This window comes from Medicago truncatula, chromosome 4 (assembly GCF_003473485.1).
Source record: "Medicago truncatula cultivar Jemalong A17 chromosome 4, MtrunA17r5.0-ANR, whole genome shotgun sequence".
Lineage (NCBI taxonomy): Eukaryota > Viridiplantae > Streptophyta > Magnoliopsida > Fabales > Fabaceae > Medicago > Medicago truncatula.
Window position 1 is genome coordinate 60,594,998 of NC_053045.1, and position 51,643 is coordinate 60,646,640.

Here is a 51,643-nt window from a genome sequence, read left to right on the forward strand (position 1 = left end):
TTGTTTAATTAGTAATTTAGGATAATATAATAAAAGAATTTACCAAAATTTAAGGATAATATATTTATGATTAATGCATATTTTTCTAAGTTTGACTTGCAAATATGCATTATAGCAAATGGTAAGCTTGTGATTGTGACATACTAACAAGAAACCATAAGAATTTATGATATTGTATACTTTTTGTTATTATTAATTAAAATGATACTAATGATCATTTTACAACCGTCTTTAAATATGTGCTCAAGATTCCTACTATACAACATCATGAATAAGCAAGAATATTAATTAGAGAACATGTAACTTACCCTCTTGGGTGCAGGTCCAAGAGCTATTCTTGCTCGGGTTATAATCCCAAATTGGCCTAGACCTCCAAGAACCGCATAAAATAATTCTGAGTTCTTCTCCGTAGAACAAGTCACCAAGTCTCCTTTCCCTGTGAAAGCCAAAGGAAAAATATAAAACATAAATATAAATGGCATGTTTTTCTTGATGAAATTTGAGTTCATTAGTCATTTTGTTGTTGTTAAGGCCCTTTTTTTTATTTATTTACAAATAGTCTCTATGATTTTATTATTGCACCATATAACATATTTTGTTTTTAGGGAATTGATCTAATTTTTTGCGCCATCAAGGTATAAAATATATGGGAAACTGAGGGATAGCTAGGTTGAATCAGTACGTGCGGCAATATACTTTGTTGCTTGACTTTTTTAAAATTGGTCAAATAGAATACTCATTTTAAGGTGAATAAATAAATTGTTTGGAATTTAAACCTTTGACGTTATAATATGCAGTGTTCATACCAATTAAGTTAACCTAACATGAATATGGTGTTTCTTGGCAAACATTTGTTCGCAATGTAACAAGAGTCTAGCCATTTAGTTGGATTGAAAACGAGTTGATTTCATGTTGCATATCTTACTTTGATTAAATCGTTGACATGAAATCTTAATAAATATACGATGAAGTCACGTGACACCTACAGACATTCTTCTTTAATTTAATTTTGCATTTTCTAGGCATCCATAACAAATACTGGCAAATAAATCCCTTCAAAGAACAAATACTAGCAGATAATCAAAACCAAAAAGTCCACCTAAAAAAAAACTCATTTGTTCCAGAAGTAAAGTCCAATTAATAGCTAAAAGTCTTCTGTTTTTCTCTGATATCAATTCAAAACACAGAAATCTCATCTAAGAACAAATTTTGTTCTTTTTCTTTAGGCCAAGGGCTAATTTTTTTCATATCTATCTGTTATTCTATAATAAATCATAGTACATATAAATATGTCAAAGTTTCAACCATTATATATATATGTGACTATGACGACTTGACGATGAGTACGTACGCTGAATATCAAGAGATAAACCTCAACTAGCTAATTGACATAGTTAGACATTTTATTTTGATAATTAAAAATAGACATGTAGACTTTGAACCTAGCAAAAAAATAACCCCACATACATAAATTTTTAATGACATGGTCAATTTTCACTTCATATAGAGACAAGTTTAAAATCTTTTATAAAGATATGATATGATGCGACATACCAAGATAGCTTAATAAATTCTTTGGAACTGAATTTGATTTGGTTGAATAATCAATTTCTCTTATTTTCCTTGTTGTTATAGTATTATTACTCAAGATATTCTAGAGTTTATATATATGTATTGTGTATACTCAAGATATTTAAGAGAAAATATTGACCACTAGTGAAATCTCCAATGTCTATCACATTTAATTTGTATATCTGCAAAATCTTGACTAGGGAAATCTCTAATGTCTATCACATTTTAATTTGAATATCTGCAAAATCTTGAATTTAAGACCTCACCAAAGAATATGAGCTCATATCCCCAATTACAGTAAAACCTATTGTAAATTAAGATCTAAGATGAATTTATAAAGAATAGTATTCATTGTGTTACAAGTCGGTTTGTAAGTATGGATTAACTCAATATAAAAATATACTCCCTCCATCCTATAATAATCGAACATTTTGAAAAAAAATATTGTGTTGAATATATGTGATGGTATAGTAGCTATTGTAATTGTTCCATCCTTTTTTCTTGTGCATGATCCATCCATCCTTTTTTTTTTTTTAAGCATGATCCATCCATCCTTATTAAACTATTTTTTTTTAATAAAACAATATATATATATATATATATATATATATATATATATATATATATATATAGTCCTCTCGCCAGAAAGAAAAACAAGAGAGAAACTCTAATATTTTATCTTTAGCGTTTAGGAGGAAAAATGACCCTAATATTGTATATCACATTAATTAAATCACGAGAATTATTATTGCTTTTCAAATTTACTTTTTAAGAAGAGAGAATTAATTTATCATCTCTATTAACATTTTTTTTAAAGATCTCAATTAACATTTGTTGCTTGCTTATTGATAATACAGTAAAATCAACATTAATTTTCTCTTATTTATCTTCTTTTGGTTCGCGTATAACAAGTTAACTTATGATTTCAAATATATATATATATATTGTTTATGACTTTTATGTGTTGATTTATTTAGTTAGATTCAAATTATTTTTTTATTTGTGGGAGTAAAATTCAGATGTTAGAATTTTGATTTGTAGAGTTAAGCCTAATTTCTAAATTTTCACGAAATAGAATGTCATTCAATAGTATATATATTTTAGGAATTTTCAAAAAAATGATGACATGAGTTTATGGCCCGACTCAAACTAACTATTAGGTTGATTCGAACTTGACATAAAAATTATGAAATGTTGATCCAATTTAAATAAATAAAATTTGATTAAGTCGTGAAACGAAAACCAACCCAACCTAATCTGTCAATAACCTAAAAACATCATCTATTAATTGTAGGAACTAGGAGGGAGAGAATTATGAAAGAAAAGAATGATTCGATTCATACGTACCAGTAACAACATCCAATTCATGAACATTGGAAATTTGAGGACCAAATCGGAAGGTTTGTCCACTAATACCAGCATTAGAGAGAGTTCCACCAACCGATAAATACAAATAATCAGTCCAAGAAAGTGGTGTAAGTCCTTTTTCAAGGCTTGCATGCAACACATCAATCCAACGTTGTCCACCACCAACATCTACATATTTATCAAACACAACAATTCCATTCCCATTATTTCTAAGCTCATTATTCAATTCAGTCATGTTCACCACAATCCCATCATTTGTCATGGATTGTCCATTAACCGAATGTCCTTGCCCTCTTGCTGCTATAGTAAAAGGGATAGGAAGTGAATTTGAGAATTTGATCAATTTAGATATGTCATTAATAGAAGATGGTGCAAAAATTGCAAAAGGGTTTTGGTGAATTATGTGGCCAAAATCGGTTGAGGCTAGTGAAATGGTCACGGGGTCACGACTAAGCATTTGGAGGATTTCTTTTGGTGCATCTAAGGGTGACCATGGTTGTAGTTGTGCTTGTTTTGTGTGCACTACAATATTAAGACATAGTAGAATAACCAAAGCTTTCGAAAGTTGAAAATACCTTGACATAGTTTAATTACTTTGCCTTCAATTGATTTACGACTTTTCTTGTAATTTGTCTTTCTCAACTCTAAATGTCTAGTTACGTATTTATATAGAAAACTATAGGAAGATGCCGAGAAGTTTTATAGGGCATGTAATTGTATAATGTTTTTTTGATAAAATGTAATTGTATAATGTTGTATATGTTTCTTTGATTTATACGTCTTGTGTAACCTTGGATTTGTAAATAAAATTACCTTTTTCCTTTGCACGCTTTAGACTAACCACAAAACTTGGATTTTCTTTTTGTTACACAATTACAAAAAAAAAAAAAAAAAAAAGTAGGGACGCTTTTAACTTATAATGTAATGTTAATTTTTTTAATGTGTATTCTCTAATCAATACTAAATGCATCATTATGAAATAACTATATTTCATACCGATGGTAATGGCGGATACAGCGATACTTACAAAAAGTAATTTAATAAAAGTAAACAAAAAAAAAAATCATTCATTGATAAAAAAAAATTCTTAATATATATAAAATAACCATGTAAGATGAAGGGAGTAATTTTTTTATTTATAGCGGTCAAAAAGTATTTATAAATAGCGGTAATTTTATTTTTTGAGGGGATAAATTGGGGTGATTTTTAGTTGTGTTGTCTTTCTCGTCGATTATAGTATAAATTGGGCTATTCAACAAAAAAAAAAAAAAAAAAAAGTATAAATTAGGCTTGGGCGGGGATTAAAAATTATGGTCAAAGGTTGAAGATTTGCACATTATTTGATTTTTTAAATTTACTTTTATAACGGGGAGACTTCATTTTTTTTTTTTTTTTGAGGGAGCGGGGAGACTTCATATTAATTAGTTCCATTGAAGATTAAACTTTTAGTACTACGTGTGATCATTTGTCAAAGTCAACAGATAATTTCTTTTTGTTTTTGAGAGAAACAGATAATTTGTTATACGGTTGACATACTGTGTATGATATGATATGATACGCATGCAATCAGTTTATTCTTGCCCAACAATTAGACTAGTACTGTATAGGAAATCTTCCATGACATATATAGGAATATGACTTATATATATTGAATATGTTATTGAACTGACAAATTCTTGTATAGAATGATGTTAATTAATGTAATAAAACACATGCTCAATTATATTAACATTTGTGTAACATTTATATAGATTCCTACCGATTTTGTGAGTGTACCACCATGAACATTCTGCACTATATATACTTGTGGTTCATTGACTATATTATTCCAATTTTATATATATTATTAATCTTAGTTGGACTTTCTCTCAAACAAATCTTAGTTACACTAAAATTTAATGTTATTAATATATTTTGAAGTTGAAGTCATCTTTTTTATTTGTCCTGCACCGTGAAGTAACATTCAAAGAAAATTAGATACATCCTGAGTCCAGTCTAAGGCTAGCCTTTACAATTCATCACGTATATATTTGGTAAAAGTTATACAATTATATATAGTTGGGTGGTTGTATTTGAAGATTTAATAAAGATTTTGCACATGCTTAACCAAAATGAACAAAAAACGAGATAGGATAAAAGTACCTAATTGTACTGAACTGCACGCCATCCCTACTAGACCTAGTTCCTTGGCAGCCGCAGATTGTATTCCAATCTTGGAAAGAAATACGAGTTTTCCTTGAGAAAAGGTAGAGTGTATTACAAGGTAATAATAGAGTAATGATATTTGAACAATTATTTGCTAACAACTTTAATGATAATCTCCTTTTTTTATTTTTTTATTGGTCAAAAATAATGTAGAGAGAAAAAGGAAGAGAGAGTAAAAATATAATGTGAGTATGAGAGAGAAAATTGTCTAAAAGTTGTCAAAAAATATTGTACAAATATCATTTCTCATACTAATAACATGGTGAATTTTCATGGAATTATCGTGGTCAAAATTCAAATGACAAAATTCAGTCATATTAAACAAATACACACATCATATTTTTCGGTGATGACCCGTCTTTCTAATGAAATTTCAAAATGCTTAACATTATTGTATAGTGTCCTTTGTCGGAGTCCGTCATAGGTTTGCCTTTAGAGTGTGTTTGGTGTAGAAGAGAAGTTGAGAAGAGAGAATGAAAAGAGAGAAAAAGATGAAAAATAGAGTAGATTTGATGTGCGACTTAATTCCAACATAATTACTCGTATATAGCTGGCTCTTTTAGGTACTTGAATATTTCCCAATTGTTCCGGTCCATTTACGGTTATTGCTTCTGTGAATATAGTAGCTAAATAATCCCAACGTGTTACATAAGGCAGATATTGTATAATTGTTCGATTTTCCGCAATTTTTTCCATACCTCTGTGTAAATAACCCATTGTTTGGTAGAAGAGAAATATAAAAGAAATAGAGAAGAAAGAAGTGTTGATTATTTTCAGAAGTACCAAAATACCCCTAATTAATAAACCTTCAATCAAAATTAATTTATTAAATAACTTAATCCAATTTTTAATCAAAATTGTTGATGACAATGATGATGTTTTTTTGACAAACGACGAAGATTATTATCAAAAATTAATTATTTCATTAATTTGTAACTTCATCCAAATAAATTAGAACTCAATTTTTTATTCTTATTGGAAATCATCCGTTTAATAACAAAAATGGAAAAGAGTGAAAGAATAAATAAATTTAAAAAACAACTTAATTATCTACATCCTTCGGCCTTCTCCTCCATATACGGCATTCAAAGCCTTGTAACTTCCAGCTCATGGTATGAAGGCAATCCAGTATGGTAGCTATCCACATCACTCAGGCTTCTCCTCCATATATGCAGCTTAATTTCATGTGTGCGAGAGAGTTTTTCCATTTTGCTTCTTCATCCTTCATCTACCACCGACAAATATACCTTCAGCTTGTCTCCTATAACTTCCCTTTGTTTTATTCTTCATATTGGATAATTATTGTTGCAATTTGCAGAAAGATAATTAATCATAAATAAAGTTTGAATACAAGGGTAAAATTGGAACAATAAAATTAAGCCACCTCTCTCTCCCGTTTCTTCGATGTTCAGTGGAGAAAACAAAAAGCAGTGGGTCCCACAAATATTTAGTCTCTCTTCTCTATCTCTCTCTTTCTTATTTCTCTTCAAAGAGAGTGTTAGTGTTAGTGTTGGATAACTTCTCAATCCTCTGCCGATCGCCCACCGCCTTGGAGGAATTTTTTCGCGATCACCATAAGTAATATATGATTGAGAAAATGAATCGTTTTAAAAATATCATTATAATATACTATTTATGTGTCAAGGTGACGAGTTTTCAATGAATATCCTATCCTACTCCATTAATTTTCAAAAGGTTTCTTTGTTTAGAAGCGGTAAACTGGTAGTGGTATTTGAGTTTCCTATGAGATATGTCTTTTTTCTTTTTTTTTTATCAAAATATGTTTTGTTTAGCCCAACATGGTTAGTTAAATGATACTCACTTTATAAGAGTTTGCTCTTTAGGCATCTCAAAAGAAATACTTTGAATGGTAGTTAGCTATCGATAAAGGTATTTTTAGTGGTTTAAGGTGTTTGCAAGCAATTGTTAAATGTTTAAAGAGCAATCTTCATTCCATATTTGTGAACCAAACATTTTTGTTAGATTTGGACCTTGATCTTGGTTAATAAATGAAAATCGTTGATTGTATCACCCCCTCAAACAAATTTTTTTAAACCCCTACTATATGGTAAGGTATACCGCAAAATGCAAAGGTATTTTTGTCTTTTGAACAGTGTTGTTTGGTACATTAAGAGTATGTTTGGGAGTTGAATATTTTAGTAAAAAGCTTTGGAAGGCCTGGTCTATATATATATATTTATGATAAATGTAAGAAACACGATCTTTTTAACTTTATTTTTAACATTCGCTCTTTTTATTAGGTCATGATATGTCTTTCTAATAAATTTTCAAAGTACCTAACCTTATTGTATATTGCCCTCTTTTATTGGATGATGATCTGCCTTTCTAATAAATTTTCAATGTACCTAACATTATTCTACAGTGCCCTCTTTTAGAGTCCGACATGAGTTTCCAACTTACTCCCCAAACTTCTAAATGTACTCCTTAAGGTCTCAAGTATAATTATCTCCAGGTCCGACCCTAGCACATAAGTTAGAAGTGCGACGGCTTAGGCCCATGCCGGTAGGGGCCTAACATTTTTTTTAAGGTGCAGACTGTATATAGAAATATTTGATTTTTGGGAGCTATATATAGCAAAATGCTTAACATTATTGTATAGTGTCCCGGTGATGACCCGTCTTTCTAATGAAATTTCAAAATGCTTAACATTATTGTATAGTGTCCTTTGTCGGAGCCCGTCATAGGTTTGCCTTTAGGGTGTGTTTGGTGTAAAAGAGAAGTTGAGAAGAGAGAATGAAAAGAGAGAAAAAGATGAAAAATAGAGTAGATTTTATGTATTGTTTGGTAGAAGAGAAATATAAAAGAAATAGAGAAGAAAGAAGTGTTGATTATTTTCAAAAGTACCAAAATACCCCTAATTAATAAACCTTCAATCAAAATTAATTTATTAAATAACTTAATCCAATTTTTAATCAAAATTGTTGATGACAATGATGATGTTTTTTTGACAAACGACGAAGATTATTATCAAAAATTAATTATTTCATTAATTTGTAACTTCATCCAAATAAATTAGAACTCAATTTTTTATTCTTATTGAAAATCATCCGTTTAATAACAAAAATGGAAAAGAGTGAAAGAATAAATAAATTTAAAAAACAACTTAATTATCTACATCCTTCGGCCTTCTCCTCCATATACGGCATTCAAAGCCTTGTAACTTCCAGCTCATGGTATGAAGGCAATCCAGTATGGTATGAAGGTTTCTTTGTTTAGAAGCGGTAAATTGGTAGTGGTATTTGAGTTTCCTATGAGATATGTCTTCTTTTTTTTTTTTTTATAATCAAAATATGTTTTGTTTAGCCCAACATGGTTAGTTAAATGGTACTCACTTTATAAGAGTTCGCTCTTTAGGCATCTCAAAGAAATACTTTGAACGGTAGTTAGCTATCGATAAAGGTATTTTTAGTGGTTTAAGGTGTTTGCAAGCAATTGCTAAATGTTTAAAGAGCAATCTTCATTCCATATTTGTGAATCAAACATTTTTGTTAGATTTGGACCTTGATCTTGGTTAATAAATGAAAATCGTTGATTGTATCACCCCCTCAAACAAATTTTTTTAAACCCCTACTATATGGTAAGGTATACCGCAAAATGCAAAGGTATTTTTGTCTTTTGAACAGTGTGGTTTGGTACATTAAGAGTATGTTTGGGAGTTGAATATTTTAGTAAAAAGCTTTGGAAGGCCTGGTCTATATATATATTTATGATAAATGTAAGAAACACAATCTTTTTAACTTTATTTTTAACATTCACTCTTTTTATTAGGTCATGATATGTCTTTCTAATAAATTTTCAAAGTACCTAACCTTATTGTATATTGCCCTCTTTTATTGGATGATGATCCGCCTTTCTAATAAATTTTCAATGTACCTAACATTATTCTATAGTGCCCTCTTTTGGAGTCCGACATGAGTTTCCAACTTACTCCCCAAACTTCTAAATGTACTCCTTAAGGTCTCAAGTATAATTATCTCCAGGTCCGACCCTAGCACATAAGTTAGAAGTGCCTAGGCCCATGCCGGTAGGAGCCTAACATTTTTTTTAAGGTGCAGACTGTATATAGAAATATTTTGTTTTTGGGAGCTATATATAGCAAAATTCTCTAAAAAAAAGCTCAAATATTGACATGATGAAGGGCTGGGCTGAAATCTGTTAATGTTTTTTGCCCTTTTGGCGCAATTTGCTATATATATCCCATGTATCACAAACATTTCTATATACACCCTCCTATAATAAAATTGGTTGTTCTTAATAATGTGCTCAAAAATTTATCATCGAAGAAATTTGTGATATTTTTTTGGGCCCTTTGTTCCTAATAATGTGTCTCACTAATATTAAAAATATCGATGATATTTATTATCCAAGAAATTGGGATATTTTTCATAACAAAACAAATTCTATTTTAGTTGAAAATGGGCCTACCAGAGAAATTAACCTTAATCTTGTCTTTCAAAGATTCCAAAAAAATAAATTATATCAATACAGTAATGTCAACTTTCTTGACTTTATAGAAAGGATTGCAGAATTGAATTTGATAATGCAAGATCATGTGAAACACATTTATCATTATGAAACCAATGTGAGATCACTACAAAAAAAGAAAAAAAAATTGATGTGAGACGTATCATCTTTTTTGTTTTGTTGTTCTTTTTATCAATAGCTGCATTTGACATACGATGTTTTGGGTGCTAAAATTTCAGTCTACTTCGCATGTGTTATTGTTCTCTACTTCTACGGTATTTTATTTTGTTTCGGTGTCTACAATGTATTTGATTTATTTTTCAGATGTTGTCTAAAAGAACATATATTTGGTAGTGAAAAGCGAAATAAAAAAAAATGAAATGAATAGCTAATAAAAACACAATAATGAATTATTATTTTTTTTTTTTTATGATGTATCATGTAAGGGATCTTTTTCTCATACTATTCGTAAAGCTAGTAAAACTATAGAAACAGCCTGATTATCTCAAGTGTCCGACATGGGTTTTCATCTTTCGAACAGTTGTTCCTTCAAAAAAAAATTCTTTCGAACAGTTGTTTCCTTCAAAAAATCTTTTGAACAGTTGTTAGGTACACTAGCAGTATGTTTGGAAGTTCAATATTTTCGAAAAAGTTTTGGAAGACCATATATATATATATATATGCTAACTAATACACATCCATCCATAAAATAAAAGTGTGCATTAGCATCATAAACCTTTTTGTTTTGGACAAAAAAAACATTATTTTTGTTTGAAAGTATGTCCCTTGATGTCATTTTGCATTTCTCACTGTGTGTTTTTGTTTATGAACATCTTTACCTCTTGCCTTTTTTCTTGACCCATTATGTCACTTTAAGAAAAGATTCACGATAGGGGAAAGACTTTCCGTTCTAGGAAATTATTTATCCTTCAATTAATTTCTTACTTTCTTACTTGGTTTTTTCTAAATTACCTTTGAATGGTGTGTAATTTACCCACCAACCAATAAAAATGAGCAATTTATTTGTGGGGTCAAGATAGTTCATGAATATGTGCTTATGTGGCTAATGTGTATTGGTTGGGGTAAATTACCCATCATTCTTTCATGGATAGCCTAGTTGCCACCTCTTTTTCGTGATTTGACTGCATTATTTCCTAAATAATTGCAGCCAAAATATTTCCTAAATGATATTGCTGCCAAAATAATGATAATTGTTTGTGGAAAAAGATGAAACAACAATGGAGTAATTTTATGAGAGATATTCTTGCTATCTTAAAATTTATAAACTTGATGAACAATCATGGACTAAATTATAAATTGCATGGAAATATAGTTCAAAACCTTTTGTTTTTATGACAATTGAAGCACTTCAATCATAGTAACTTATGATTTTGTTACTTTAGTTTTAGGAACACTTTCTCTAACACTCATCTCTTTACATTTTGGGTATATTTAGATAATAAAAGGAAAGAAAGTTAGAGGAAAGAAGGTTAAAGGAAAGAAAGTAAGAAGAAAGTGAGTAGAAAGTGAGATGATTTGTTGCTTGTTTGGTTATAGTGAAAGTAAGGGAGGAAAGAAAGAAATGAATTTATTAAATGACATAAATAGCCTTATGTTATTGTGTTATTTAAATGATTTTCAATAAAAATACATTTAAATAATTTTGATATAAACACTATTAAAATTGATCACAAAAAAAAATGACTATATGAGTTCTAATTTGAGCATGCTAAGAAATGTGTATAAATATTGAAAATAATAAAATATTCTATGAGAGTATGGTTCAAAAGAAGGAAAAAATTGAAATATGTGTTGTAAAAATATACAAGATCAGAGGGTATTTTGGTAAATGCAACAGAAATAATGACTTTCTTTCCACTTTCTGATCTGTTTAGTGCAGAAACAATTCTGATGTGGGACCCGCAAAAAACTTTCTTTACTTAGCTTTATGAAGGTGTACCAAACAGTAGAAAGAGCATCATTCCACTCTCTTTCCATTCCACTCCTCTTTCTTTCGTTGGAACCAAACATATGTGAGACTCAAATATCATTTCTCAAAACTTAAATCCACACCTAATCAAAACAGGATTTCCTGTCAAAGTCGAAACGGGTTTGAATGGGTTCGGGTGGGCACTCGCTGTATTGACTTTCTTTTGAGTGAATAATGAATATTGCCTTGGCTACTTCTAATGAAACAGAGGAGGTTAGATAAGGAAAGACTTTGCGCATCCGGTGTTCAAGGGTTGAGATTCTCTCAATTTCACAAAACAAATGGTAATGTCTGTTATTATAATTTTGAAATAAAAAAAATTGGTTTATTCAATATCACTCTTTTAATCGAGTAAATAGAGAGAATCTTAATCCCTCAAATGTAAATGGTTTAATAGCAATTTTCGCCCCCTAATTTTTTACGAAGTTTCTCTCTAAAAAACCAATTACAAAACCGCCCTTTAAGTTTTGCAACTGTTTCAGTTTTGACCTCTCAAAGTCAATTTTTGGTTAAAAAAAATAAAAAAGATAACACGTGACACCTCACTTTGGGTGTCACGTCAGTGTAGACCGGGTTAAAATTGGTTTTGGGGGCCAAAACTGTCATAGATGCAAAACTTAAGGGGCGTTTTGTAGTTTTTTTTCTTAGAGGCCCAAAATCGCAACTTTGAAAAAATTAGGGGGCTAAAACTGTTATTAAGCCAATGTAAAAAGTAAAAATGTGATATTAAATGAACAAAAAAAAAAGTATACACCCTAAAATATTTAAAGCTTAAGAAATTGGGAGAGAAAATGAAGACATCTTAACTCCTAAAAAACATAACAGCTCTTGTAAATAGAGCTGTCAAAACGGGCGGCCCGGCCCGTTTAGGCCCGGCCCGATCGGGCCAAGGGCTTTTAAGGGCCGGGCTAAAAAGCCCGATTTGAATATGGGCTGCAAAAATAGAGCCCGAGCCCGGCCCTATACGGGCTCCCGGGCTAACGGGCCAGCCCTGCCCCGTATTTTTTTCTTCCCTTTTTCATTCTTTTAAGTACTGAACATACATAAATATGCCGGGCTAACGGGCCAGCCCGGGCCCGTATCTGTTTTTTAAGGTAATTTGAATACAGGATAAATTTTCAAAATCAGTTGCTCTTTATTTAACATGGTAAATAGCATTGTAGTCATCTTTTAAAAGAATAAGTTGCCAGTAACTTTAAAAATAAATTCAGTAGCATATTTGATGTATAAGATATGAGTAATGAACTATGTTTACAACTTCTATCAGAAGTTCAACCTTTCCAATTGGTTATCCAAGAACAATCTCTGTAGTAGTAATGACAGTTAATTAGTCTAAAGAATGCTATAGGAAAAGTTAATAGCTAATTGTTCTTGTCAATATGATGAAACAGAACCCTTTCTTTTGCATGTTAGTATTTTGACGTTTTACTTCACTTCCAAAGGCTTAGGGGTACCACAAAAACTAAACCACTGAGGCAGAACATGGTGACATCAAGTAGCATAATAGTATAGAATATGTCAGTTTCCTAGAAAGAGTACTTGCTTTGTTTGGGCTATGCAACTTGTGGAGGAATCCAGTTTAGTAGTCAGCTTCACGAGAAGTAAATTCACTGTGAGTCAGCCAATCAGGCTGCATCTTCAGCTCCAGTAAATTCACGAGAAGTAAACTTTTTTTGCGGGCTGCCCGTGGCCCGAACGGACTCCGGGCTTTTTCGAGCCGGGCTAAAAAGCTCTTGAAAAATTCGGGCTGTAATTATTAGGCCCAAGCCCTACGTTTTATTCGGGCTTTCGGGCCGGCCCGTTTTGACAGCTCTACTTGTAAAAGACACAAACCTACAAGAAAAGATGTTTAGTGCATATTTATACTCACATTGAATTTGAACAAAATCCAGAGTGCTGTCGTTTAGTTTAAGCTCTACAGAGTCATAATTTAATCAAACTCAACATGAATTCAAGTAATTTTTCTTTATGTAATGGAGTATTTTCTTTTCATCTAGACTATTCAAAGGGAAGTGTAGGTCTGTGTTATCATCATCGATCAAATGCTGTTTTTGGAACGGATAAAAGAATTAAGCCTCTGCAACCTCAATTGCTTCTTAAACATGTTTATAAAATCATCAGCTTTTGCATCATCCGCTTCATCTTCTTCTTTACTCGTCGTTGATTCACTTCTCGCCATTGAACACTCTTTCTCGCTCGCTGATTTCTTCATCATCGGTTTGCTATTCTCCTCATCATCAGAATCACAATCGTGGATCGGATCCGACTTGACCAGTTCTATAGGTGGGGTTTTGGGTTCTGTTTGTGCTGGTTCGTGTTTGTTGAGATTGAAAGACAAGACTCGCTGTAACAGTGAAGGTTTTAGACTTGGAGCAAGTTGGGGCTGAGTAGACTCTGGCTCAGGTTGTGTAACAAATGTTTGCTCGTTATGGTGGTGGTTGCAGTGACTGAGATTGTGTGTTTGATGGGTTTTGGGTGCAGTTACTGCAGCGAAGCGAGAAACGAGAGCAATGGTACCAATGACAAGGTTAACAAAGATGAAAAGAGGAGAGGGTGTGAACCACATGAATGTAGCTATGAAATTATTACTTGCTGCTATGGTGTCAGTCATCTTGTAGTTGAGGTTGTTGGTAGTTTGGTGAGAGATATGAAAGCTTACTTATAACACTGTCAATGAACACTGTAACATGGGAGAAATATCACGTTATCACGTCTCTTCATCAGAACAAAATATCTTGACCCACTTGTTGGTGTACTGTATAGTTCTGTCGACATACAACAATACAGGTAAAGAGAATATTACTCCCCAATCCCTATTATGTATCACACTACTTTGTACACATATTTCTTCATCTATCATATTTGGACAACAAATTTAAAATAATTTTTGAATAAATTTCTCTTTGTCCCTAAATTGTTTAAAATGTCGATACAAATATCATTATTCTATCTTTTACTATCAACATATAAAGATAAACGGAATCGTGCAAAGACGACAAAATTACAAAAACAAACGAAATAATATTGAAAATACGTGGAAATCATTTATTTAACAAAAAAAAAAAAAACAATTTGGATGGATGATTTAGGGTCAATTTTGACCCAAAATCATCCCTATGCAATAGATCAAAAAGAAAAAAAAAATGGTGACGGTTGGAGGTTCGAGAAGGAGGGACGTGTATCATTCTTGATAGCATATACCTAAACCCGTCTGATGATAGAAGATATTTTCTTTTTTCCGAAAGAATAGAGGACATATTTCTATAAGCTATCTTTATCAAGTGGTAAACATATTCCTAGAAGACTTATGTTTGTTGATGTGTGTTTCTGGACAATGATTTATCAGCAAGTGGCTCGGGTAAAGGGTGTCGTAGATCTTGAGGTCGGTGATGAATACTAACCGGACATTTTTTTTTATTTTAGGCATATTAACCGACATTTTTTTTTTTTTTACTAACCGGACATCTTGTATGTAACTATTCTAAACAGACTTGCAGAATAATGGAAACATTTATTCATATTTTTTATTGTATTTTATTTGCTAAGTTGGTGCACACATCACGTATTTTATCAGGACCTCCTTGCTTAATTACTAAGTTGGGCATTTTATTGTATTAGTTTTTATGTTGTTTTTAATTTACGTTTGAAAATATATATCATATTGTTATGGAAAATTTTGTAAAAAAATAAATGTTCAACTAAAGCATAGTGAATTTTTAAATTTTATATAATTTAAGTGTAGATTTAGTGAATTTAAGTGTAGATTTAGATTTAAATTTAAAAAATAATTGTGTAGTTAAAGAACTTTGTCCAGAAAAAAGTCTGACAATTAATGGTGGTTAACTATATAGAGTTACTTTTGATAGAAGAGATAACAAATCTTGATATTATACATAAACGAATCATCTTCATTTTTCAAGAGGGCTTCATTTAGGTATTTAGAGAGAAAGACATGAAGAGATTAATTTAAAAAAATAATAATAAAATGATAAAATAATATTATCTACTTTCCGTGTCTTTATTCTCTAAATAAAGTCTTGTCTTTATTTTCTTTGAAAAATGAAGGGCATTGCCACCATATAAGATGGTATGAAGAGTGTGGAAAAGATCAAACCGAGTGAATGTGTGAACGAGACTTTGAGGGGGCCTATTAGAAAGAGTGGGGAAAGGACTATAATATATGGATCCAACTGAAAACAATGATCGCAAATTGACTACACCTTGCCTGTCTTAATACTCCACATACATATGTAGGATAAATGTAATGTTTGAGATAATGGTTTATGTCACATTTATTCTTCTTTTTGTTTTTCTGACTAGGTTTGGTTTTTTTGTCTATGTGTGATGCATGTGTGTTTTAAAGTTTTATTATTTTTTTCTGCTTGTATAACAAAAAAAAAAGGATATTATTTGATTTTGTTGTTGTATTTTAATTTTGATTTTGTACTTTTTTTTTTTGAAGGAATTTTTGATTTTGTACTTGTATGTTGCAACTCAGCGTACTCTTTATATTGTTGAACATAAAACTATTAATGAAGTTAACATTGTATAAATTGCTATCTGTAGTAAACTACAAAGAATAATCTGCGGTAATTATTGTGCTATATTTCCAGACACGGTGCAACAATTATGTGTCCAGTATTATTTTTAAGCAATAAACTTATAACATTTCATTATAAATCAAATCATAGATATATGTCGGTACATCATTAAAATTTTGGAAGCTAAGGAAGTGGCTGCCTTTGCCAATTCATAGGTATTGTGAATTCGGACTCAAAACTCACACCAATACAAACTATGATGTGTGAAGCAAAGGAAAGTGGTAACCAATATCAAAGTAAAGACAAGCAATCATCAATAATAACAACACATAGATCTAATCTAGTAATCAAAGTGAAAAGCTCAAAACCACAAGCAAAAGATAAAGAGAGAAGAGAAACAAACACACCAAAGATTGTTGACCCAGTTCGGTCCAACTTGACCTAATCTCGGGGAGAGATTGATCTCTCCAATCCACTATCAAAAAGTTATTACAAAGTGATACAAATGGGTTACAAGATATTAGCTTCAACAAGCTCACAAAGAACAAACCTAATTTCTACCCATTTTCCCAACCTCACAAATGAACAAGACACTCAATGATTTTCACTCACCCAAGGTGTTTACAAATGTTTCCCAACCCAAGAGAACCCTAATCAAAGACCCTCAACCCTAAAATTACCTCCTTTGATTACCCTAGTTTCTCTCTCTTGAAGCTCCACTCAAAAATGAAGAATGAAGCCTTAAATAGTGTTCAGGAATACGCAGCATCGTGCCACATTTCGAGCCCATCGTGCCACGATGGAGCAGGTGATAGTACAGTACTATACCTTATCTGTCTGCATCGTGCCTCGATTTTTTCAATGGCAACCCAAAACCTGAACCATTCAATCGTGCCACGTTGCCCTGCAAACGTGCCACGATTGTTTTAGACTTCAACATCAATTTTGAGACACATTTCAACAATAGGCAACCTTATTCGTTTGCCTTCTAATAAACTCTACATGAGAGTTGGCTAAATTTAAGAAGCAATACTGAATATTACTATCCACAATGATTCCAAACTCAATAATATCTTCATTGCTTCGGTTGAAATAATCTGCTACACGCTTCGAATCTACCTCAAAATATAGTCCAGTAGTACTACTAAGTACTAACCCCACTAAAAAAAAGTCATTATTCTCTTTCTCTCTGATACCACGCGTTCCATCACCATCACTCCATCAGACTTTCCTTTTTTTCTTCCCCGATTTCATTTCCTTTTCCTCTTATGTTGTCTTGTTTTAGGCCTATTAGAATTGAGTCCTCTTGTTTTTGGCGTTAGGTGGGTGTCTTTTTGGGAAGGTGGTTTGAGGTTCCTCATGCATACGGTAGTGATTTTCACCTTTGGATGTATAACATATATACGGCACCTTGTATTTATCTTTTAAAAAATTTAAATAGAACATTGTTCTTTTAAAAAAATACGTTTTTATTTTATTACAGACCTCTTTTCACCTACAGAGCCGAGCCTCCGAATTCGTAGTAACAGTCCTTCATCTACCTAGCATATTTTATTTAACGCAATGGTTGGCCATCAAAATGTTGGGGATGATGTTATTTTTCGGGTCCTCAATAACCTTTGATGATTATTTGGTAGTCACAAATTGGATTTGGAGTCCCAATTTTGTGTTCTCAAATGCTCAAGTGGATTATTCATTAGTGTGGATTGATATTACCAAGCTTGAATATAGTCTATTATGACTATTAACAGAGGCTTCTTGTTGATTGTGCCATTTGCGCTGAAGTAAGCATGAACATGTGCATCTTTGATATCTTTCTCGACCAACAAAGGACAGTCACCTGATAGTGATTGGGGGAGAGAGATAGTTTTTTTTTTTTTTTTTTTGAAGAAGGGAAAGAGATAGAGTTGATAGGTTAGATTTGGTGTCCAGACGATAAATTTTTTGAAAATTGCTCTTGACAATTGCAACACCCATGTCGGCGGAGGAAGTATTTTCGATAGATGGTATTGACGTGCACGGTTTGGAACGGCGACAACATCAATGGATAGTAGCATTTCTTCCTTGCCCAGATCATGTTTAATTTCATGTTTGAAGTTCTTCGGCAGCTAACGACTGAGGTTTTTCTCGACAGTTAACTGCAGCCGGTTCGAGTAAACTTCGATAGTTAACTGTTGAGGGGCATTTGAGTAATTTACTCGTGTTTCTCAGCCAAATCAAATATGTCAACATCAATTTTCAAATTTTTTTGATTGGGGGTTTAGTTTAATCTCACGTCGGAATTTAATTTGTCAATTGAGCCAACATTTTTGTTTTATTTTTTTTGCACTCGATTTCAAAGTCATCTTTGGCTAGTACACTCTACCTACGTCAAAAAAGACTCGGTAAATTTTCTGTTGTTCTTCCTTTTTAATGACATTTTCGTTAAAATCAAATGACAAGTCAAAATCAAATGTGACACTAAATCTCATCTATTTTTTTAGGATGTGTTTGTTTTAAGTTAATCAAATTTATTCTTAGGAATAACATTCCTTTGGAATATAAAGATTGAAATTTTATACCAAAATATTTAGAAAAAAACATGTTTGGTTAGCTTTATAATATTCCTATGAACCATAAATATAGAGATTATAATAGGTAACTATATTGGAATTTATTTCCATCTCCATGGGAACTTTATTCCCACCAATTTCCTTGGAAAAAAATTTCTATTCCTAGAAACATTTTATTGCCGGAAATAAAATTTAATAAACTTGTAACAAACATAGACATATGCAATTCTATCATTTTATTTTGAGGAATAAACAAATATTTAATTCAAAGGTTTAAAATTAAAACTATACCCAAAAGAATACTTTCACACCAATTTCTCTCTTTATCCTCTAATTAAAAAAAAACATCTTTATCATAAATTCATTATCAATCATTTCCTTTTTGTTTCCCCTGTTTTTATTACTTATTATTGTTACCTAAGGTTAAAAAAAGAGGTTTATGTTTGATTGAGTCAGTCATCACCACCGATGATTAATTTATTTTTTTTAGGGAACCACCGGTGATTAAATAAATTGCATTAATCCTTCAAAAAAATAAAAAAAATAAATTGCATTAAAAAAGTAACACATTCTATCAAAACACTAAAATGATTCTTTTTCTTTGATCGTTGCTGATAACTACCTCTCAAAAAATTGTTGCTAATTAGATTATTTTATCACTCTTCGTATTTAAGCTTAACAGTATAGATCTCGGTATACCTCACAACTGCACTAAGAATATGTTTGGTTTAGAATAGAAGTTGTGAAGAGAGAAATAGGTAAGAGAGAGTATGGGAAGAGAGAGAAAGGTAAGAAATAGAGTAATATTGAGATCAAGGTGTCATTTGATCCTCTCTATATATATATTTAGCCCTAGAAAGCCGTGGGGTTTGTCATTCTTCATCTTATTCACTCGGTTTTCTCCTTTGGTTTTTCACTGGTCGTCAACATCGCTGTCAAAATCATTCTTCTAGCGCAAGGTAATATAATTTATACTGTTTATTGTGTATTTATACTCTAGTGTGCTTCGTAATCGCTCATATCCTGGTATAACATCAACCTTAAAAATCACGTTTTTTACTTTATTTCTCAGTCAGTATGCTTTTTAAAATTGTGTTTTGATTTTTCTTTTATTGTGCACATTATTTGTTTTATTTTTGAAATTGTGATACCATTCTCATTCCGGAAGCAATTCCTTATCGATTAATATTCTGATTCTGAGGACAATAGGAGAACATTAAAGGTGAAGAACATGGACGAAAATATTGGTGAAAAAAATGTTATACTAAAACACAATATTTTTTTTTCATATAAGGTTAAAATAAGGTTTTTCATAGAGTCCAATATTGTTATGGATTATTGTTATTTTAATAGGATCTAACTAGTTTTTTAATTCATAATTTAACTAAAAATGATAAAATAGTTTAAATAAAGGAGTAAATTTTGAAAAGAAAAGTACAGCCGAAGATTGCGTATCTTTAATATTGTTCATATTATTGTAGATTGTTCTTCCTACTGTTATGGATTATAGCTATTTTGATAGGATATAACTAATTTTTTTTAATTGATAATTTAAATAAAAATGATAAAATAGTTTAAATAAATGAATAAAATTTGAAAGGAAAGGAAAAGCCCAACCCATGTAGTGTATCTTGATATAGAAGATATATATATATATATATATATATATATATATTGCCCTAGAAAGCCGTCAGGGTTTCATTATTTTCATCTTATACGTTCATTCGTTTTCTCCTCTGGTTTTAACTAGTCAAAATCGTTGTCAAAACCATTCTTTCAACGCAAGGTAATATAATTTATACTGTTTATTGTGTATTTAAACTCTACTCTGCTTCATAATCGCTCATATCCTAATATAACTTCAAGCTTAATAATCATGTTTTTACTTTATTTCCCAGCCAAGTAAGCTTTTTGAAATTGTGTTTGGATTTTTCTTTTTTAGTTTTTGAACATGTGAATAAACATTGTATTGTGCTCGTTATCTGTTTTATTTTTGAAATTGTGATAGCATTCTGATTCTTGAAGCAATTCCTTATAACTAGGGATTAATATTCTGATTCTGTGGACAATAGGAGAGCATTAAAGTTGAAGAACATGAAATTGGAACAGACAACAAGCAAATATGATGAGGCTAATGTGTTCCTAATGAAACTGATGGATCAAGAAGAGGAGATGCTTGAAAATTTTAATAAGGGTATGTTGATACTTTAATGAACAGTTTTACTAAATAATGGTATTATGTTTCACTGAATTTAAAAGTGAAACAATCTGATTTTATTATATTATATCCATCCTTTCGGCATAGTGTACATTCTGTTGCATTTTAAAATGATGTGTTGCAGATGATGTAATTTTTGGTAGCTTAGTTTGTTTCACATTGTTCCATTAGAAATCAGCAAGATGCGGCAAGTTGAACGCAACTATCTGGAAAATATGTCTAAGGATCATGAAAAAGCCATGTTGGAACTGGAAGCTAGGAGGAATGAACTTATGTCCCGTGAAATGGATCTGCAGAAGCGTCAAGTAGATAATGACAATGAGAGCAATAAGCTATATCTTGAGAGGAAACAGGTAATTTATTTTGGCTCTTCGATTTTATGGTAGCAATACTATTCACTCTTGTTAACACTCTTGAAGACACTTATTCTGATAGGTCTATTTCATAAAAAGTGTTGTCAACGTTCCTTATTGTGTGGACCATTTGGTCTTGTGTGTCCAATCCCTCTTATTTTAATAACTTAATTATGACATATTAAATATGTTCTTCATCTTGTTGTTTACAGAATGAGATGGCAATTGAAGAGCAACGAAAGGCCGATGAAAAAATGATGCATTTGGCTGAAGAACATAAGGCACGCATTTGATTTTCCTTTCATGTACAATATTTAATTCAGTTACATTTATCCACATAGGTTTGATGACCACTACAAGAAATATTGGATTTTCCTAGGGAAATATTCCTCGGAAAACACACTTTTTTCGTAGGAAAACACGGATTTCCGAGAAATTACCGAGGAAACAAGTTGTAGGAAATTTTAGATCTATTCCTACAAGATTTCCGAGGAATTTCCGAGGAAATACTTTTTCCGACGGAAAGTTTGGTAGGAAAGCATTTTTGCAGTCTGCCACATCTGACACACGCTTTCCGACGAAAATTTCGTAGGAAAAATTAATAATTAAAAATTGCACACGTTTTCCTACGAAACTTTCCTAGGAAACAATTATATTTTAAAAAAAAAAAATTAGATCCAAATTTTGATTTCGAAAAAGGCGCCAAATAATTCAAATGAGGTGCCAAAATATTTGGCGCCAAAATTTCATAAAAAATCAAATTTAAAAAAAAAACGAAAAATAAAAAAAGTGCGCCAAAATTTGAAAATAACCCAAATTTTTTGATAACATGTCATGTTGATAAATAATTACATAAAACAAAATTCATATATGCAAGTTAAATTTTCTTTGACAGTAACCACCTAAAACACCCCAAAAGTGCCCAAAATCCCTAACCAAAAAACAGCAACTGAAAAGAATATAAATTACTCGTTATGATCATCATCCCTCTCCTCGTCCTCGTCCTCCTCCTCATCATCATGATCATCATCATCATCATTGTCGTCGTAGGGTCTGAGGAAACATCTATTCTTCCATTCTTCTTTTTCTTCGGCTTCCCATGATCTACAACATGAGCCTTACCCTTATCCTTGTCTCGTCCAGACATCCCTGTCTGCTTGCCTAAACAGTCTGGAACAGAAATAAAAAGAGTTGATTAATGCTCTAAAATACGCACAGGTTTAACATCAAGAAAAAATGCAATGATAAATTCAATTCGACTACACTGTATCAGTAATTCAGAAAGATGGATGGGTAGTACGCATGGTATTCAAAAAGGTAAACACATGTTAACTCTCAACCCACAATTCATAGCTCTTACCTAACCATGACGGCGACACCTAATGACGAAACCTAAATGCACACTAACAGATTTGAATCAACATAAAGTTACTTTTATACTATTATGTTATGGTAATAATGTCATAGATTAAGAAATGTAGAAGTATGATCAATTGAGTAAGTGAAAAAAAGAAAAAAGAGGAATAGATTGAAATTCTGACTTTTGCAGCAAATTGGTAAAACTGCTAACATGTTTCTGTACCTGTACACGTTCATTAGTCAAACTGTACAAATTGGATATTTAAACACCAAAAGTAAAATTATATTTATATTCTTGACATTCTAAGCTTTCCAGGGAATGTTCGTTTACTCAATTCGGACACCGTTTGATATTTTAATTAAATAGAGGAAGTTTAAGTCTGTTTACGAACAAAACTGAACTTTTGGATTGGTTTTGTAGAATTACACTGAAAACCCTATGAAACACGGACTCGGACACGGACACGGGACACGACACGGACACGGGAGACGGCTAATCTAAAAAAAACTAGGACACCGACACGGCTATATCATGGTGGAAAAGGGAGCAGCGAAAACACTACCTCAAGAATTTTATTTGACAGTAACATCAACCAATCTATCTCAAGAATTTAGTGGAATTCAACTTGGAGATAAAGAAAAGTCAGAATCTTCAACCAAAAATTGTGTTATAAGCTTATACTACAATTCTGTCCTAATTTTCAAAACATAGTCAAAATGAAATAAAGAGAATTAAATCAAGCTAGTGAGTAAAGAATGAATTTCAATAATCAAAATGATCAACTAATTCAATGGTACTCCATCACCAAACTCAGCACCAAAAGTTATTGATAGCTAAAAACAGAATCATACAATACTTCTATAAATAATTAAAATTGAAAAACATAATCAGATAACCTAACCTAGTTGCAGCAATGGATTGTGAAGACGCCTTGGCTCTTATAGTCTTTGATTAAGCTTCTCCTATTTCTTCGATAACACCTCAAGTTGATCCAAGTTCCTATAAACATAGTTCAAAATTAGATAAATCAAAATACATTTAATTCAAACTCTTAGCTCATCGTAATGAAGATTAATTACAATCTTCAATCTTCACAATGAAGAGTAATTACAATCTCTTAAATTTCCTTTGACACTTCATAAAATGCACAACAATTAGCTCATCGCTCATACATCAACTCTAGCACATTTCTTTAAGCACCAATAAAATAACAGACTCTAATGCTCAAAAACAAATCTGAATCAAAACCAACAAATGGCAGATATAATCTCATGAATGGATGACATAATACTGATCCAAATTATCATGCATATCTTCTTCTAATCTACCTCATAAAAAACAGAAAAACTATATTACTTGCACACACACCACACATATCCATATGGCAAGGATTATATATTAAAATAAACAGGAGAAACTTAACTTAGTTCAAAACTAGTTATAACACTCACTCATAGATCAGAACCTTAAGAATGTGAGGTGCCACAAACATTTAATTCAGATGACGCAGTAGTGAACATAAACCAAACTTTTAACTAAAATGATACTCATACAAAATTAATTCTAAACCATATGCAGTACTGACACTCAATATTAAAATGAATGCTAGTTATGTGAAGGTCACTATATCAAACAAACTTTAAAAATTTTAAGAAGTAACAAACCTGATGAACGGCGGCAGCGGTATACAGTGAATGAAGGAAGGAAGGACGGCGACAGTGGTTTCTTGAGCGATTGAGAACACGGCGGACACGGCTTCTAGAAGAAGAACAAAAAACGACCACACAGGCTGCAATTATCATAGCATAGGTAAATGCAATATGAGTCAAATTAGCACAGGTCTTATAAGCAAAAAAAATACATTCACAATGGAATTTGAATAAATGAATTAGAAAACAACTTATAAAAGTTGAATGCATTGTTCAGCTCCATACTTTATAACATGAATGCAACAGATATCATCACCATAAACACCATTTGATCAACCTTGTAATTACATAAACCATACATCCAAAGATTTATTTTTCAAACAACATGTTATGAAAACGGCCGAAGTATTAATGAGAAACATATCTGCACCATCCTTATAGAAAAGAGAAATACTTATACTTCTTCCATATGATAAGAATCAAATTTTGGTTTAGTTCTCAACTAAATAAGTCATCTCAAGTGCTACTATTTAATTAAGAGTTTAACACGGCGGCGGTTCTGAACTAGTTATAACACTGCGGCGGCGGTGGTTTCTTGAGCGATTGAGAACACGGCGAACACGACTTCTAGAAGAAGAACAAAAAACGACCACACAGGCTGCAATTATCATAGCATAGGTAAATGCGATATGAGTCAAATTAGCACAGGTCTTATAAGCAAAAAAATACATTCACAATGCGATATGAGTTAAAGTTCAAAAAAACATTAGGGAACCCAAATCAAATTTTATGTGTATACAAACCAAAAGAACCCAAACGTGTTAACTTATCAAAAGAACCCAGACCAAATCAGAAAACCCTAATATTTTAAATCACAAATTAGCAGCAATAAAATCAATTTAGCAAAGGTGATTCACTAACCTTTTAGAGCAATAAAATCAACGATGATGGATTGTGGACTGAGTGAGTTGGAAACTGAGCAATTGTAGCACCGATTGGAACTATTGGACCGATTGTGAGAAGCTAGGTTTGGAAGTGACAAGAATATGAATCGAGTGTGTAGGCTAGGTTGGGAGTGTGAGAGCGAGAGCGTGTGAAGCCATAACGAGGAAAAGGAAGGAGGAAGGAGTGAGGAGCGACTGAGTTGGTGAACGGCGACTGAGCGACTGAGTTGGTGAATGGCGACTGAGCGACGGAGCGAAAATTGAGCGATTGAGCGACTGAGCGAAAATTGAGATTGGTGAGTGAGTGAGTTTGAGATTTTAGGGTTTTGGAGGTGTTGGAGGGAGATTGAAATTGGGGAAAAGAGGTGGGAGGGAGACTGAAATTGGAATGGAAAAGTAAGCTACGACCCTTTCTTTCATTTTGACAACATTTTATTTTAGGCTTAAATATGCAAACCGTCCCTGTAATTTGAGTGAATTTTGATTTTCGTCCCTGTAAAAAAAAAAATTTAATTACATCCCTGTAAATTTTTTTTTGTTTTAAAAAGGTCCCTGGCCCCACTTCATTGGTGATTTGGCAAGGTTTTGGCCACGTGGCAGTTGCTGACTGTGCAACTTTTGCCACGTGGCGGTCCACGTCATTATTTTTTATTTTTTTAAAAAAAACTGATTTATTTTTTTTTTCAAATTTTTAAAAATTTGAAAAAAAAAAACTGAAAATAAATAAATAAATCATAAAAAAAATTCCAAATTTTTTTTTTTGAAATGTGAAGAAAAAAATTGGAAATTAGTGTTTTTAAAATCTACAAATAAATTTTTGAAAAATAAAATTAAAAATTATATAATCTCAAAATTTATAACTTTTGAAAATATAATTTAATTTTCAGAATTAAAAAAAAAAAATGAATTTTCGTCAATTTAACAATACAACTTTGTTAGGTTCATCTACATATAGGTAAGTTACTTTAAATATGTGTTTGATCACACCATAGAAGTCATCTTCACCTCCATCACTGATTCCTTTGACGTAAACACCACTGTTAATTGTTTTTTTGCCCACTGATCGTGATTGAGTATGAAATTTAAACCCATTGACAAAGTAAGTGTCCCATTGTTTGACTTTTCTTCCCGGACCTTCGGCTAATCCCCTCAAATGATATATTTGTGTAGTCGGATGAGAATTTAACAATTGATGCTTAAACCATCCTTGAAAACTTGTATATATGTTGCCGATTATTAATCCTTGAAATATCTCAATGTATGGTCCAACTTCGCTACAATTAATCATCACATGAATTGTCGCTGACTGCAACTCTGCGTCGTTCATCCAGTAATATTTCCCTGGATGACAAGGACGTCCTTGGTGACGAAAAACTGATAAGGCAGACTGAAACCCTTCACTTTCAACAATAACTTCATTTCGTGTATTTCTTGGGGTCAACATCAACGGGTTGAAGTAATGAGAGATGAAATAGTTTGTTTTCCGACGCACGTAAGCTGCAACTATTGATCCCTCAACCCTTGCTTTATTTCTCACCATTCGCTTTGCATAACCCATGAACCTTTCAAAAGGATATATCCACCTATATTGAGCAGGTCCACCGAGCCAAGCTTCGTATGCGAGATGCACAGGAAGATGTTCCATACGCGCCTCGCTGCTTGAAGCGTGCATATTAACATCAGACTCGGTAATATTTGTAGGCTCTTGTTCATCGTGATAAATCCACACATAATAATTCTCCATAAAACCAAGGTCCTTTAAATGGTTTAGAACATCTTTTGGGCTCCGAATCAACCTACACGTACATTTAACACACGGACATCTTATCCCTCCCGCCAATTGAAAGGCATCTTGCGCCATGGCGTAAGCAACAAAATCACGAACTCCATCCACAAAAGCCGCCTTAAGTTTCCTTTTCCCCGGATATTTTCTATCGTACATCCAACTACGATGGAAAATATGTTGATCCATTTTTCGCGTCGCTGCAGTTGACTCAAATTAGTACCATATATTTTTATACGTAAATATTTTTTTAATATAAATAACAATTTTTTTCTAATCACCTAAATATTTAGAAATTTGTACAAAATAAACATGCTATCGCATAAAAATTATATAAGATTTTATATTTTATGACTAAAATATATAACATTTTCTAATCTATATCAAATTTTCTAAAATTTGTATGAAATAAACATTGCGTGCATATACAAATTACGAACCACAAATAAATATTAAGCGCGGACACCAGAATTGGTTCCCACAAAATAATTCACATATGTCATATTAATTAACTTCATAATTTTTTTGCTACGTTACATTATTTTTCTAACAAACTTAATTATACATATTTTCTTTACTAACTTAACTTTTTTTTAAAGAACTACGGTAACATTTTTACTAGCTACATTTATTTTACGTAAAACAAATTTGATCTAAATAACATATTTACTACAATTTAATTTTACTAACTATGTTTCTAATATCTAATATTTTTAATACTAATCCATTGAATAAATTTTAAATAAATAAAAGATACTAACCTCAAATAACAAGCCAATGAACAAGTAGATCCAAAAAAAAAAAGCAACAACCAGCCAGCAGCAACACCAACTTTAAAATGGATCGAAAACAAGGAAACTATAAAAAATAATGCAACATATTTTAATAACTAAATTAACAATATATATAAATACACACATTTTTAAAAGTAAACATTTTTAACTAAACTACAAGTTTTTCTACAAGCAAACACTTTTTTCATTATACTCTCTCTAACACTAATAAGTTGAAATTTAATTTAATCCCACTAAATATTTTTTTAAAGAAGTTAATCCAACTAACATTTTTTTTATAGAAAAATCCCGCTAACGTTTTTATTAATTACAATATAATAATTTTAGTAACTATTTTTCTAATAATTAATATTTAGTACTAATACCATTGTAGCAATAGTTAGAAATGTACCAAACTCAACTAATAAGTCGACGAACTAAGCGGAGGCAGCAAAATCAACAGCAACGAACAACAACACCAACCTCAAAATGGATCAGAACCAACATAACTATAAAAAAAATGTAACTTATTTTAAAATATAACGATATTAAATATTTATAAATTCAAACACATGTAAAATTGAAATCAATTATAAGAAAATATCAATAATTACCTTTGTTAGAAACTTCAACAATGATGATAATATTATAGAGAATAAAATTTGAGTGATATTAAAAAAATTTGAATGAGAAATAATGATAATAAAATGATGGAGAATAAAATTTGAGTGATATTAAAAAAATTTGAATGAGAATAGAATGAAGATTGTAAAGAAGAAAATAGAGTGTTGTATATTTATATACACAAATGCTGCAACGGTAACAAACTGCTAGTTAGCATGTGGGTCTCGTGTTTTCCGACGAAATTTTCGTAGGTAAATTCCACCAATCAAAACCATACACACACCCTTTATCCAACGGCTGTGTGCATGTGGGGTCGCAGCTTTCCTACGAAAATATTCCTCGGTAAAGTAGGCCAATCACATGATTCCACACACCCTTTTTCTGCATGTGGGGGCCGCAGCTTTCCTAGGAAATTATTCCTAGGTAAATTAGGCCAATCACATGCTTCCACACACCCTTTTCTGCATGTGGGGGCCGCCGCTTTCCTACGAAATTATTCCTAGGTAAAGTCAGCCATTTACAAGCTGCCACGTGCTCCACTTTTCTGTCTATAGTACTGTTTTTTACTGAAAGTTGCTTTCCGACGAAAATTTCGTCGCTAATTCGTAGGAAAACGCTTTCTAGGAAATTTCGTAGGAAAGTTTTCTAGGAAAATCCACCATTTCTTGTAGTGGACTCTTTTGGTTGGATGTTGCAGAAAGAAAAGGAGAAACTTCACAAGAAAATCCATGACCTACAGAGAGGTCTTGATGCAAAACAAGCATTGGAATTGGAAATTGAACAGTTGAGAGAAGCTTTCGAGGTAAAGAAAAAACTGGAGGCAATCGAAATGGAGCTGCAGGAAAAAGAAGAGGGCCTTCAAGACATGGATGATCTTCAACGAACACTTGTTGTCCAGGAGCGCAAAACTAATGACGAGTTGCAAGATGCCCGAAAAAAGTTAATAAGTGTATGTATTTTTCTCAGCATTTAAATGTTATTATTATTATTATAATTATAATGATGTCAATATGTCTTTTTGCCCATCAACTCATCTAATGGTCTGAAAATCAAGTTTAGAAATGTCTTCTTGTAACTGATCTTTTACAAAAACAGGATAGTGTGTTGCTGTTGCTTTTGCTCCCATGATTTCATTGTTTGTTTTCTTCAAGCAATCTGCATTCTTTATTCACAGTGGATTGGCTGCCCAAAGAAACCTCGAACCATAATTTCTGTGAAAAGGATGGGTAACCTTGATACTGAGCCATTTTTGGAAGCAGCTAAGAGGAAGTTTTCTGATGAGGTGAATGGGAAAGCAAGGCCTAGGAAAAAAGCTAGGAATAAAGTTTCTGAGGAAGTGCAATTGAAAGCAGTCGAGTGGTGCTCAAAGTGGGATGAATGTCTTAAAGATCCAAGTTGGCATCCCTTCAAAATTGTAGTTGATAAAGAAGGGAAATCCAAGGTACAATGACTTCCAAAATTATGTTAGTTAAGTTAAAGTTAATATCTTGAGTTAAATATGTTTTAATTCGCTACAAAATCACGAGATCTTAAGTTTGGTTCTTATTAAATTTCAACAGTACCGTCGTCCATAATAATACATTTTGTAAGTATAGTCTCTATTTTAGAGGTTGATTTTACTACTGGCACATGTGACAGTGACTTCAGTTCAACTTGTTGTATAAATAAGCACTGTTTTGGATATATTTCCCCCCTAAAACTATGATGCATCATTTCTTAGTAATTATTTGGCATGTTTCTTTCCATGATATGAACAGCATGTACCATGATCTAATATATGTTAATATATGGCACAGGAAATTTTAGACGGAGAAGATGAAAAACTGAAAAGTTTAAAGGATGAATTCGGGGATAAGGTGCATGATGCAGTAGTTACAGCTCTAAAGGAGTTAAATGAGTACAATCCTAGTGGAAGATACTCAATACTTGAACTCTGGAATTTTAAGGAAGGAAGGAAGGCTACGGTGAAGGAGGGTGTTTCACATTTAATTAGGCAATGGAAATCAGCTAAGCGAAGGAAAACTTACCGAAACTACTTTTAAGGCGGTTAGAATTTAGAATTGGACTTATGTGTAATTTTACGAGGATTAGTTTTGCTATCTAAAAACGTTTAGCGGCGTAGTTTGTAGCCCGCTTGTCTTCCATTAACGTGAAATTTTCTGTATATATATATATATATAACACAAAGATAATTAGACCTATATGCAAGAAATTTAATTTAACTACTGGCTCTAATAGACTTTGGTACGGTTTGGTGTTTAGCATGTTGAACTTAAAATTGCTTTTACCAACTGCAGGTTTGATTATGACTGCCAGTTGGAAGTTTCTTACAATTATTACAACATAATTTAACTGTCCTGTTTTCACACTGGTTAAATAATTAATATTTAATTATAGTTCTATACCTAGTAGTGTACCAGACTACCAGTTCAGTTTATTTCGTTTTCAATCTAAACCTATGTTATTATTAGATGTTGTGAGTGCCCCGTTAACTCTTGCGTGCTTCTCAAATGCAACCTTAAATCATCTATCATAAATGATGTGGACAAGAGTTATCATAATTTCTTAATGAACCAAATTTCAATGCAGCCTAATTTTTACTATCAAAAGACAATGTCGGTTGTCGTTGACATATTTTACGCATTGCTCCACGATGGACCAATTATGAAGTTGCACCGTTAAAAATGCAGTACAATCTCATCAAATATAATTTGTTAATGAGTTTTTTTTTTTTTTTTTGTCAAATAACCTAGTGGTTAGAGCTCGTACAATTTAATTGTGGAGAAGTGGAGCATCCGGTGTTCAAACCCCTGCTCCTACATATAATATGCAACATCCTACCAACTGAGCTAAGCTCACGGGGATAACTTATTAATAAGTTCTATTAAAACAAATGATGTGGAAGAATCCCAAGTGGGTTGTGGATTAATTCTTGGTCAAATTAACATAAAAAAAAAAAAAAAAAAAACCTAGATAAAATCTCATCCTCATGACACGTAGAAAAGGTTGGGTAAGACTTGACGCAGCTATATGATTATTCAAACATATAAACACACGCAGTAATTTTTCCAGGTTTTCTTTTTTGTGACAACAGCAACAATAATAACAATACTCTAAAGTCTAAACTACCAAAACACACAAACTCAAAATACATTATTATATGGCTGTGTTTTTTCAAAGAGTTTGTTTCTGTTGTCAAGAAATTCCTCATCTGGCTGTGTTTCTGTAACGCATAAAAGAATCAAGCCTCTGCAACCGGAGTTGCTTCTTAAACCTGTTTATGAAATCATCAGCTTTTGCATCAACAGCTTCATCTTCTTTACACGTTGTCGTTTCACTCCTCGCCGCTGCCGTCGCTGGCCTTCTTCTCTCCACCGTTTCTTCATCTTCTTCCCCCCGTTCAAACGTTTTCTCGCTCGCTGATTTCTTCATCTCCACCTTGCTCTTTACCTGGTTCAGAGATGGGTTTTCAGCTTCCGGTTGTGCTGGTACGTTTTTGTTGAGATTGAAGGACATGACTCGTTGTAAAAGAGACGGTTTTCTAACGAGTTGAGGCTTAGTTGAGTCAGACTCAGACTCGGGTTGAACGTAATGTGTCTGTGGATATTGTGGTTCGTGTTTGTTGAGATTGAAGGACATAACTCTCTCTAACAAAGAAGGTTTTCGAACGAGTTGAGGGTGAGTGAACTCGGACTCGGACTCTGACTCTAGCTCTGGCTCGGGTTGTGCAACAAATGATGGTTCTTGGTTGTAGTGACGGAGGTTAAAGGACCTGATACGGTTGAGAAGTGAAGGTGAACGATTGAGTTGAGGTTGTTGGATTTGGTCGTTTTTGGGTGGACCATTGAAGCGAGAAGCTAGAGCTATGGTACCTATGACAAGGTTTACAATGATGAAAATAGAAGAAGGTGTGAACCATGTTGCTATGAAAGTTGTTGGGTCTGCCATCGTTGTTAATTTCTTAATTTGGAGGGTTTTTGCGTTGAGACCTTCAACACTGAAGAGTGAAGGGTGTAAATAGAGAAAGGAAAATCACCATTTACGTCTAGTCATGTAGTCAGAAGAAAGGAGAAAAAAAGTTGATAAATAAATAAATATCATGGGGGTGGGGAACTTGTTTCTGTAGGTCTGTTGACGTTTACTTCTTTTTTGGGGGATTGTCGTTTTGTTTTATTTTCTGACCATTTTAATAATTAATACGTACTTTAATCTAAACTAAATGCTTTGTTAAAATTAAAACGACTTGAGAGAATCTAAGGACATGTTACTATTTTTTGGTTCTTAATAGAAAAATGTTTCAGTTCATATGTTATGTTTTGTTTTTTTTCAAGGTATTAAAAAATTTATGAGCACAACATTACAAAGATGAAAAAAAATTGTAAACACAAAATATAGGTGCAATTTGATAATAGGTGATGGGAATAAAGATAAATGAACCAAAAAATTATAAAAGCACATGGAAGATTGACTCAAGTATTACCAAAGTATAAGGGAATTGACTCAAGACTTTTAAATACAGATACCACAAAATGGACCTACTCCATTTGGCCACTTTTTGTAGCAGTGTTATTTATCACGAAAATTTTCTTTACCAAAAGAAAATTTCACGACTTTTAATTGGTCTATCAAATTAGTTTTTGTCCTGGCTAATGACAGCTCTAATATTATGCATATTCTCAATCATGAATTTGAGATATTTTATATATGATGATAAATAGTTTTGTATGTTTATGTATGATGTATACGTGTTTTAAATTTTATTCTTCTTCTCTATTTGCATAGCAAAATAATAATAACGACATTTTGTCGTTATATTTCAATTTTAATTTTGCACTACTTGTCTACTGCAACTTAACGTCATCTAAGATTGCTTTTTTAAGAGGTAAAAATTAAAAAACGTCCCTTTTAAAAACAAGGGGTGGCAAAAAGAGATTAAAAAGTATAAAAAAAATAGATTTAATTGCATGTTTGATCCATTATGTTTATTTTAGTTTTTAAGTTGATCCCTTATGTTTTAAAAGTTTTAAGTTGGTTCTTTACGTTTTCAAAGTTTCATGTTAGTCCAAAACATTACTGACATTGAAATAAGTTAATCTCTTCCGCGACATGATATTGAGTTTAATAAAACAAAAAAACTAAAAAAATGTTTTAAAACTGATTTTCTAATTAAAATAAGTTTCATCACCCATATTGTCAACCTGAATCTTTAAACGTTAAATGACTGAAGGGACTAATTTATTCTAACGTGAGTAATATTTTGGACCGACTTGAAACTTTTAAAATGTAAGAGACCCACTTAAAACTTTTAAAATATAAGGGACCAACTTAAAAAACTAAAATAAACATAAAAGATCAAACATGCAATTAAGTCTAAAAAAAATACAAAAATTACCAATTAAAAACAGAACAATAGCCGATTACATAGTGATATAAGTATAACCAATAGTCCAATCCAAACCACACCTCTCTTTACCTCTCTTGTGATCCATATAGTTTGTTGTTGTTGTTGACTTGACCCAAAGTGTGTGTGAAAATGTTAACTACAGCTACAGGTATCGTTGTCCATGACATTTATAGTAGTATACCCACCACAGTGATGTGTCATATGTGTTTATTTTTACATTTAATATCGCATATTATATTAGCACGTCTTCTTTATTTTTTTATTGTTGACCTTGACCATATGCAGCCATAGGTTAAAGTCTCCTCTAAGAAGTCATATTAATTCGTTTATTTATACTGACGTCAAAAAAATACTGTAGTTTATTTATACTGCACAATTGTACGTGGCAATACATATCATATTTAAAAAAAAAATTAAATGTCATATTTATTGTTTGTAGTAATCCTTTTTACATTTTTCTTCTTTTCTTCCAACAAAAATTTCATCAATCATTTAAGTCACATAATATAAAATTTTATTCGTATTAATTATTTAAGTCACATAATATAAAATTTACTCATTAATTTTGTTTCTAATTGATTTACTAAAAATTTCATCAATGTGTTAATATAGCTCAAATTGGCAGGGACATTTGTAGAAACCATAGTTCGAACTTCGAACATTCTATTCATTAGGTTACTAAAATAAATTAATCAATCTTGTAAATATATTTATTTTTGTGTTGTTTGATATCGAAAAAGTTAATTAGACTTAAAAGGAATGTATGAGACCCCAATGAAGTTTCATACTTACGCAGTGTTGATATATGAAATAAAGGAGCTCGATGATCAAACCAATTTTTTTTTTTAACAAAATCAAACCAATTTTATTATTTGTCATATTTAAGAGAAGAGAATCAATGTGCATATTTCTTGACCAAACTTAAAGATTCCTCAAATATTGATTTTTCCTTTCATGATTCACCTCCTAAAGACCTTCAAAGTTTTCTAAGAAATGACGTAGCTGAAACTTTTTTTTAGTGTCTAGTTTGCTCTTTTGTTTTCTCTTTTTGCTTGTTTGATTGGCATCGTAAAAAAAATAATGTATGTAAATTAACTCTGTTTTCCCTAAAAAAAAAAAACAATTACTTACAATATTCATTAAAAATCGTTTAACTTTTTAGTTGTTGAATCATTGACTTGGTGTTTTATGCTCTGACTGACCGATATCTAGTGTGTTTTTTGGCTTTGTATCTTTGATTATATTAATTAATCCACCGTGCTTCTCGCTGCATTGATAAAATTAATATGCATATTTTATCACTTACCTATACAACGGTCCCAATATAAACGTGTTATGAATTTTGGTAGTAGTGTTTGAAAAAAAGCAATGATATTTGTACATCCACTTTATGATAACTTTAGTGATAACCTTATTTTTCTTCCTTTATTGGTCAAAAACAATAGAGAGAAAAAGAAGGAGAGAAGATAAGACCATCATATGAATATGAGAGAGAAAGTTATACAAAAATTATCACAAATTAGTTGTACAAATATCATTTATCTTTCAAAAATTGTGATGGAACAATCTAGATAGGTGAACACCTAAAGACTAAAATAAACAATATCGGACACGATAGGCTATTCTATCATAACAAGCAGGCAAGGAGAGAAACTTAAGCATTTGAACTTTCTGAATATGGGAAAATCGACGTTTGCATGTTCACATCAGACGACCTATGCACATGCTGGTAGAGTCAATGTTTTCACATTCATCCACCATCAACCGTGAATATGAAGGACAATAATGAGGGTAAGACAAAAACAAAAACAGCTTGTAATAAAGAAAATAGTACACGGTTAAACCACGAGGGAAAAATCGGAAGTTACTAGTGAGTAGTGAGTCTAGTGACACTGCTCCTTGCTTATCTTAAAGTGTTTTAATTCTCTACATTATTTAGACCTTTATTCGGATTTAGAGACTTGAAAAGTAAGAGTGACTCATCTTAGGAAAAGATAGAGTAACATATGATGATCCTACTTTTTCAAAAGTTGGGGGTTCACATGTACAAATCTAGATCCAATAATTTGAATTATTTGGTTTATGTTTTTCTTTCTAGTTGGATCCCACTAAAACCAATAATTAGGTCAAGCACAGTTTATAGTATTATGGTGGGTATGTTTGAATTACGATGATTCAACGTGATTTTGTAAAAGTTACAAAAAAGTGTAGTTTTTGAAAAATCAGAATCATCGTGATTTTGATATATCCACCATCAAACTATGACAAAATATGCCAAGAGACAAAATATGACGTATTCGTTTCCGTTGTTTATTTAGCCGTGGCTAAGTCGTTAGAGATAGATTTTACATTCCTACTCGTTACTACAAAATAGTCTCATACACTTTTCACGACATGATAATAGGAAAATCTGCGATTTAAGAGAATCCAAGAGATTCAAAATGAAAAAGAATTATTAAACCAATTAGAGAATTGCATTTGCAAATTTGTTTTTTTTCCCATATATCTCTTGTTATTAAACCAACAAGATATCTGTAACAAAAAAAAAAAAAGAACCAACATGATCTATTTGAAACACCACTCGCTTCATGCATGACTAACCATAATGCCCAATTTTATTTTATTTTAGTAAAACCATAATGCCCTAATTGTTGAACACCAAATTAAGTGTGGTGTGCAATCCGAACTATATAAAGTTATATTAGCTTGTTCTATGATGTTTAAATCTTCCAATCAGAAAATAGAGTTCCAAACGTGTTACCTTTTACTCACCATCATCATCATCATTTACATTACCCAGTAAATAAAGAAAATGTGACTCAAAACAAGTTATCTTTTACTAATACCATGTTCCTTGTAAAATGAATCTATGAGAATATTGGTCTAAGATGGACCAATTTTTTCAACGGTTAGATTAGATGAACCCCAAAATTTTATCATGATCTATAAACACTCAATTTAACCCATCTTCCCTTATCATTTTATAAAAAAAATCATTTTTACCCTTTATAATTATTTTAATTTAAAATATTACATATTGTTTATGATAAAAAAAAATTCTTGACAAATTTGTTACACTAATTTTTTTTGTTGGTGTTTACACTTTTTTTTACGAATTTGTTACGGTAAATGTTGGACAGCATATTATTATTTGATTTTATTTTTACGAAAACGTACAAAAAAAAAATTAAGGAGAAAATAATTTATTTTTTTTACAAATAGAAAAAATACATGTTAATGTTACCTGAAAAAGTTTAATTTAGTTACCGTTATCAATTATTTATTTTTTCATTGTTTTTTTAGAATAGTCATATTATCCTTTCCAAAAGACTAATAATAGCAGTAATAATAAATAATACATTCTCTAACTGTTCATTGGTATCTTTTATAAAACAAACTTTCTCGTTGCTATGTTTAAGTAAATGAAAATAAATTTTTGTGAGTAAATATTTTAATATTATAGTATAAAAGATATGTTAAATTATTAATTCTAAATATTGATCGAAAACGATGGGTTTTTATTGAAAACAATTGAAGATTGAGTGTTGAAATTACAGAAATAAAAAAGAAGGCAGGAAAATAGTTTGAAAAGAGTAAAGGAAATAATTAGACGTGTGAGGTGCATTATGTTATTGTGCACACATATAATCCAACAGTTATAAATATTGATCCATTATGGACCAATACTTACACAGGTCCAAGCTAAATGCCACCCTCGTACCAAATATGTACTTGTTTTTTCTTTTCTTCTTTTTTCTTTGTGGAGTCATCACCATGAAATATATACTTATTTGTTATTTATATCAAACTACATTTTTGAAAATTCACACAATGTTATTGCTGGGATTTTGTGATCTCTTTCTATTGATAAACATTACAGTTAAAACCTTTTTCGGTTAAAGTTGCAATGAAGGTGTATTGTAACACGAAGCTTTAAACTAACAAACATTAATAGCAATAACTAATAAAATGAAAAAATTTATCACTAACCATCCTACGCAGAAAACCTTGTAGACACTAGCGGATCTTGAGTTAATTTGTTAGGGGTGTCAAACTTCTATGGAATGTATATTAAACGGTTTCACGAGTCATTGTCTAGGCTGCCGATTGCGTCTTGCCTATTTTACGAGTGGTGTTGGAACCCAAGAGAATGCTTGAATAGGAGGTGTTAGGCATGGGGAGCTTGTTTGCCTGCTGCTGCTGCGGTTTCATGTGTGTTTTCGCTCAGTTTTGGTAGTTGTTAGGCCGTTGAAAGTTTGCTGTTTGCTTAGGCTTGCTGTTAGTTTCTTTTCAGCTGTTATAAGGTGTTGGTTTGTGCTCCCTGGCAGCAGTTTTGGCGCCCATGTTTTGTGTGGTGTGGCCGGTTTTAGCCAGCTCCTATTTGTATTCCTCTTTGCCTTTTGCACTTCTTGTGCAGGGCCCTTATTGAATTATGCAGTTTCAAAAAAAAAAAAAAAAAAAAAGGGTTTCACGAAGTAACAATAACTAATAACCGGTCTAGTTATATAAATTGTTTGAAAGCATCAAGAAATTGTGGGTTCGTTTTCATCAAAAACGTTTTTTAATACAATTTGTAAGTCGCGGGTTCAACACTTCAAGTAATTTATAGTACCCCTTTCCAGTGCAACAACCGAATTCTGATTGATATAACACACCTAATATAATATAGACTAAAGTGCAATTTTCCGCTCTTAAGTTTCAAAATGTTGCAATTTTGACCCCTATTAAACAAAATGATAAATTTAGTCCCTTATGTTTTAGCCCCTTTGTAATAGTAGTCATTTTTTCCAATTTTGACTTGGCCAACGCTTACATGGCATGCCACATGTGTAATAAAAAAGAGAAAATAAAAAATATAGAAAAGAAAAAAGAGAAAAACGTGATTCATCTTCTTCTTTCCATGATTCTTTCAAACCTTTTTTCTCTCAACAGTTCACATTCCTCAATCTCCTTCTCCTTCATCTTCTTAACCCAGTAACTTCATCAAACCCAACAACCATCTCCCTTTTTTTTTTTAAACAAAACATTAACTTCCCAAAATTCTGCAAATAATTAAGATCTAAACCACAAAACATTCAAATCACCAACAAAATGAAATTCTAGTAACAATACAATCAAAAGTAATAATATGATTAAACTAATCAACATTTAGCATAATGTCTTCAGAAGCAAACTTGCATAATGAATCACCCATTTCCTGCGATAAACTTGCACAACCTTCCCTTCACGTCCCTTGAAGGTTCCTCTCACAACCTGAACTTCATCCTCCTTACGAACGGGAAGAGAACGCACGATGTACTTTGAACGAAGGTCACCAGAGAGAGGTGCGCTAATCAACACACGACGGACGTTTGATGGGGCGGTGAAATGAACCTTGCGGCTCTTGTGACAGCTGCTTGAAAGAAGAAGAAACGTGGATGAATGAATTGCAGATCTGAATTTTTTTCGTATTACTCTTCTATGAAATCGTGAGGAAGAATAATGGAAGCAAAGAAGAAGGAAAACAGGGTGTTGTTGTGCTGCAATTAGGGTTGGAATTGAAATTGAAGAAGGAAATAAATTGAAGGATAATGGAACGAAGTGCTGCAATTGTTGTTGTTCTACTCACGTTTTTTTTTTCTTCTTTTTTATTTTCCTTTTCTATTTTTGTTTCAATTTTTGTGATATTTTTAATTTTTCAATTTCTTTTTTAATTTATTTAATTTAGAAAATGATTAAGTCATTTTTTTATTTTTTTTAATTCAATAATTACACACGTGGCGCCACGTAGGCATTGACCTGTCAAAATTGACCAAAAGGATTAAAGTTGCAATGGGGCTAAATTTTAGGGGGCCAAAATTGTAGTTTCTGTATTTAGAGGACCAAAATTGCAAGTTTTTGAAAGTTAAGGGTGGAAAAGTACACTTTAGCCTATAATATATAAGGAAAACCTGGGGGATGTCATGGCCCTTGTCGGTCCCTGAAGAGATCTGCCACTACCTGTAGAGCTTAGTAATCCAGGCGATGCAAGTGTCCAATCTTAATTGATAATCAATTGTAGATGACGACAATGATTTAGAAATTTCTAATTTTAGCTTAGACCTTCTTTCTTTCTTTTTTAAACTGGAAAATGGTTTAGGAGGTATGACCTACTATTCTTGCTATGCAAACATAGAGAAGGGAAAAAGAGACAACAAACAAAAGTTGTGAGATTTCTTGCGAGTTCAATGAAAACATGTTTGATGTGGGAAATCATGGGCCAGTAGTCACCAAATTGTGGCCGATATTTTCGATACAGTTCAGGATAACTATATGCGCGAGTCATTGAGGGAAAGGAGAAAATGCATATCACTTGGAAGACTCAAAATTGGAAGACAATCAATAATATAGAACGTATTAAGGGTGAGGTTTCGCATGGGAAAGGCTAGTTTTTCCACCATGGGAAAGCTTTTTTCTGACTATTAGATTATAAAGGAGTATTGATTTTACCATGTTCTGCATAATATTATTTTCTCTTTCATATCATCTTCAACCCATGAATCCCAATTTTCTCACTCATCTTGAATTCCCATTTCTTTACCAAAGCCATTCCAGCTATATTGATTTTTGGCCTTTCTTGCAATAATCTTCCTATGAATTCTCTGTATTCACCAATTAGCTGGAATTACAAATTTTCTAGTGTTCTTCCAATGAATCATTCATCTTTAAAATTTTCAATTAAGTTTCTTACAAAATCCCAAGCTTTCAAGATTTTTCATTTATCAATATTAGAACCCATAAACTAATTTTTCTTTCATTTTATTCAATACAACCACAAAGTTCTAATATTAGAACAAACAATAAGAATTCATAAAGAAGAAAACCAAAAAGATCCAAGGAAGCATGGTAAAATAAAATTAAAAAAACCCAATTAAATTTTGTATATATGATGATTGATGAAAACGGTTCTCTCGATTGTTGTTGTTGAGGAACCTTAAAGCCATTACAAACTCTTGCTGAGTTGAATTGCATGTATATTAAGAAAAAAAAGTAATGGTGATTGTGAGTTGAGCAAGACAAGCAAAAATGAACTTTCTTGGATTTAGTGCAAAAAATCAATTTTTTTTAACAAAAATTTCAGTCTTTGAACACCAGAGAAATGGATACGAAGGTGCTTGGTAGAATGTTCTCATAATGGTTAAGTGAGATTGCTGCAAGTGTTGATGGGTGAGAGAGGCATGACGGAGTGAAAAAAAAAATCTTGTATTGAGTGTCCATGATAAAATTATGTTCTTTAGTTGATCCAATGGTCAAAAAAAAAGTTTTTTAATAATGGAAAAACTAGTCTTTCCTATGTTAAACCTCACCCGTATTAAGATGAGACACTTCTTTTTTTTTTTTTAGGAAATTGTTAGGCACTCTTGAAACATCTTAAGATTAAGAGAATTATTAATTAATTTCCAACATCTTTGTATTTTTGTTATCATCAAAATATTTTTAGGCAACATTGGTTTCGAACAACTTTCTCATTTTTGACAATGACAAACACATGTAATTAATTAACGATATTTTAAATAATTGTGTAATTCAAAATAGTAAAAGAAATTGGTACTCATAACAAAATCCTTGTGGGAACAATACTCTATATAAATCATGTATTTGCGTCTTATCACCAAATGTACGTTTAAATTTATGACTAGTTTAACATAATTACGACAAAACACATGATTTTATAAATGTTATACTTTGAGTTTTAAAACCAACTAGATAGAGGTGTAAGAATAATTTAGATTGTATATAAATCGAAGAGATTCTGTCTTGTATTTTTGCAGTCTTGACATCTGGTTTATTGTCAGACTTTTGATGATAAAATTTTCGTTAATTAAATTTGTTTTTTCTTCCATGTTCGAGTCAAAACCGAATCAAACAATGTAACTCAATTTCTATTGATTTGAATATGAATTTAACACCATTCAAATATATTCTCGAATGGGAAGTGTTAGAAACAAAACTTTTTAATATTTTCTTCAACACTTTAAAAATAGTTTGCATATAAAATGACGAGATTCATATAGATTCCACGTGTATTTCTAACACTCCTCGTTTTTAAATAAAATAAATTGCCAGTATAAACTAGATACTTGAAATTAAAAATATTTTAAAAAGCATAAGAGTGTGTTTGGATGGGGAATGTTTTGAAGTAATGTAATGTTTGAGGGAATTAAAATATTTTTAGGTGAATTTCGTTGTTTGGATGATAATTTTGAGAATTTTTAAAAGGATGGAAATTATGAAGTATTTTCTTCAAGTTAAATTTAGAGAATTTCAAATGACACCTAAAAACTAAAAAATTCAAATATCTTCATTCTTATAATTTTTCATATTTTGCATAATGGACCTCCATATTCCAAAATTTTCAAATGACCACAATAACTTTCCAAAAATTGCAAATTAATCCCTAATTTTTTCGGAAATTATAGATTTACCCCTCAAGTTTACAAAATTTGTAAATTGACCGTTAATTTCAATTTCCAAAATTGCCCCTAAAAAAATTAAAATTATAAAAGTTACTTAACAATATGACAATGAAATTTTTTATTACTCTATCAAAACTAGTTAGCAACTCTAAAGCATGAGGTGTGTGCACGCACGCACGCGTGCGCGTGCTTGCATTTGGAATTAATAAAATTATGAAAAGTTAATTGTTGTCAAATTACATGTCACATAAACTTCATAAACTTTTTGGATTGTATATTTTCTTCATGAATATGGTAATTGTTGCAAGAGGATTATTTTGAGAATATCTAATTTGATGTGGGGGTGTTAAACATGTGTAATTTGTATGCATTTGACTTAAACGGGCCCTTGCAAGTGGGCGGTGGGATTGGTCCCCTCGAATTAGTCGATTCTTGGATCGGATACCGAGTTTTAAGAAGAAAAAAAAAATTGTATACATGTGACCCAACCAATTATTCATAAATAGGTTAGAATTTATTATCTTGTATAGAAAAGAAAATAAAAGATACAAAGTTATCATGTTATGGAGTTACCTCTAGCTTTTAAGTTAAGTGTGATTAATCTTCATCGTTCACATAGTTGATATTTAAATTAAAGATATGAAGAAAAAAATATTTAAATTGAAATTCAATTACTCCATACGACAATACATCAAGTAGCTACTATTGAGTAAACATGAAGATGATATAAAATGAGAGAAAATAAGATAAAACATGAGAAAGAAATAGAGAATTTCACGGTAACTTGCAAAGGAAATTATTACAGATATTTGTAGTTTGTTAGTGAAGGATCACACAAAGCTTCGCTCTATCACAACAAACTTCTCCTACAATTAAGGAAGTTAGTTACAATCAGTGGCGGCGCCGGCTAGGGAGAAGGGAGGGCCATGGCCTCCCCAATGTTCCAAAAAAAAATCTATTCTTGGACCCTTTTATTGCAGGTAATTCTAACAAGGGTAAAGATCACAATTGTCTTCAAACTTTTCTCGCTCATGGAAAATTTGAGGTATAATATTGAGTTTCATAAGATCAGTCCCTGATGTTGGTTCATGCAAACTATCTATGTAACAAAGTATTGAAATTGTATATAACTTTGTGAAAGATATTTGTATAAGAAGGAAATGTTCATCCAAAAGAAAAAGAAACTAATTTGATTTCGTTGATGTGGATATTAGATAAGAAGGTATATAATGTATCAATAATACAGAGCAGCACAATTTTCTAATGCCTATTATATTAATCAATTTATAGGAGTCCAACTTCAACCATATTTAAGAGCAATGAGGTGTTAGATACTTTGGCACCTGTTGTTCCTTCTTTCTCATCAAGGAGTCCAAACAATGCTACACTAGAGATTCTTAAGGTTCCTTTTTTATGAACAATAAATTAAATAAATCTATATCATTGCAAGATATTTGTTATTAACCTTTTTTTGTTTCATGTTGTAGCCGAATTTAGTTGCTCCTGGGGTAGACATTATAGCTAGTTGGCCCACAAGATCTCCAATTTCTGAAAATCTTGGTGAAAATAGAAATTTGAAGTTCAATATTATGTCAATAACATCAATGTTCTGCCCACATGTGTCTCGTGCAACAACATATATTAAATTATTCTATCCTACATGGTCACTTGCTGTTATTCGTTCAACTCTAATGACAACAGGTAATATAAATGAGTAGTTGACACATCGACCAATATGTCGGTATATAATTAACTTAGTGTGTTTTAAGTTAATATAAACAATTTTGTATGTTCCATGTGTTGCAGCTAAACAAATGTCTCCAAAAGATAACCATGGTGCTGAATTTGCTTATGGAGCCGGTCAGATTGACTCCTTAAAGGCGTTGAATCCTGGTTTAATATACGAGGCAAATGAAGGAGACTATATATGTTTTTTATGTGGTCAAGGTTTCAATGAGACAACTTTACAACTCATCACAGAGGAAAAAATCATTTGCTCTGAGATCGGATATGCGACCGCAGGGGACTTAAATTATCCTTTATTTGCTTTTAAAGCCCCACACCCTAAACATTATTTAAGTGGAAGCTTCGAAAGGACAGTTACAAATGTTTGATTTGCAATGTCTACATACAAATTAATTATGACATCTCCTAAATGAAAAAAATATATTGAGTCAACTTATTTGATTTGGGATGATGGGAGGTTTCAAGCAAGGACCCTCATTGTTATATTTGATGAGAAGGCAGAGAAAGGGAAGGGTGTTAGTCAATTCATATCGTATAAATTACATCTATATTGTACTTTTGAATTTACTATTTTATATCAATATTGTATAAATTGTACTGCTCACCTAACCATTTTGCCATACATTCATTGATCTCTTACCTAACAAAATGAAATGGGATTCAATAGATTTGAATTGCTAGATTAGTGAATCACCTCTCAGTTTTTTCAGTCAATATTAAAAGCTGCATTGCCCCCATCTATGTGTTGAACTTAAAAGAAACATGAATATATCTCATAGTTATGAAGTGTTTTTTTTCTCTCTTCTAAATGAATTATGAAGTAATTTTGTTTTACTAAAAAAAACAATATTCATTCACTCTAATTGGTATAAATTACATTGATCGAGAACAATACATAGCTTTAAATTGCTCAAATAAAAAATGATGAAATTGTGAACAAACTCGTAATATTTGGATAGCTATGTATTGTGAACAATACATAGCTTTAAGACAATAAAGAAAATTATTTTATTCATTTGGATGACATTTGAAGACGGTAAAGAAAACAAAAATGATCAGACATCAAATTTTTCATCTACAATCACATGTGATTCCTCTTGTTTATCAAGCAACTTATCTCAATGTAGTGTTGTGTCAATTTTTCCTGACTAGTTTATGTTTAGTTATTACCCTGCTCCAAATTTCTAATATTTCCCTTTGTGTTACGAGAATACACAAGGCATGTAAACTCCATTATTCTTTAAAAGAAGAAATTAATGATATATATGGCTAGCTTTTATAGGTAGTCCTTGTTCAAGTGACCTCACATACCAATTGTAAGTTACACACATGACCTAATTATGAGAACATAAAAACACGATCTAATTGTAATTAATCAAGTGAAAAGTGGTGAACTGGTGAAGTAATAAAAGAGCTACTACTATTTTCTATATGCAATAAAATAAGAATGGTTAACCTTCGTTGGATTGGCGAGCAGAGACCAAAACTATACTATCATTATTCATATATCCTTAATGAAAACCTTAACTTTTGTCTATCCGTGTTGACAACAATTAACTTTTCATTATTATTGTTTTTTAATTTCAAACACACGCACACACATGCATGTGCGTGCATGCACACACCTCACGCTTAAGAGTTACGAACTAGTTTTTGAAAAAGTTTACTCCTCAATTCATTAAGATACACTTTGTAGAATCACATATTTTGTTTTCATATATATGACACATTTTTTTTTGTTTTCATAGTCACGTGTTTCATTTTCATCCATTCATTAAATACAAAATTTGGAGATATTCAATTAAAATGTGTACCAACTAAAAGTCAATATTAGAAAATAATATATAAGATTAATTTTTGTTCACAACTTTTATTACGTACTCTCATTTATTCTTTGTGGATGTAAATAGAATTGACGCCATCCATGTCTTGAAGTCTTGAAGGTTGACATAACTTGAAGCAATATAGAAAGAATAAATGAGAGCAATGAAAGTCGTGAACAAAAATTAAGCTCATATAATATTTTCAAATATTGACTTTTAGTTGGCACAAACATTTTAATTGAATAGCTTCAAATTTTTTATTTAATGGATGGATGTAAATAAAACACATGACCATTAAAACCAAAAAATGTGTCATATAAATGAAAACAACATATGTGATTTTAGAAAGTGTATCTTAATGAATTGAGAAGTAAACTTTTTTCGAAAACTAGTTAGCACTCTGAAGCATGAGGTGCACGCACACGCGCGTTTACGTTATATTAATAACAATAATTATGAAAAGTTAATTGTTGTCAACACAGATGGGCAAAAGTTAAGGTTTTCATTAAGGATTTATGGACAATGACAATATAGTTTTGGTCTTTGCTTGCCAATTCAATGAAGGATAACGACTCTTATTTTATTGCATATAGAAAAATGATTATTACTAAATATACCATAAAATAGTTAAAGAGATAAATACAATAGCAAACTAGATGCATTTGTTGAGGCAAAATCCCTAATTAATTTTAAAGATAATGAACCAATATTATTAAAGAATTAATGAACTTTGATTAATTCCTTGGTATTTAACTTGTGCTCTTGAGTGTTTTACTAAGACAGGAACAAGGTTTAAAACATACCAAGAATCAAGAAATCAAAGGACATTTGAATTCATGATCTAACACTGAGGTCAGAAAGTTAGATCAGAATGTTGCTCAGAGATCAGAATGTTCAAGCAGAGATCAGAAGGTTGTTCTTATGCAAGCCAATAATCTCAAGAACATTGGTCGAAGTCATGCAAGGCACATGTGACATGGATATATGTCCAGGGAAAGTACATTTGCATGGATCAATCAAGCAATAAAGGCATATACAAGAATTATGTCAAAAAGAATACTCAATGTTCATTTAAGACTATGAACATTAATGTACTATGAATATTCCATAAGGGAATATCATCCTAAATATTAATATCATTGCTCTTCATTGTTGTTTCACTATTAGGATTTGATTACATCAAATGGTAGTCTTACAAATCATCCTAAGTGAAACAGAACATTCTGATGGTCAGAATGTTCAACTCTGCACATGCTTACTTTATGACAAGTACAATAGGTGAAAAGCAAAAAGCAAAAGCAAAGCAAATCTGTCTTGTTCAACAAGAGATAAACACGCATGGGAGTTGATACAGTACAAGGACCACACAATCCCTCAAAGCATGGGCATGAAGATGCAGAATCCACTTTATCTCTCCTGCACCAGTCCCTAGGCAAATTTGGGAAAGTAACTTTCTGATGTATGTGAAAAAGCCAATACTTTGGTTATTGCCTAGAAACTCATGAAAAGCACATGACACGCCCAGAACTTCATGTGTTCATTCATACATTATGAACCCATATGAAAATCATCATGAACACAACAACATTCTGATGTTCATCAGTGATCAGAATGTTTGCCCAGAATTTCAAGTAAAAGGTTGTGGGACCCAGGACGTATGGCATAACACCATTGGACACCATACAACGGCTATATGAGCCCAAAGACTCTATAAATAGATATAAAGGCCTTAGCAAAACTTGCACCATATGAAGTGCCAACTATTCCCTCGTTCACCACCATTATCGCATTAATCCGGAATGCATCAGTCATGGCCGGTGGTCTGCACCACACATTTTTGTCGGTGGTCAAGTAAAAAAAAAGTGATAAAACGCATTTTTTGACTACATTTATGGCCTTCCAACCGTTTTTGACCCACCCCTGCCTATTAATAGCCTTCCAAACCCCACAATTTCTCACACCATCCTCTACCACCCTCTCCTCCTCTTCTTCCTTCTACTGTAACACCCCGTTACCCAAAAGCAATTAAATAGCAATATACATTAGAGTAATTCCACAATGGGCATGCTACATGTCATTTCAAAAGTTCTTAAATAGAAAATAAAACTATTTAATCAATTCAACTTATTATATATGAAAACATAGCAACGGAATAGTTTTCAAAATCCATAACTTCATGAACCTCCAACAATAGTCTATGGCATTAAAGGCCTTAACATAATTCAACATCATAGTTCAAAGACAACAAAAGGGCTCCACACCACAAGTTCCAAAATTTGATACATGGAAAGGAAAGCAACAATAATAAAAATGATAAATCCCATCCCACGTATCAGAGCCCTAGACACGACTTTGAGCCACCACCTACTACTCAGGATCACCTGCAAGTTACCCATAGGAAGGGCAACATTTTCAAGCAGAAGGGGTGAGATTCACAACAATAATTATAGATATTAAATCATCAATTGAATCTAACACCCTAATCAACAATACTTTATCTTGTAAACATATATATGTATAAGTCACAAGCAACAACAACATCAACAATACACCATGATCACAATTAATATATATATATATAAATGCATATTCAACACCAACATCATCCATCAGATAATAACTGAAATCAACAACCAAGACTCATGCAAATGACATGACCACTGCTAAGACACCATCTTAGACTTCTTAATGAAATGCAATATGCATGTGGTACCAAACAGGACCGAAGCCCTCACCGCTTTTGAATGGTTAAAGTATTCATCAGGACCGAAGCCCTCACCGCTGTTGAGCAACTAGTACTCCAGGACCGAAGCCCTCACCGCTGTTTTATGCATATGCAATGGACCTACTTGTGTATATCTACATACAACTGACCATGCAATGCAACTCCATGTGACTCAACTTAAACAACATGTATGATTCAATAATTAACATACATCTAAATCATCATCAGTGTTCATCAATCCAATCAACCAAAATAATGTATAATTATATACAACCATGCTCAAATACAACAACCCCAACCACTACTAATCATGCAAGCAAGTCAGCACTCAGAAACTGTGCAACTCGCCTCGCGAGCACATCTGCTCGCCATGGCGAGTTCAAGGCGAACTCGAGGCGAGTGAAAATCAGGTGCTCTCGGGAAAAAATGCCATTTTCTCACTCAAATCCAAATTCTAAGTTCCCTATTCATCTTTTTAACCTAAAACTTTTACCATTCATCATTAATATCATCTAGGTACCATAAACCATCCCCAAAACATCTTATAACAATTTTTCAAAAATCACGTTTTAATCTGGGCTACTCGCCATGGCGAGTTGGACTGCTCGCGAGGCGAGCTATGAAGTTGCTCACTCGCCATGGCGAGCACAGCTACTCGCGAGGCGAGCGATGAACTTCTGTACGGGCAGAAAACTGGTTTTTCCCAAAAATCCCATTTTCCTTCCAATCACTCCCCAAATCAGTTTACAGATACATAATTAAGTGTTCTATGCAACCAGAAACCAATTCTAACATCAAAAACAGGCTTACAACTTCAAAATCCTCATTCTATCATAAAACCCCAAATTCCCAATTCCTCACCAAAACCTGTTAAATACAAAATCAGGATTTAATAACTACATTCTTGAAGTAAACCTCACCCTTACCTTAATTCAGAATGAAAAATGCACAGCAATTGAATTCTCTGGGTTCTACTTGCTCTTCTCTCCCTTTCTCCCAACTTGACAGTTTTCACGTACAAAGCTTCTAACTTTTCTTTTCCTAACTTCCCATTACTTAACTCCCTATATTTTCACTTAACTCCCCATTAACTTTAATAAATATTAAATAACTCCCCAAACTCCAAAATAATTATTATTTCATACTTATTCTAATTATTATTAAATAAACCATATGATAAAATAATACACCACATAAATCACCCAAAAACACACATATATATAAATATATGCATATACTCCACATAAATCACCAACCTCATATATATATATATATATATACTCCACATAATAAAATAATTAAATAAACAACTAGGGCGTTACATCTACAACCATGGTTTTCCATCGTTGGCCTTTCATAGATAAGGGCCTTGTTAAAAACTTTCAGGGTTTGTATGAACGGTCAATTAGGATGAAACCACGCTGCAACGAAGCGCGGTTCATCTGAGGGTCATGTGGGTCAGTGTGGTTCTTAGCTTGGCCTGTCTGGGCGTAAGTTTGAGCACCCCCATCTCCCTCAGGGGCATTGTTCTCTTCTTCCCGCCCTCCTCTTACCTCCTCCTCCAGTTTTTCTCCAATAGGCAAACTACTGGTGTGTCCCATCACATACCAGTGGTTAGACTATTAGGAGATTAGAATTAGGCTCATAGGAGATTAGAAATAGATTTAGGATCTTATGTAATAAGCTTAAAAAGCTTGAAAATTATTGTAATGTATTGTTCATATATTAATAAAATGAGTCGTTTTTATGTTTGTGTCTTTTTATTTCTTATTTCTGTTTTTCATTTTATTTTACGAATTTTGAGATTAAAATTGTAAAACTTCTGGTAAAACATTATTCCGGATTGACTTAAATATGCAAACCGTCCCTGTAATTTGGGCTCATTTTGATTTTCGTCCCTGTAAAAAAAATAAAATTAATTACATCCCTGTAAATTTTTTTTTGTTTTAAAAATGTCCCTGGCCCCACTTCGCTAGTGATGTGGCAAAGTTTTGGGCCACGTGGTAGTTGCTGACTAGGCAACTTATGCCACGTGGCAGTCCACATAATTAAAAAATTAAAATTATTTTAAAAAATTTGAAAAAAATTAGAAAATATTAAAATAATTTCAGGAAATTATTTTTATCATATAATTTTTTTTAAAATTATAAAATCTGAAATTTATGAAAAAAAAAATGAAATGATTTTTTTAAAATATGAAGAAAAAAATATAATTTTCAAATTAAAATAAATTAAAGTCGAAAATTTAATTTTAACAGTTTTTTTTCGATTTTTTTAATGATTTTTGAATTTATTTTCATATTTTTTAATTTAAAAAAATAATTTTAATTATGTGGACTGCCACGTTAGCGCCACGTGGCATAAGTTGCCTAGTCAGCAACTGCCACGTGGCCCAAAACTTTGCCCCATCACCAGCGAAGTGGGGCCAGGGACATTTTTAAAACAATTTTTTTTTTACAGGGATGTAATTAATAAACGAGTCCAAATTACTGGGACGGTTTGCATATTTAAGGTTTAAGGCTTAAATAATTTTTAAAGTTTTAATTTTTTTTTAAAAATTTAAAAATATAAAATAAAATAAAAAAATCTAATAAAAAATTTAAAATATAAAAAAATATTTTCAAAAATTATTTTTATCATATAATTTTCAATTTGTTTTTTTTTTTTTAATTATAAAATCTGAAATTTCTGAAAAAAATATGAAATGATTTTTTTAAAATATGAAGAAAAAAATATAATTTTCAAATTAAAAAAAATTAAAGTCGAAAATTTAATTTTAACAAACTTTAAAAATAATTTTAATTTTTTAAATATGTGGACTGCCACGTGGCAGAAGTTGCACAGTCAGCAACTGCCACGTGGCAAAACCCATGCCACATCACCAGCGAAGTGGGGCAGGTACATTTTTTTAAAAAATTTACAGGGATGTAATTAATTTTTTTTTTTACAGAGACGAAAATCAAAATGAGTCCAAATTACAGGGACAGTTTGCATATTTAAGCCTTCCGATTTTCAAATTCAGAAAATCTACAAAATTCTAACAATACCATCCAAAAAATGAAATCCGAACCATTGGATACAATTGAAAAAAAA

The 51,643-nt window shown here is 31.8% G+C and overlaps 5 protein-coding genes and 1 long non-coding RNA gene across 6 annotated transcripts in view; 2 read left to right on the forward strand and 4 right to left on the reverse strand.

Annotated features, from left to right (window-relative positions):
- LOC25494229 (cytokinin dehydrogenase 3) overlaps positions 1 to 3,623 on the reverse strand; it is a 4,881-nt gene extending 1,258 nt beyond the window's left edge. The window contains exons 1-2 of the mRNA XM_013603029.3: positions 2,920 to 3,623; positions 309 to 436 (exon numbers count right to left, since the gene is read on the reverse strand). Coding sequence (XP_013458483.1) covers positions 309 to 436; positions 2,920 to 3,523 — 732 coding nt within the window. The 5' untranslated portion in view covers positions 3,524 to 3,623. The remainder of the gene's footprint in view (positions 1 to 308; positions 437 to 2,919) is intronic.
- Positions 3,624 to 12,788: 9,165 nt separating this feature from the next.
- Positions 12,789 to 14,300, reverse strand: LOC25494230 (pathogen-associated molecular patterns-induced protein A70). Its single transcript, XM_013603030.3, has one exon. The coding sequence runs from the start codon at positions 14,229 to 14,231 to the stop codon at positions 13,659 to 13,661; it is 573 nt and encodes a 190-aa protein (XP_013458484.1). The 5' UTR covers positions 14,232 to 14,300; the 3' UTR covers positions 12,789 to 13,658.
- Positions 14,301 to 20,807: 6,507 nt separating this feature from the next.
- Positions 20,808 to 21,577, forward strand: LOC120579995 (factor of DNA methylation 2). The gene is made up of 3 exons (XM_039832831.1): positions 20,808 to 20,907; positions 21,103 to 21,284; positions 21,497 to 21,577. Exons 1-3 carry the CDS (start codon positions 20,808 to 20,810, stop codon positions 21,575 to 21,577), a joined length of 363 nt encoding a protein of 120 aa, XP_039688765.1.
- Positions 21,578 to 22,074: 497 nt separating this feature from the next.
- On the reverse strand, positions 22,075 to 25,653 carry LOC120580011 (uncharacterized). Its single transcript, XR_005645622.1, has 4 exons — positions 25,215 to 25,653; positions 24,309 to 24,433; positions 23,546 to 23,643; positions 22,075 to 22,454 (listed from the first exon to the last, which is right to left on the reverse strand). It is a non-coding gene; the product is annotated as an uncharacterized lncRNA (long non-coding RNA).
- Positions 25,654 to 29,512: 3,859 nt separating this feature from the next.
- Positions 29,513 to 30,530, forward strand: LOC25494232 (factor of DNA methylation 3). The gene is made up of 2 exons (XM_013603032.3): positions 29,513 to 29,858; positions 30,214 to 30,530. Exons 1-2 carry the CDS (start codon positions 29,640 to 29,642, stop codon positions 30,457 to 30,459), a joined length of 465 nt encoding a protein of 154 aa, XP_013458486.2. The 5' UTR covers positions 29,513 to 29,639; the 3' UTR covers positions 30,460 to 30,530.
- Positions 30,531 to 31,387: 857 nt separating this feature from the next.
- Positions 31,388 to 32,512, reverse strand: LOC25494233 (pathogen-associated molecular patterns-induced protein A70). The gene has a single exon (XM_013603033.2). The coding sequence runs from the start codon at positions 32,363 to 32,365 to the stop codon at positions 31,625 to 31,627; it is 741 nt and encodes a 246-aa protein (XP_013458487.1). The 5' UTR covers positions 32,366 to 32,512; the 3' UTR covers positions 31,388 to 31,624.
- Positions 32,513 to 51,643: the final 19,131 nt, after the last annotated feature.

What these genes read in the sequence shown, in the direction of transcription:
- LOC120579995 (XM_039832831.1), top strand. Translation starts at nt 20,808, where the DNA reads ATGAAATTGGAACAGACAACAAGCAAATATGATGAGGCTAATGTGTTC. An exon ending in GCTTGAAAATTTTAATAAGG is followed by an intron (nt 20,908 to 21,102) that starts GTATGTTGATAC and finishes TTGTTCCATTAG; the next exon opens with AAATCAGCAAGATGCGGCAA. An exon ending in TATATCTTGAGAGGAAACAG is followed by an intron (nt 21,285 to 21,496) that starts GTAATTTATTTT and finishes TGTTGTTTACAG; the next exon opens with AATGAGATGGCAATTGAAGA.
- LOC25494232 (XM_013603032.3), top strand. Translation starts at nt 29,640, where the DNA reads ATGGGTAACCTTGATACTGAGCCATTTTTGGAAGCAGCTAAGAGGAAG. An exon ending in ATAAAGAAGGGAAATCCAAG is followed by an intron (nt 29,859 to 30,213) that starts GTACAATGACTT and finishes TATATGGCACAG; the next exon opens with GAAATTTTAGACGGAGAAGA.
- LOC25494233 (XM_013603033.2), bottom strand. Translation starts at nt 32,365, where the DNA reads ATGGCAGACCCAACAACTTTCATAGCAACATGGTTCACACCTTCTTCT.
- LOC25494230 (XM_013603030.3), bottom strand. Translation starts at nt 14,231, where the DNA reads ATGACTGACACCATAGCAGCAAGTAATAATTTCATAGCTACATTCATG.